The sequence below is a fragment of the Bufo gargarizans genome, chromosome 8, assembly GCF_014858855.1.
Source record: "Bufo gargarizans isolate SCDJY-AF-19 chromosome 8, ASM1485885v1, whole genome shotgun sequence".
Taxonomy (NCBI): domain Eukaryota; kingdom Metazoa; phylum Chordata; class Amphibia; order Anura; family Bufonidae; genus Bufo; species Bufo gargarizans.
Window position 1 is genome coordinate 186,282,767 of NC_058087.1, and position 69,513 is coordinate 186,352,279.

At 43.2% G+C, this 69,513-nt stretch overlaps 1 protein-coding gene across 1 annotated transcript; it reads right to left on the minus strand.

Moving 5' to 3' along the window:
• Positions 1-384: 384 nt before the first annotated feature.
• On the minus strand, positions 385-42,417 carry LOC122945190 (syntaxin-binding protein 4-like). Its single transcript, XM_044304135.1, has 22 exons — positions 42,311-42,417; positions 41,385-41,458; positions 38,406-38,501; positions 34,711-34,780; positions 34,551-34,625; positions 7,988-8,070; positions 7,708-7,834; positions 7,486-7,618; positions 7,093-7,199; positions 6,795-6,945; positions 6,577-6,643; positions 6,116-6,213; positions 5,794-5,890; positions 4,668-4,804; positions 4,489-4,581; positions 4,100-4,165; positions 3,827-4,018; positions 3,611-3,721; positions 2,775-2,824; positions 2,551-2,657; positions 1,245-1,302; positions 385-1,131 (listed from the first exon to the last, which is right to left on the minus strand). The coding sequence occupies exons 1-22, from the start codon at positions 42,355-42,357 to the stop codon at positions 1,014-1,016; spliced, it is 2,157 nt and encodes a 718-aa protein (XP_044160070.1). The 5' UTR covers positions 42,358-42,417; the 3' UTR covers positions 385-1,013.
• Between the last annotated feature and the right edge of the window lie 27,096 nt (positions 42,418-69,513).

Below are 69,513 nucleotides of genomic sequence, written 5' to 3' on the forward strand. Positions count from 1 at the left end.
CCTGCTTGTGGATCTGCATGTTTAGAGCTCAGTTGGTGTTACCTGCTTTTGGAACTGCAAGTCCAGTCAGTGAGTGTTTCTTGTGAGGATGCTTTGTTCCTTCCTCTCTTTTATCAACGTTGCATCCTGTGTCTTCTTCCCTCTTTCTTTCCCCCTGGAATGGCTGCTCACCTGCTGTGTGTAAATAATGCTGACCTGCTCTGACTACACACAATCTGTCAGTAATGATGGCAGCTGCAACAACCTGGTGCAAATAGGTCTGCACAGCCGCTGTATACACAAAGGGGCACATAGACTTTAGATACTAAAATACCGTAATCATTTTCAAGTCTGTCTACTCTTGAGTTGTCTCCAAGATGACCACTAACACCTGAGATGTTTTCTTGGATATACATCATCGTTTATTTACAAGGAATTGGAGTTTGTGCAAAGTAAAATATAGACAGAAGACAAGAGATTCCCTTCAGTTGTTCCTCGTGTGGAGGTGAATGAAGTGCTGATATGGTGGGTTTTGGATGATGGAGGTGATAGGTGTACTGTACCATTAAAATGAGGTCTGGCATGATGGAAGAGTCATGTGACTGAAGGTGTTGCACTATGGTGATCACTAGTGAGTAACGGTATCTGGCTCCTGGTGCAGTCACTACATCTTCCTGTGATCAGAAAGTAGCATAGGATGGGTTAAGAAATGATGAGGGTGATAGTGAACTGTATATGTGTCTGTCCTAATCATTCCTCCAGTGATAAGACCGCTTCCCCTAAAATCATAGTCCCCAGTCTTTGAGTCATGACCAGGAAAGCTGGGTAACAACTTCTCTGGTGACCATATAGGTTGTCCTTCAGCTTTCATAGAGATTTCTTTGGTTTTATGGGGATGCAGCCATTATTTCATCTGCTCTGAGAGAAGGCGTGGTCACATTTGGCCAAGGTTCATGTCCACCTCCATCATCTTGGAAGACATCTGTCATTGGCAGGGCATTTGGAGCCGGTCCGGTATAGCTAGTGTTTTTGGTTTATTTTGGTTTGTCCTTGGCCCCTTTGGCTGCGTATAGAACGTCTTCACTACGGCTGAGGTTGTGTGTGGATAGCGGGGACGGTGGGGAGGACCAGCTGTCTTTTCGGCCTGAGGGTCTGCTGAAAATAAAGTAGAGGGAATGTATGATACCAATAAAAAATACTTCCATAGGCCTGTGTGCATGATATCACAGAATGGTATTCTAGTCTATAGACCTAGGAGTACTCACCCCGGTTGGTATGATGTTCGCCTGTACTTGTGAAAATCACCACAGGAGAAGGGACAGGCTAAAACAAGAAGAGAACATTGTTTACATACAGAGGAATCACCGGCGGCGGACATTTCTATGCTAGCACTTTTCAAGCCCTGCGTTCTCATTGGTTAATCACAGGTCCCTGGTATCAGCACAAATCAATAACTTCAGGAGTCTACACCAATAATATGGGGCTGAACGCCTCTTTGCAGAGGGTAGAGGACCTGCTGAGACATTAAGGTCACATTAACATGAATGAACAGGTCCTGCACCCAGGGAATAGTTCTCCCACACCAGGAGTCTGGAGATAAGACTGAAGTCTGTAGAGTATTCCTGACACTCTCCCACCAAAAGCATCACCTGTGCCTCTGCCAGTCTGGGAGGAGTTTGAGCGGAGAGAATATGGATTCCTAGGAGGTGTAGGACATGTGCGGAGAAGACAGGTGATGGTGAAAAGTGGTATTTCAGAAGAGTGCTGGAGGGTCTGTTGCACTTTTAAAGGGTTTCTGTGTGGTCTTGTGTCTACTAGGGTTAGGTTCAGGATGAGGGTTGTTGAGGTTGTGGACATTATTCTTATGATAATTTGGTGTCATGGCTGGATTCTTCCAAGAGCCCATCAATTCTGGCACAACCTTAGAAGAGGGACAATGCTGCTGTCAGTAGGCGAGGGGTGGGAAGAGGCATAAGGCTGCTGTCATTGGGAAGCAGGACAATGCCGTTGTCAATGAGAGATGGGTGGAAAGAGGGATATTGCTGCTGTCAGTGGGGGAGGGATAGCAAGAGGGACAATGCTGCTGTCAGTGGGGTGAGGTGAAATGGGAAGAGGGACAGTGCAGCTATCAGTGGAGGAGAAGTGGAAAGAGGAATAAAGCTACTGTCAGAGGGAGAAGAGGCGGGAAGGCCAATAAGGCTATTGCCAGTGAGGGAAGGATGGAAGGGGGGCAATGTGGCTACTAATGGAGGCAGGGTGATAAGGGGGACAATGCTGCTGCCAGTGATGCTGCACAGTGGTGTTCAGTGCTGCTGGGGAGGTATGTTGTGCTGCACTGTGTTATTTGCCTCTGCTACTGAGGTAATATGGGCACTGTATGGTAGTATGCCATAGACATTATTCCATAAGTAGTATTCACAAGTTAAAAAAGGGAAAACGTTTTGGAAGCACCGGTCTACACTGTGTGGAGAAGTCCTGGGGGAACAGGGGGGGGGGGGTAAGATGTGAACCTTCTACTATAAGTTGAGTTTAGGTGTAGTTACACCCCACATTTAGTGTCCTATAACTCACCTGTACACGACTCTAAGATATCAGTCACTTCTGTAACCAGCATTTGAGCAGAGGGCAGGCACACGTTCAGAGGACTCTCGTTAGGACCATCCTCTACATCTTCAGTTCTAAAAGAAACGGCACCACTTAAAAGGGCATCTTCTATACATAGAAGCGTGAGGTGTGGGCTGAGTCTTTGTAGCAGCCTTTAAGTTAGCATTGCTTTTTTTTTATTTTAGACCTACCTTTTCTCGGCATCGAGCTGAAGGGAAGTTGATAATATTTTATGGATTTTCTGTGGAGGAGGAAACACATATAATAAGCTAATGTATCAATCTAATAACACACAAAGTTCAGGTTCAGTAAACAGCATCAATAAACAAAATAAGGAAACAAGATCGGTAAACAGGGTGGAGAACCATGATCAGGACATAAGACCAGGAAGCACGGACAATGGACAAGATCAGGAACAAGATCAGCAACCAGAATCGGTAAGCAGGACAAGAATAGATGATCAGAAAACAGGATGAGTGGACTGGAACGGGAAACAGAACAGTAAGCTAGAGTTCAATTACATAGTCTAGATCATTTCTAAAAGGTCCACTGGACTGAGCTGATGAGGGAGTAGGGACTATGGAGAAATCGTACTGCTGGTAATGGGGGGATAATTATTGAGGTATTAGATGTTGTTCGGTACTATGCACATGCTCTCTCTCCAACGTTGCTGAGTAGGTGGGCTTATTCTGGTGTGAAGTCTGAGCTGTTTGCTCTGATCCTATCAGATGCCTCCTTTCCTACTGCTCCCCCTCCTCTCTTGCAGTATCACAAAAACGCTGAGGGAGAGATTCTGCAGCTGCATCCCCTTCTTCTCCCTCCTCTCTATCTTCTACAGGTATTTACTGGTTTACTCTAGATGGATTTTTTTGGTGAATGAGGAGGTTTGTGAGATCTTGTAGGCAGGATCAGGGTAACTAAGGTGAGGGAGATACCCCTTTTTCCTGGCATATAAAATAATACAAACCTAGGTAGAGAAGTTGGATAGTTTCTGGATTTTTTTTAGAGACGGAGATACTGTATTTACCTGTACAAAGTTCAGTAGTTTCTTGTTGGACACTTCTAGATGTTTGCGGGTCACCTCAGATTTCCGCAGTTGACAATCAGATAGTGACAGTCGTCTGTTCAGATCCATTCCCTAAAGGCAAAGGGGACACTGATGACCTCACTGGTTCCCACTACAGGTTCAGTGGTGGATTCAAATTGGCAGATCATCTCTAAAAACCTTTTCATGGTTTCTAACCTCTTGGACCTCTATGGCCATCAGCTTCTTCTTTCCTGACATTTGGCTCTTGAGTTCAGAGATCTCAGCCTCCAGAAGGTGAATGACCTCCTCATAATCGTGCTCTGCACTGTGTGATTGGCGCTGTGACAGCTCTGTTACTTGCAGCTTATTCTGAAGAAATCGGTTCTCGGACAGAAGTCCCACCACTTTCTGCAACACATTGAGCCGTATGTGTGACATTCCTGCTGATGTTGCCTTTGGAGCCCATTGGGTATAGGTCACTGCACCCACCTGGTTTATCTTCTGAAGTTCTTCTTCTGCTTCGTTTCTACTCATTTCCGCCTCGCGAAGTAAAACCTGGAAAATCCAAATCACATCATATAAGAAGCATCTAGAAAGTCCTCAACCTGGTCTCCTGAAATAATAGGAACTAACAAAAATGTTGGTCCTGCACTGTCCTGGGTCCTCATCATCAAATCTAGGTTGCCCTGTTAGAGCTGAATATGTTGCTGGCACAACTACGGAAGCCATGTTTGACCAGACTGGAACTGTGTCGTATTTTGGCCATAAGAAGACTCAGGCCATTGGACAAGACACATAAGGTTGAAAGAAGATGATCAATATGACTAGAAATGCAATTCTGTTGAACCTCACGTCACAACTTCTCAAGGACAACTGACCTTCAGCCGCCGCACCTCCTGCTTCAGCTCAGTCACATCGTCCTGCAGTTTCTCCAGATCTAAGCTATCGTAGAACCTTGGAACATCCAACTCCTGCAGAAGTAAGATGGTGCAGATGAACAGCACTACGTTGGAGGACACACGGCAGAACTGAGGTGGTGAACGGGGAACTCTTTTACCTTGGTGACCGGAGAATGAAACGCGCAGGTGTCCAGCAGACTGGCCGCTTCGTAATGTGTGAAGAGTATAGAGCTGGAGTCCAGGCCAGCATCTTCTAACTCATCCTGTAAACAGTCACGGAGGGCCTGCAGAAAATCTGAGGGGGCATGACGGTAACTAATACAGACAGCAGCACAGAGTAATTCAGAATGAGGTGTGCTTAAATCGTAGGAGGCTAGGGGATGAGTCATGATGCGAGGAACAGCTACAGCTTGATGGGAAGGGGGGTTTGGCGAAACCAACCTCGCCACTGGGTTTTGGAGGGGCCTGGCTACCAGCCTCTTGCTCCAGGATTATGGGCCCTCTCATCAGCCAGGCCTCATTTGTTCACAAAGGACTTGTACTAACTTGAACCCCTGGTCTAATTCGTGCCATTTTGGGATGTTAAATGTCTATGTGTATTGTAAAGGGTGGGACATTGTATACGTTGAGTAGTAAGGTCTGTTCCATTGTCTCTTTGTGTGTATTGGCGATGTCCCTTTGTCCTGAGAGATAATTGAATTACGTCTCGGTTGTCTCCAGGACAGAAGACATTGTGTATTCTCCTGCCTGTGATGATTACATCAACCCAGTGTGAGGTAATTGTATCGCAGGCAGAGGAGAGGATTTTGTGTGGGAGTGTCTGAGTGTATTGTACGTGGTTATTGGCTGTTTTTACAAAACCCTGTGGGTGGTAAACTTGTTGGAAGATGTGTATAAATCAATGCTTGTGTGTTCAAAAAAAGAGTTCCTGTTTTACATTCAACATAGAGTCTCGTCTCATGTGTGTGGGGATTGCTATACACTAAAGATTTGCTATACTCCCCTGGCTATAACTACTAGCTCTTGTAAGAGCTGTTCCTGGCTCCTGTGGTGGTTTTGGTGTAGAGCGGAGTGCTTGGAGTCCTCGGGAAGCACTGGGAGCATCCATCAACGGAGGTACCTGGTCGGGGTGCTAGGAGATCCGTTACAGAGGGTTACAGCTTGAGAGGTGCCCCAGCGGTGTGTTGTGGAAGGCCCTGCATGTGTCGTGGTGTCATGCTGAATGGAGACTGGGTGATACCGAGCACTGGGAGAAGAATCTTCCAGGAGAGTGGTCATACCTACCTCCATATGCCACTGTTCCCTGACAGTCTGTAATCAGACTCTGGTGGAGCTCCTTCATCTTCTCCTCTGACACTTCTATCCCAAGGAACTGCGGAATCTGCAATGGCCACCAGGCAACAAAAAGAGGCGATCACATCTTATACTCCAGGCACATCCACATCTGCAGTGCTTGGAATATGCACAAAAATCAGCAAAGGGCAGGAGCGAGTGCCAACAGGAGATCATCAGAACTCTGAATGCAGCTCAAGATGCAACTGGAGTTTAACAATGAACTCAAGCAGACACTGATGGACCACAACCGTCCTTTTAATGGTGCACTCACCAAATCCAGCTTTTCCTCTTTGATGCGGACATGGGGATCTAAGGAGACTTTATGCTTGCTTCCTGCAGAGGTCCTGTGATTTGGCGGAGACACTGGAGCTGCAATGTGGGATGGGATATAAATTATATTATAAAAACCCTATTTCTGACCCATGTAAAAGGGCGACCTAGTGTCACCTCCTACAGGTTGACTAAGACCATATATAAGAATAGGGCCAATGGGGCAAGGGGTCAGAAGATGACATGTTTATGAGGTGCACCGTGCCTTAAAGGGACAATCAATTTAGAAGAAAAACTAATAATAAATGGGGTGGAGCTTATTGGTAGGGGTGGGGCTAACATGCTATCCTGGTAGAGCAGTTGGGCGGGGGGGAGACTGAACTGACGTGTACGGTCCATTATGGTGTCGTCACATGACACAAAGTACAATACCTCTGTAGACTAAGCAATATGTCCTCTTACCCGATATGGTAAGTTCAGGGGGGCAGATATCGGGGGATGGAGAAGGCACGTTGTTTTCAAGTCGGCACTAGAAAAAAAGGGCAGAGGGATATCAACTGGTGGATGGAGGGGGCACTTACTTACAAGTTAGTGCACAAGATGCAAAACACTAAACTGAGCTCTAAAACGCTGCTCCACCTGTTTTGCAAGGTTACCATTTTAGACCTTTGCCTTCTCACCTCTGGAGACCGGACATGGACCTTAAGTCTGCAAGGGGGCAGTCCATTTCCCATAATCCTGTGCTGCAACGAGGAAGGACTAGAGGATCCGGAGACGCTGGAAATTCGGCTGGTGTTTGGTATGAAGGACACGTTCGTGCAGCTGTCCTGTCTTAGAAGAGAGGTGAAGAACATAAAGAGGTGGTCTCAGCGCGAGGTGTGAAGACCTCAAGGTTGTAACCTCAATATATACAATAGTGGAGAACAAGCACAAGCCATGTTACGGTGGTCGATGGAGATCGTCAGCTCCTGTACTCACCTGAACCGGGCCCTGGCCAGAATCCGTTTGGCTTCTTCGTTGGTGATTCCAATCAGTGAGTCCTTGTTGACGGACAGAAGCTGGTCTCCTGATCGTAGCCGTCCGTCCTGGAAAGTGGACATGAGGTTAAAGGGGTTAGAAAGCATAAACAAAAACAGCTGAGAGGGGGACTTAGCTAAATGTTTTGTTCTATGGAGGCAGAGCAGAGGGGGGAGGCTCCTGCTGCAGCCAGGACAGTGAGGAGAAGGAGGGGGGACATGGCCGATCTCTTTGTATAATTTAGTCTTAATTGCACTATAAGATACAATAGGATCAATGGAAAATATGAGATTTAAGGAGGAAGTGCTGGGAATTTTCAATTATTTTTTTGTGCTTTCTTGGTCTGGTGCTTACCCGGAAGCTGTCTCCTTCGGGCAGCACCTCCTCCACATAGACCATGGGCCCTTCCTGCCGATTGGAGCCACCACCTATCATAAGCCCTAATCCTGTAGACTTCACTATGGAGATATTCTGGACTCCCAAGTCACTGAGGAAAGAGAAGTAAAGGGATGTTGGCTGCTGTATCCTACTACACAACCTTGAGGACTGATCATATCTTCTAAACATCTACGGTACCTTGCTGTAGAGTATGAAGACACTACACTGCTCCCACCAAATTGGCTATGGGAGCTGGCGGGACTAAGAAGCGAAGGACTCTGGGAACGTGAGGAGGACTCTGAAGACGTGCTTTCCAGGTACCTGCCTGAGAAAGGAAGGAACAAGAAAACAGCAAAGAATAAAGTGGGCCGACAACTACAGATCCGAGCCAGAAATATTCTAAGAAGACTTACCTACACATGCAAGAATGATAGAAAGGATTGCAGATATCTATAAACATTTCTGCTCATATACTCACTGCTGTGCATTATAGGGGAACTCCGGGAGGATCCATTGTCACTATGAGAACTGCATTTCTCCAGCAGTTCTGAGAATTCCTTCCTGCAACATAATATACAGAATAATGTGAGTATACTGCCCCCTATGTGCAAGAATATAACTAACAAAATACTGCTCCTATTCGCAATAATGTACCTAATATAATACTGCTCCTATGTACAAGAACATAAATGCTATAATACTGCTCCTATGTACAAGAATATAACTACTATAATACTGCTCCTATGTACAAGGATATAACTACTATAATACTGCTCCTATGTACAAGAATATAACTACTATAATACTGCCTCCTATGTACATGAATATAACTACTATAATACTGCTCCTATGTACAAGAATATAACTACTATAATACTGCTCCTATGTACAAGAATATAACTACTATAATACTGCTCCTATGTACAAGAATATAACTACTATAATACTGCTCCTATGTACAAGAATATAACTACTATAATACTGCTCCTATGTACAAGAATATAACTACTATAATACTGCCTCCTATGTACAAGAATATAACTACTATAATACTGCTCCTATGTACAAGAATATAACTACTATAATACTGCCTCCTATGTACAAGAATATAACTACTATAATACTGCTCCTATGTACAAGAATATAACTACTATAATACTGCTCCTATGTACAAGAATATAACTACTATAATACTGCTTCCTATGTACAAGAATATAACTACTATAATACTGCTCCTATGTACAAGAATATAACTACTATAATACTGCTCCTATGTACAAGAATATAACTACTATAATACTGCTCCTATGTACAAGAATATAACTACTATAATACTGCTCCTATGTACAAGAATATAACTACTATAATACTGCTCCTATGTACAAGAATATAACTACTATAATACTGCTCCTATGTACAAGAATATAACTACTATAATACTGCTCCTATGTACAAGAATATAACTACTATAATACTGCCTCCTATGTACAAGAATATAACTACTATAGGGGGCGGAGCTTGACCGGCGTCCTGATCGGCCGCCTGTGAGAAGAGCTCTTCTCTCCATAGCCTCACAAAGTGGTTTATTTCGCGTACTGACTGCTGAATTATGGGGAAAATCGGCAAATATTTGCCCAAAGACCGTCCTGAACCCCTCAAGCAAGACCGCAGGCCCTCCGAAATGGAGAAATACTTTAATAAGCGGCCTGCAGCTCCGGTAGCAGAGCGACCTAAGATGGCGCCGCCGGATCCTGAGGACGGCATGGAGGAAGCTGAGAGAGCGGACAGCCCGCTTACTGATGGCTCTCAGGGATCGCAAGCTGAAGCAGCTGAACCCATCTCAAAGCTTTTCCTGCAGCAAGCGCTCATGTCTGTGATACAGCCGGTGATGCAGGAGCTCACTGAGATAAAGGAGGACATTAAACACATCGGCCATAGAGTCGAGAGGCTGGAATCTACACAAGGGGCCATCCTGGAACACGCCCGCGTGCTAGGAGACAACAGCTCTGCTTACCTGTCCTCCCTGGATCACGCTTATGCCCTGATTGAAGATCAGGAAAACAGAAGCAGGCGCAAAAATGTACGCTTCAGAGGCCTGCCAGAAGCGGTGCCACACGAGGACCTTCCTGCAGCGGCGTCCGCCATATTCACATCCCTGCTGGGCCCTGAAGGTGCGTCTGCAGTCACAATAGAGCGCATCCACCGCTCCCTGCGACCCAAACCCAGGGAGGGAGAACCCCCTCGTGATGTAGTCTGCGGCCTCTTGCGGTATGTTGATACCGCTGCTATTTTCAAAGCAGCCAGAGAGAAAGGAGAGGTTAAATATGACGGCAACAAGATTCTGCTGTTCCAGGACCTCGCGCCTTCAACCCTGAACAAGAGAAGAATTCTGAGACCTGTCACCGAGATTCTTCGCCACAGCAAGATCCCCTTCAAGTGGCTCTTTCCTTTCGGGCTTACTTTCTCCAGGGACGGCAAGAGGTGCACTATTCGAACCCCCAGTGATCTGCCGGCGGCATGGGAGCTGCTTAACACCACGCCACAGGACATTCCATCATGGCTGCCCTCGGCGGACACTGGCGTCCCGCTCCCAGAACTCCCTGAATGCTCCAGATGGTCGAAGGTGCCATCCAGGAAAGGCCCAAGAGCAAAACAGAGAATTACCTGAACAGTCTCAGCAGGTCGTATGTGGGTCTTTGTTAATGCAAGCTCCTCAGTGAATGCTTATTAAGGGGTTGGAGCGCATTTAAAATGAGTCAAGTTAGTGCCGTTCTGGCACTTGTTGTGCGGTTGCATCCGCTTATTGTTGGCATGGGTGAACCCCATAGTAGTTATGGTTGCAATGCATTCTTTATGCGGGTACTAAGAGAGTACATATAATGTTTTGCTATTCCCGGTTATGTATGTATAGCCAGATTCTTTCCGGCAGTCAAGATAGTGGCTTTGTCCACACAGATGAGATACCTTTTTGGCACACTTTGTGGGGTGGGAACCCTGATTTGTGATCAGGAGTAGTATTGCCTGACACTGAGCATGTCAGCCTGCTCCCACCATGTCACCGGTGGTTCCTGTGCTCCTGCAAGGAGTTCCATCATCTCCTTTGACCATATTGGGCTTGAAGAAGTTCCCGTGTTGTTATTTTTAGCGACCTTCTGGCTCAAAGGCACAAAGGAACTTGCCCAAAGCAAGGCGTTATTCTGTTTGTTCCCCCTGTTTTCCTGTCCATGTACACATTCTTCATCGTACGCAAATACTTGTATGCACCACTACCATGATGTCTGCAGTTAACTGTACCTCGTTTAATGTGAGGGGGTTCAATACCCCTCAGAAGCGTTCGCAGGTAATCAGACTATTGAAAAAGAGACGCACTGACGTCTGTTTTTTTCAAGAACTGCACCTCAAGCTAGGTCATGTTCCCAAACTCTCACAGTCTTACTTTAGTCAGTGGTTCATCAGCTCTCATGCCAAAGCTTCCAGGGGCGCGGGGATTGCCATTTCCAAAAGGGTTCCCTTCTCCCTTACTTCGTCTCTAACCGACTCAGAGGGACGCTTTATGTTCATAAAGGGTAAGATAGGGACTACACTTGTAACATTAGCGAGTCTATATAGCCCTAATCGGGGTCAAGGGGCTTGGTTGCGGTCCACACTGTCTAAACTGACCGCTTTTGCAGAGGGTATTTGTTTGGTAGGGGGGGATCTTAACGTGGCCTTAAACCCACTAATGGATGCTTCTGATCATTCCTCCCAACTGACTCAAGCAGCTATTGGTAGGATTAACAAGCATTTAGCAGAGGCTCATTTACTGGACACCTGGCGACTGACCCACCCTACAGATTTGGATTACACATTCTTTTCAGCCCCACATAAGGTTTATTCCAGGCTAGACTATATTTTCATTACTGACACCCACGCTGGATTGGTGAGCAGCTCCACCATTGATCCTATGACGGTGTCTGACCATGCTCCTGTTACGACGTCCGTGGTGTTCTCTGAATTACCCCAGCCTTCTCGACAATGGAGATTGAATGAAACTCTGCTAGATGATGAGGAGGTGGTGAGAGACATCAAGGCAAAAATACAACAATTTTTTGTGGAGAACTCCACGGACGACGTCTCTGTCACCACCGTCTGGGAGACGCATAAGGCGGTTATAAGGGGGGAGTTAATTGCCTTAGGCAGTAGGAAAAAGAAAGAAAGACAAAAAACATTTCACACACTGCTAGAGAAGATAACAGCCTTGGAATCCCTGCATAAGAAATCCAAAACGATTGAGGCCCAGCAGGAGCTTGCACTAACTAGGGAAAAACTTAAAGACCACCTTAACTATCATCAGGCAAAGTCCTATCAGTATGCTCAGTTCCGGTTTTATGCTCACGGGGACAAGGGGACGAAGCTTATGGCGGCACTCCTTAAGCAGAAGAAAGATGCTTCATACATAGCTGGAATTAAGGATAAGGATGGAAAATTATTACATAGAACCTCAGATATTGCCAGAGAATTCCACAAGTTCTATAGCAAGCTCTATGGTCTAAAATGTCCTGAGGGTGACTCAGAGGTTGACATTGAGGAGACGGCGGACAAATTTTTGAGGGATCTCAACTTACCTACATTAGAGACTAGTGATAGGGAAAAACTCACTGCCCCAGTCTCATTAGACGAGGTGGAAAAATTTTTGAGTTCTATGCCAATGGGGAAATGCCCGGGACCTGATGGGTATTCAGTGGGGTATTATAAAAAAATGGCATCAGTTCTGTCTCCACGATTAGTCACTTGGTGCAACTCCATCTTAAGTGGCTCTACCCTCCATAAGCAGTCCCTGGAGGCGACAGTCACAATCTTGCCAAAGGCAGGTAAAGACCCTAACCAGTGCGGCAGCTACAGGCCGATTTCACTTCTCAATGTAGACGTCAAAATCTGGGCAAAACTACTAGCTTCCCGTCTTGCTCCCCTTCTGACTAAGCTGATTCATCCGGACCAGGCCGGGTTTGTGCCTGGAAGAGAGGGAAACCAGAACTCGTGCAGGGTTTTATCCGCAATGCAGTTAGCTAAAGTGGAAAAGGCCTCACTAGTCCTTCTGGGTGTGGATGCGGAAAAGGCCTTTGACAGGGTGAGCTGGAGATATATGAGGAAAACCTTGCATAAATTCGGTATTCCAGAACAATTCCAAAATGCGGTCATGTCTCTCTATCATGAACCTAGTGCCCGTATAAGGGTGAATGGTACATTATCTCAACCATTTCCGATTACGAATGGGACCCGTCAGGGTTGTCCTCTGTCACCTACGTTATATGTCATGGTAATGGAGACATTATTGCAAGCTATAAGAGAGCACCCCGGTATAAAGGGCCTAAAGGTCAGAGGTAGCTCTGTAGAGTACATAAATGCCGCTTATGCGGACGATCTCCTGGTTATGCTTTCAAACCCTGTCGAGGCCTTTCCGCATCTTCTATCCCTTTTTGAACTGTACGGGAGGATCTCTAATTTTAAAGTTAACTATACGAAGTCTGAAGCAATGAACGTTTCTGCTTCGAGCAAAGTGGTTTCCTCTCTGAAGGGCACAACCCCGTTTATCTGGCAGGAGTCTCATCTTTCTTACCTAGGAATTAAGTTACCGGCGGATTTAAACCAAACTTTTAGCTTAAATTATCAGCCCCTTTTGAGCGAGATGCAGAAACAGCTCCATTCACTTAAAATTCCATATGTTTCGTGGATGGGTAGGAAGAACCTTTTGAAGTCCTTCATTATGCCTAAGCTCCTCTATGTACTGCAGATGTTGCCCATTTTTCTCCCCATGTCTTTTTTCTGCCAGGTTAGGAGATTATTTAGAACGTTCCTGTGGGGGGGGGGAGGTCAGCCAGATTGGCACATAGCAGGTTGATACAACGTAAGAGCACGGGGGGGTTTGGTTTGCCGGATGCATTCTTATACTACCAGGCGATTCATTTGAAAAGATGGATCCAACTACATGCCAGTAGACTCCATACTTGGGGTTGCGACTTAGAGATGGCCCAACTCTCCTCTGTCCAGAGGGCGAGCCTCTGGGGTCTCACTACTTCTAATCTCAGATCACAAGTTTTGCTTAGAGGCACTGCTTCAGTAATACAACAGTTATCCGGCAAGCTTAACCTCTTAAACAACCCCTCTCCCTCTATGCCAGCTGATCTTCTTCCCTTTGCTACAAGGCCCAATGCTAAACAGATAGCCACGACATGGCAAAAACTGAGCAAGTTTACAACTGAGGAGCTCTTAGGGGCGACTGCGGGTGACATAGTGGCTCATCATCCATTACATAGCCTTATTAAATCGTGCAACTTCCTGGAACTAATCGAGCTCAACTCGGTCTCCAAACCATTAATTGACGGTAACAGACATAAGCCTACCCAGTCATGGTTTGAGAAAATTTTAACATGCGAGTCCTTTCCGCGCAAGCTGATCTCTCTATGCTATCTGGCTTTGGTTAACCCCCGCTCCCCTGGAATGCCGCAATACCTGAGGCACTGGGCTACTGAGCTGGGAGTAGAGCTGAGTGAAACGGATATCATGAGAATACATGCACACTCTCACGGCTTCTCTAGGTGCACTAGGGTGCAAGAGCACACATATAAAGTTCTTACTCAGTGGTATTTAACTCCGAAACAAATGTTTATTAGGGGCATGAGACAGGATGACAGGTGTTGGCGATGTTTGGAAGACACAGGGACTCTATCCCACATCTTCTGGTATTGCCCTAAAATACGGCCTTATTGGGAGGGGGTCTTGTCCTCTATCCAGAAGATAACAAAAGTCACCATTGAAGTGCCTCCTACCCTTGTGCTCCTGTGGCTCCCAACTCCTTCTTTTTCTCCCTCTAAAAGATGCTTAGTTACCCAGTTACTCCAGGCCGCGAGACTGCTTATCCCGCAGCACTGGCTGTGTACGGAGCCCCCTACTGTGGAGGCTTGGCTGAACAAGGTGGATCATATCTGCCGTATGGAAGAGCTTGCGAGTTGGGAGGACAGGAGCCACAATAAATATGTCAAGCTGTGGACACCATGGCTGTTATTTAGAGACGAGGGGTCGGCTCCGCTTGGAGGCAACAACTCAGAAGCTCACTAGGTGGTGCAATACTCATGCATTATTGTCAGGTAGTCGGGATCATGGCAGAACTAATGGTGCATAGTTCCTGCTCATATGACTCGAATTTAATTTGTGCTTTAACTGTATGATGTGCTATGTATGTACAAGTGTCATGGAAGGATTATTGTTTTCAGTTTCCCCTCTCTCTCCTTCCCTCCCTCCCTGACTTTCCCACCTTTCTGCCCCTCTACTTTCAGTGTTATTACAATCGCTAGACATGCTACAAGACTAGTGTGCATTTAAAAGTATATAGGTAACTAGCATATTGTACTAGCTTATTGTGATGTGGTTACATTGTCCATATCTGTTATGTACGTTGTAAACGATGTATGCTACTCATCAATCTCTGTCTATCACTGCGTGAGGGTATAGTATGTCTTTTTGCCATTTTTCTCAATAAAAAGAAAATTTTCAAAGAATATAGCTACTATAATACTGCTCCTATGTACAAGAATATAACTACTATAATACTGCTCCTATGTACAAGAACTACTATAATACTGCCTCCTATGTACAAGAATATAACTACTATAATACTGCCTCCTATGTACAAGAATATAACTACTATAATACTGCTCCTATGTATAAGAATATAACTACTATAATACTGCTTCTATGTACAAGAATATAAGTACTATAATACTGCCTCCTATGTACAAGAATATAACTACTATAATACTGCTCCTATGTACAAGAATATAACTACTATAATACTGCTCCTATGTATAAGAATATAACTACTATAATACTGTTCCTATGTACAAGAATATAACTACTATAATACTGCCCCCTATGTACAAGAATATAACTACTATAATACTGCTCCTATGTACAAGAATATAACTACTATAATACTGCTCCTATGTACATGAATATACCTACTATAATACTGCTCCTATGTACAGGAATATAACTACTATATTACTGCCTCTTATGTACAAGAATATAATTACTATAATACTGCTCTTATGTACAAGAATATAACTACTATAATACTGCTCCTATGTATAAGAATATAACTACTATAATACTGCTTCTATGTACAAGAATATAACTACTATAATACTGCCTCCTATGTACAAGAATATAACTACTATAATACTGCCTCCTATGTACAAGAATATAACTACTATAATACTGCCTCCTATGTACAAGAATATAACTACTATAATACTGCTCCTATGTATAAGAATATAACTACTATAATACTGCTTCTATGTACAAGAATATAACTACTATAATACTGCCTCCTATGTACAAGAATATAACTACTATAATACTGCTCCTATGTACAAGAATATAACTACTATAATACTGCTCCTATGTATAAGAATATAACTACTATAATACTGCTCCTATGTATAAGAATATAACTACTATAATACTGCTCCTATGTACAAGAATATAACTACTATAATACTGCCCCCCATGTACAAGAATATAACTACTATAATACTGCTCCTATGTACAAGAATATAACTACTATAATACTGCTCCTATGTACATGAATATAACTACTATAATACTGCTCCTATGTACAAGAATATAACTACTATAATACTGCTCCTATGTACAGGAATATAACTACTATGTTACTGCCTCTTATGTACAAGAATATAATTACTATAATACTGCTCCTGTGTACAAGAATATAACTACTATAATACTGCTCCTATGTACAAGAATATAACTACTATAATACTGCTCCTATGTACAAGAATATAACTACTATAATACTGCTCCTATGTACAAGAATATAACTACTATAATACTGCTCCTATGTACAGGAATATAACTACTATAATACTGCTCCTATGTACAAGAATATAACTACTATAATACTGCTCCTATGTACAGGAATATAACTACTATAATACTGCCTCCTATGTACAAGAATATAGCTACTATAATACTGCTCCTATGTACAAGAATATAACTACTATAATACTGCTCCTGTGTACACGAATATAACTACTATAATACCGCTCCCATGTACAAGAATATAACTACTATAATACTGCCTCCTATGTACAAGAATATAACTACTATAATACTGCCTCCTTTGTACAGGAATATAACTACTATATTACTGCCTCTTATGTACAAGAATATAACTACTATAATACTGCTCCTATGTACAAGAATATAACTACTATAATACTGCTCCTATGTACAGGAATATAACTACTATATTACTGCCTCTTATGTACAAGAATATAATTACTATAATACTACTCCTATGTACAAGAATATAACTACTATAATACTGCTCCTATGTACAAGGAGTCTTTATGATATACTGTAGATGATGAGGCCTCCATTACTGTGCTCTTTACTTCTCCAGAGACGTGTGTAGGACATTACAGTCTGACAATCTGTCAGTAGAATGGTCAGTGTGGAGCGGATTACACCCCAGGGGGTCTGCCTCTATAATGACAGTGTTTATCCCATATTACCCTGGTTTATTGCTCTCATTAAGATAAACTAAATCAGAGTCTTGCAGATCTGATACTTTCTAATGGCTAACAAACACTGTAGCAACAATGTTACATAGGAAGTTTTCTAGACAACCCTTCATCAGGTATAAAATAATAAAGTTCCTGAAGAAACTGAAAAAAATATATAAAACAGCAGATACAGTCCTGATCAAAAGTTTAAGACCACTTGAAAAATTGCAAAAAATCCTATTTAGCATGGCTGGATCTTAACAAGGTTCCAAGTAGAGCTTCAACATGCAACAAGAAGAAATGGGAGTGAGACAGAACATTTTTTGAGCATTCAATTTAATAAAAATAACGAATAAACTGAAACTGGCTGTTTTTCAGCTGATCAAAAGTTTAGGACCGCACCTCCCAAAAAAAACTAACCCCCCCAAAACAGAAATCCAACCTCCAAACATGAGCTCAGTAATGAGTAGCTCCGCCGGTATTGTTTCGGCATGCTTGATGCAAGCGTTTCCATGAGGTGAGTGGGAACATTTCTCCAAGTGGTGAAGACGGCCGCACGAAGGCCATCTACTGTCTGGAACTGTTGTCCATTTTTGTAAGCTTCCCTTGCCATCCATCCCCAAAGGTTCTCAATTGGATTTAGATCAGGGGAACACGCAGGATGGGCCAAAAGAGTGATGTTATTCTCCTGGAAGAAGTCCCTTGTCCTGTGGGCATTGTGTACTGTAGCGTTGTCCTGTTACCACACAGACGAGGGCCCTCAGTCATGAGGAATGCTCTCTGTAACATCTGGACATAGCCGGCGGCCGTTTGACGCCCCTGCACTTCCTGAAGCTCCATTGTTCCACTGAAGGAAAAAGCCCCCCAGACCATTATGGCGCCCCCTCCGCTGTGGCGCGTAGAAAACATCTCAGGTAGGATCTGCTTGTCATGCCAGTAACGCCGGAAACCATCAGGACTAGGGATGAGCGAACTCGAACTGTATAGTTCGGGTTCGTACCGAATTTTGGGGTGTCCGTGACACGGACCCGAACCCGGACATTTTCGTAAAAGTCCGGGTTCGGGTTCGGTGTTCGTCGCTTTCTTGGCGCTTTTGTGACGCTTTCTTGGCGCTTTTTGAAAGGCTGCAAAGCAGCCAATCAACAAGCGTCATACTACTTGCCCCAAGAGGCCATCACAGCCATGCCTACTATTGGCATGGCTGTGATTGGCCAGAGCACCATGTGACCCAGCCTCTATTTAAGCTGGAGTCACATAGCGCCGCCCGTCACTCTGCTCTGATTAGCGTAGGGAGAGGTTGCGGCTGCGACAGTAGGGCGAGATTAGGCAGATTAACTCCTCCAAAGGACTTGATTAACTGATCGATCTGCAGCTGTGGATCATTGAGCTGCTGATCCTCAATTGCTCACTGTTTTTAGGCTGCACAGACCGTTTGTCAGTCTCATTTTTCTGGGGTGATCGGCGGCCATTTTGTGTCTTGTGGTGCGCCAGCACAAGCTGCGACCAAGTGCATTTAACCCTCAATGGTGTGGTTGTTTTTTGGCTAAAGCCTACATCAGGGTGAAGCTGTCACACCAAGTGCATTTAACCAGCAATAGTCTGTTCATTTTTTGGCCATATACAAAATCAGGGGCAAGCTGCGCCTGTCACCAAGTGCATTTAACCCTCAATGGTGTGGTTGTTTTTTGGCTAAAGCCTACATCAGGGTGAAGCTGTGACACCAAGTGCATTTAACCAGCAATAGTCTGTTCATTTTTTGGCCATATACAAAATCAGGGGCAAGCTGCGCCTGTCACCAAGTGCATTTAACCCTCAATGGTGTGGTTGTTTTTTGGCTAAAGCCTACATCAGGGTGAAGCTGTCACACCAAGTGCATTTAACCAGCAATAGTCTGTTCATTTTTTGGCCATATCCCAGTCTAATTCTGTCACTAAATCCATACCGGTCACCCAGCGCCTAAATACTAGGCCTCAAATTTATATCCAGCTAAATCTGTCCCTAGTGCTGTAGCTGGGCGAGTTATTTAGTGTCCGTTCAAGCACATTTCTTGTTCTGGGTTGAAATACAATTCCCAATTTAGCAATTTCATAATTTAGTGGTTCCTGCTATATCAGAGCTATTTGAAATCTATCCCAAAAAGGGTATATAATATTTAAGGTGCACATTGGGTCATTCAGAATAACTTCACACACACCCGCTACTGTGTATTTCCAAGTCTAATTCTGTCACTAAACCCATACCTGTCACCCAGCGCCTAAATACTAGGCCTCAAATTTAAATCCCTCTAAATCTCTCGTTACCGCTGTACTGTTGTTGCTGGGCAAGATATTTAGTGTCCGTCAAAGCACATTTTTTGTTCTGGGTTGAAGTACAATTCCCAATTTAGCAATTTCATAATTTAGTGGTTCCTGCTATATCAGAGCTATTTGGAATCTATCCCTAAAAGGGTATATAATATTGAAGGTGCACATTGGGTCATTCAGAATAACTTCACACACACCCGCTACTGTGTATTTCCAAGTCTAATTCTGTCACTAAACCCATACCTGTCACCCAGCGCCTAAATACTAGGCCTCAAATTTAAATCCCTCTAAATCTCTCGTTACCGCTGTACTGTTGTTGCTGGGCAAGATATTTAGTGTCCGTCAAAGCACATTTTTTGTTCTGGGTTGAAGTACAATTCCCAATTTAGCAATTTCATAATTTAGTGGTTCCTGCTATATCAGAGCTATTTGGAATCTATCCCTAAAAGGGTATATAATATTGAAGGTGCACATTGGGTCATTCAGAATAACTTCACACACACGCTTCTGTGCATTTCCAAGTCTAATTCTGTCACTAAATCCATACCGGTGACCCAGCGCCTAAATACTAGGCCTCAAATTTATATCCCGCTAAATCTCTCGTTACCGCTGTACTGTTGTTGCTGGGCAAGATATTTAGTGTCCGTCAAAGCACATTTTTTGTTCTGGGTTGAAGTACAATTCCCAATTTAGCAATTTCATAATTTAGTGGTTCCTGCTATATCAGAGCTATTTGGAATCTATCCCTAAAAGGGTATATAATATTGAAGGTGCACATTGGGTCATTCAGAATAACTTCACACACACGCTTCTGTGCATTTCCAAGTCTAATTCTGTCACTAAATCCATACCGGTGACCCAGCGCCTAAATACTAGGCCTCAAATTTATATCCCGCTAAATCTCTCGTTACCGCTGTACTGTTGTTGCTGGGCAAGATATTTAGTGTCCGTCAAAGCACATTTTTTGTTCTGGGTTGAAGTACAATTCCCAATTTAGCAATTTCATAATTTAGTGGTTCCTGCTATATCAGAGCTATTTGAAATCTATCCCAAAAAGGGTATATAATATTGAAGGTGCACATTGGGTCATTCAGAATAACTTCACACACACCCGCTACTGTGTATTTCCAAGTCTAATTCTGTCACTAAACCCATACCTGTCACCCAGCGCCTAAATACTAGGCCTCAAATTTAAATCCCTCTAAATCTCTCGTTACCGCTGTACTGTTGTTGCTGGGCAAGATATTTAGTGTCCGTCAAAGCACATTTTTTGTTCTGGGTTGAAGTACAATTCCCAATTTAGCAATTTCATAATTTAGTGGTTTCTGCTATATCAGAGCTATTTGAAATCTATCCCTAAAAGGGTATATAATATTGAAGGTGCACATTGGGTCATTCAGAATAACTTCACACACACGCTTCTGTGCATTTCCAAGTCTAATTCTGTCACTAAATCCATACCGGTGACCCAGCGCCTAAATACTAGGCCTCAAATTTAAATCCCTCTAAATCTCTCGTTACCCACCGCTGTACTGTTGTTGCTGGGCAAGATATTTAGTGTCCGTCAAAGCACATTTTTTGTTCTGGGTTGAAGTACAATTCCCAATTTAGCAATTTCATAATTTAGTGGTTTCTGCTATATCAGAGCTATTTGAAATCTATCCCTAAAAGGGTATATAATATTGAAGGTGCACATAGGGTCATTCAGAATAACTTCACACACACGCTTCTGTGCATTTCCAAGTCTAATTCTGTCACTAAATCCATACCGGTGACCCAGCGCCTAAATACTAGGCCTCAAATTTAAATCCCTCTAAATCTCTCGTTACCCACCGCTGTACTGTTGTTGCTGGGCAAGATATTTAGTGTCCGTCAAAGCACATTTTTTGTTCTGGGTTGAAGTACAATTCCCAATTTAGCAATTTCATAATTTAGTGGTTTCTGCTATATCAGAGCTATTTGAAATCTATCCCTAAAAGGGTATATAATATTGAAGGTGCACATAGGGTCATTCAGAATAACTTCACACACACGCTTCTGTGCATTTCCAAGTCTAATTCTGTCACTAAATCCATACCGGTGACCCAGCGCCTAAATACTAGGCCTCAAATTTAAATCCCTCTAAATCTCTCGTTACCCACCGCTGTACTGTTGTTGCTGGGCAAGATATTTAGTGTCCGTCAAAGCACATTTTTTGTTCTGGGTTGAAGTACAATTCCCAATTTAGCAATTTCATAATTTAGTGGTTTCTGCTATATCAGAGCTATTTGAAATCTATCCCTAAAAGGGTATATAATATTGAAGGTGCACATAGGGTCATTCAGAATAACTTCACACACACGCTTCTGTGCATTTCCAAGTCTAATTCTGTCACTAAATCCATACCGGTGACCCAGCGCCTAAATACTAGGCCTCAAATTTATATCCCGCTAAATCTCTCGTTACCGCTGTACTGTTGTTGCTGGGCAAGATATTTAGTGTCCGTCAAAGCACATTTTTTGTTCTGGGTTGAAGTACAATTCCCAATTTAGCAATTTCATAATTTAGTGGTTCCTGCTATATCAGAGCTATTTGAAATCTATCCCAAAAAGGGTATATAATATTGAAGGTGCACATTGGGTCATTCAGAATAACTTCACACACACCCGCTACTGTGTATTTCCAAGTCTAATTCTGTCACTAAACCCATACCTGTCACCCAGCGCCTAAATACTAGGCCTCAAATTTAAATCCCTCTAAATCTCTCGTTACCGCTGTCCTGTTGTAGCTGGGAAAGTTATTTAGTGCCCGTCAAAGCACATTTTTTGTTCTGGGTTGAAGTACAATTCCCAATTTAGCAATTTCATAATTTAGTGGTTCCTGCTATATCAGAGCTATTTGAAATCTATCCCAAAAAGGGTATATAATATTCAAGGTGCACATTGGGTCATTCAGAATAACTTCACACACACGCTTCTGTGCATTTCCAAGTCTAATTCTGTCACTAAATCCATACCGGTCACCCAGCGCCTAAATACTAGGCCTCAAATTTATATCCCGCTGAATTTGAATACAATACATTGGGCCAAATAATATATTTGTTGTTGTGGTGAACCATAACAATGAGAAAAACATCTAGTAAGGGACGCGGACGTGGACATGGTCGTGGTGGTGTTAGTGGACCCTCTGGTGCTGGGAGAGGACGTGGCCGTTCTGCCACATCCACACGTCCTAGTGTACCAACTACCTCAGGTCCCAGTAGCCGCCAGAATTTACAGCGATATATGGTGGGGCCCAATGCCGTTCTAAGGATGGTAAGGCCTGAGCAGGTACAGGCATTAGTCAATTGGGTGGCCGACAGTGGATCCAGCACGTTCACATTATCTCCCACCCAGTCTTCTGCAGAAAGCGCACAGATGGCGCCTGAAAACCAACCCCATCAGTCTGTCACATCACCCCCATGCATACCAGGGAAACTGTCTCAGCCTCAAGTTATGCAGCAGTCTCTTATGCTGTTTGAAGACTCCGCTGGCAGGGTTTCCCAAGGGCATCCACCTAGCCCTTCCCCAGCGGTGAAAGACATAGAATGCACTGACGCACAACCACTTATGTTTCCTGATGATGAGGACATGGGAATACCACCTCAGCATGTCTCTGATGATGACGAAACACAGGTGCCAACTGCTGCGTCTTTCTGCAGTGTGCAGACTGAACAGGAGGTCAGGGATCAAGACTGGGTGGAAGACGATGCAGGGGACGATGAGGTCCTAGACCCCACATGGAATGAAGGTCGTGCCACTGACTTTCACAGTTCGGAGGAAGAGGCAGTGGTGAGACCGAGCCAACAGCGTAGCAAAAGAGGGAGCAGTGGGCAAAAGCAGAACACCCGCCGCCAAGAGACTCCGCCTGCTACTGACCGCCGCCATCTGGGACCGAGCACCCCAAAGGCAGCTTCAAGGAGTTCCCTGGCATGGCACTTCTTCAAACAATGTGCTGACGACAAGACCCGAGTGGTTTGCACGCTGTGCCATCAGAGCCTGAAGCGAGGCATTAACGTTCTGAACCTGAGCACAACCTGCATGACCAGGCACCTGCATGCAAAGCATGAACTGCAGTGGAGTAAACACCTTAAAACCAAGGAAGTCACTCAGGCTCCCCCTGCTACCTCTTCTGCTGCTGCCGCCTCGGCCTATTCTGCTGCTGCCGCCTCGGCCTCTTCCTCCGCCTCTGGAGGAACGTTGGCACCTGCCGCCCAGCAAACAGGGGATGTACCACCAACACCACCACCACCACCTCCGTCACCAAGCGTCTCAACCATGTCACACGCCAGCGTTCAGCTCTCCATCTCACAAACATTTGATAGAAAGCGTAAATTCCCACCTAGCCACCCTCGATCCCTGGCCCTGAATGCCAGCATTTCTAAACTACTGGCCTATGAAATGCTGTCATTTAGGCTGGTGGACACAGACAGCTTCAAACAGCTCATGTCGCTTGCTGTCCCACAGTATGTTGTTCCCAGCCGGCACTACTTCTCCAAGAGAGCCGTGCCTTCCCTGCACAACCAAGTATCCGATAAAATCAAGTGTGCACTGCGCAACGCCATCTGTAGCAAGGTCCACCTAACCACAGATACGTGGACCAGTAAGCACGGCCAGGGACGCTATATCTCCCTAACTGCACACTGGGTAAATGTAGTGGCAGCTGGGCCCCAGGCGGAGAGCTGTTTGGCGCACGTCCTGCCGCCGCCAAGGATCGCAGGGCAACATTCTTTGCCTCCTGTTGCCACCTCCTCCTTCTCGGCTTCCTCCTCCTCTTCTTCCACCTGCTCATCCAGTCAGCCACACACCTTCACCACCAACTTCAGCACAGCCCGGGGTAAACGTCAGCAGGCCATTCTGAAACTCATATGTTTGGGGGACAGGCCCCACACCGCACAGGAGTTGTGGCGGGGTATTGAACAACAGACCGACGAGTGGTTGCTGCCGGTGAGCCTCAAGCCCGGCCTGGTGGTGTGTGATAATGGGCGAAATCTCGTTGCAGCTCTGGGACTAGCCAATTTGACGCACATCCCTTGCTTGGCGCATGTGCTGAATTTGGTGGTGCAGAAGTTCATTCACAACTACCCCGACATGTCAGAGCTGCTGCATAAAGTGCGGGCCGTCTGTTCGCGCTTCCGGCGTTCACATCCTGCCGCTGCTCGCCTGTCTGCGCTACAGCGTAACTTCGGCCTTCCCGCTCACCGCCTCATATGCGACGTGCCCACCAGGTGGAACTCCACCTTGCACATGCTGGACAGACTGTGCGAGCAGCAGCAGGCCATAGTGGAGTTTCAGCTGCAGCACGCACGGGTCAGTCGCACTACAGAACAGCACCACTTCACCACCAATGACTGGGCCTCCATGCGAGACCTGTGTGCCCTGTTGCGCTGTTTCGAGTACTCCACCAACATGGCCAGTGGCGATGACACCGTTATCAGCGTTACAATACCACTTCTATGTCTCCTTGAGAAAACACTTAGGGCGATGATGGAACAGGAGGTGGCCCAGGAGGAGGAGGAGGAGGATGAGGAAGAGGGGTCATTTTTAGCACTTTCAGGCCAGTCTCTTCGAAGTGACTCAGAGGGAGGTTTTTTGCAACAGCAGAGGCCAGGTACAAATGTGGCCAGCCAGGGCCCACTACTGGAGGACGAGGAGGACGAGGATGAGGAGGAGGTGGAGGAGGATGAGGATGAAGCATGGTCACAGCGGGGTGGCACCCAACGCAGCTCGGGTCCATCACTGGTGCGTGGCTGGGGGGAAAGGCAGGACGATGACGATACGCCTCCCACAGAGGACAGCTTGTCCTTACCCCTGGGCAGCCTGGCACACATGAGCGACTACATGCTGCAGTGCCTGCGCAACGACAGCAGAGTTGCCCACATTTTAACCTGTGCGGACTACTGGGTTGCCACCCTGCTGGATCCACGCTACAAAGACAATGTGCCCACCTTACTTCCTGCACTGGAGCGTGATAGGAAGATGCGCGAGTACAAGCGCACGTTGGTAGACGCGCTACTGAGAGCATTCCCAAATGTCACAGGGGAACAAGTGGAAGCCCAAGGCCAAGGCAGAGGAGGAGCAAGAGGTCGCCAAGGCAGCTGTGTCACGGCCAGCTCCTCTGAGGGCAGGGTTAGCATGGCAGAGATGTGGAAAACTTTTGTCAACACGCCACAGCTAACTGCACCACCACCTGATACGCAACGTGTTAGCAGGAGGCAACATTTCACTAACATGGTGGAACAGTACGTGTGCACACCCCTCCACGTACTGACTGATGGTTCGGCCCCATTCAACTTCTGGGTCTCTAAATTGTCCACGTGGCCAGAGCTAGCCTTTTATGCCTTGGAGGTGCTGGCCTGCCCGGCAGCCAGCGTTTTGTCTGAACGTGTATTCAGCACGGCAGGGGGCGTCATTACAGACAAACGCAGCCGCCTGTCTACAGCCAATGTGGACAAGCTGACGTTCATAAAAATGAACCAGGCATGGATCCCACAGGACCTGTCCGTCCCTTGTCCAGATTAGACATTAACTACCTCCCCATAACCATATATTATTGGACTCCAGGGCACTTCCTCATTCAATCCTATTTTTATTTTCATTTTACCATTATATTGCGATGCTACCCAAAGTTGAATGAACCTCTCCTCTGCCTGTGTGCTAGGCCTAAATATATGCCAATGGACTGTTGCAGTGGTGGCTGACATGAAGCCTGATTCTCTGCTATGACATGCAGACTAATTCTCTGCTGACATGAAGCCAGATTGTCTGTTACGGGACCTCTCTCCTCTGCCTGGGTGCTGGGCCTAAATTTATGACAATGGACTGTTGCAGTGGTGGCTGACGTGAAGCCTGATTCTCTGCTATGACATGCAGACTGATTCTCTGCTGACATGAAGCCAGATCCTCTGTTACGGGACCTCTCTCCTCTGCCTGGGTGCTGGGCCTAAATTTATGACAATGGACTGTTGCAGTGGTGGCTGACGTGAAGCCTGATTCTCTGCTATGACATGCAGACTGATTCTCTGCTGACATGAAGCCAGATCCTCTTTTACGGGACCTCTCTCCTCTGCCTGGGTGCTGGGCCTAAATTTATGACAATGGACTGTTGCAGTGGTGGCTGACGTGAAGCCTGATTCTCTGCTATGACATGCAGACTGATTCTCTGCTGACATGAAGCCAGATCCTCTTTTACGGGACCTCTCTCCTCTGCCTGGGTGCTGGGCCTAAATTTATGACAATGGACTGTTGCAGTGGTGGCTGACGTGAAGCCTCATTCTCTGCTATGACATGCAGACTGATTCTCTGCTGACATGAAGCCAGATCCTCTGTTACGGGACCTCTCTCCTCTGCCTGGGTGCTGGGCCTGAATATATGCCAATGGACTGTTGCAGTGGTGGGTGACGTGAAGCCTCATTCTCTGCTATGACATGCAGACTAATTCTCTGCTGACATGAAGCCAGATTGTCTGTTACGGGACCTCTCTCCTCTGCCTGTGTGTGTGCTGGGCCTAAATATATGCCAATGGACTGTTGCAGTGGTGGCTGACGTGAAGCCTCATTCTCTGCTATGACATGCAGACTGATTCTCTGCTGACATGAAGCCAGATCCTCTGTTACGGGACCTCTCTCCTCTGCCTGGGTGCTGGGCCTAAATTTATGACAATGGACTGTTGCAGTGGTGGCTGACGTGAAGCCTGATTCTCTGCTATGACATGCAGACTGATTCTCTGCTGTCATGAAGCCAGATTGTCTGTTACGGGACCTTTCTCCTCTACCTGGGTTCTGGGCCTAAATTTATGAAAATTGACTCTTACAGTGGTGGGTGACGTGAAGCCTGATTCTCTGCTATGATATGAAGACTGATTCTCTGCTGACATGAAGCCAGATTGTCTGTTACGGGACCTTTCTCCTCTGCCTGGGTTCTGGGCCTAAATTTATGAAAATTGACTCTTACAGTGGTGGGTGACGTGAAGCCTGATTCTCTGCTATGATATGAAGACTGATTCTCTGCTGACATGAAGCCAGATTGTCTGTTACGGGACCTTTCTCCTCTGCCTGGGTTCTGGGCCTAAATTTATGAAAATTGACTCTTACAGTGGTGGGTGACGTGAAGCCTGATTCTCTGCTATGATATGAAGACTGATTCTCTGCTGACATGAAGCCAGATTGTCTGTTACGGGACCTTTCTCCTATGCCTGGGTTCTGGGCCTAAATTTATGAAAATTGACTCTTACAGTGGTGGGTGACGTGAAGCCTGATTCTCTGCTATGATATGAAGACTGATTCTCTGCTGACATGAAGCCAGATTGTCTGTTACGGGACCTCTCTCCTCTGCCTGGGTGCTGGGCCTAAATTTATGACAATGGACTGTTGCAGTGGTGGCTGACGTGAAGCCTGATTCTCTGCTATGACATGCAGACTGATTCTCTGCTGTCATGAAGCCAGATTGTCTGTTACGGGACCTTTCTCCTCTGCCTGGGTTCTGGGCCTAAATTTATGAAAATTGACTCTTACAGTGGTGGGTGACGTGAAGCCTGATTCTCTGCTATGATATGAAGACTGATTCTCTGCTGACATGAAGCCAGATTGTCTGTTACGGGACCTTTCTCCTCTGCCTGGGTTCTGGGCCTAAATTTATGAAAATTGACTCTTACAGTGGTGGGTGACGTGAAGCCTGATTCTCTGCTATGATATGAAGACTGATTCTCTGCTGACATGAAGCCAGATTGTCTGTTACGGGACCTTTCTCCTCTGCCTGGGTTCTGGGCCTAAATTTATGAAAATTGACTCTTACAGTGGTGGGTGACGTGAAGCCTGATTCTCTGCTATGATATGAAGACTGATTCTCTGCTGACATGAAGCCAGATTCTCTGTTACGGGACCTCTCTCCTCTGCCTGGGTGCTGGGCCTAAATTTATGACAATGGACTGTTGCAGTGGTGGCTGACGTGAAGCCTGATTCTCTGCTATGACATGCAGACTGATTCTCTGCTGACATGAAGCCAGATTCTCTGTTACGGGACCTCTCTCCTCTGCCTGTGTGTGTGCTGGGCCTAAATATATGCCAATGGACTGTTGCAGTGGTGGCTGACGTGAAGCCTCATTCTCTGCTATGACATGCAGACTAATTCTCTGCTGACATGAAGACAGATTCTCTGTTACGGGACCTCTCTCCTCTGCCTGGGTGCCGGGGCCTAAATATCTGAGAATGGACTGTTCCAGTGGTGGGTGACGGGAAGCCAGATTCTCTGCTATGGAACCTCTCTCCAATTGATTTTGGTTAATTTTTATTTATTTAATTTTTATTTTAATTCATTTCCCTATCCACATTTGTTTGCAGGGGATTTACCTACATGTTGCTGCCTTTTGCAGCCCTCTAGCTCTTTCCTGGGCTGTTTTACAGCCTTTTTAGTGCCGAAAAGTTCGGGTCCCCATTGACTTCAATGGGGTTCGGGTTCGGGACGAAGTTCGGATCGGGTTCGGATCCCGAACCCGAACATTTCCGGGATGTTCGGCCGAACTTCTCGAACCCGAACATCCAGGTGTTCGCTCAACTCTAATCAGGACCATCAAGGTTACATTTCTTCTCATCAGAGAATAAAACTTTCTTCCACCTTTGAATGTCCCATGTTTGGTGCTCTCTTTCAAAGTCCAAACAAGCAGTTCTGTGGCGTTCAAGGAGACGAGGTCTTTGAAGAAGTTTTTTGTTTTTGAAGCTCTTCAGTCTCAGATGCCGTCTGATGGTTATGGGGCTGCAGTCAGCACCAGTAAGGGCCTTAATTTGGGTCGAGGACCGTCCAGTGTCTTGACGGACAGCCAATTGGATCCTCCGGCTCAGTGCTGAGGACATTTTTTGGGGTCTTCCACTTGACTTTTTGTTCCATAGTCCTCAGGATCATTTAAGAAATTCCAAATGACTGTCTTACTGCGTCCCCCCTCAGCAGCGATGGCGCGCTGTGAGAGACCCTGCTTATGCAGTTCAACCCGACCACGTTCAAAAAGGTAGAGTTTTTTGCCTTTGACATTACAACGTGTGACTACCTGACAGAAAGTGACAATGAATCCACATTTTTGCACAGATTTGCCCTTTTAAAGGCACGTGCTCCTAAACTGTGGATCAGCTGAAAAACAGCCGGTTTCAGTTTAATCGTTGTTTTCATTAAATTAAATTGAATGCTCAAAAAATGTTTTGTCTCACTCCCATCTCTTCTTGTTGGATGCTGAAGCTCTACTTGGAACCTTGTTAAGATCCAGCCATGCTAAATAGGATTTTTTTTGCCATTTTTCAAGTGGTCTTAAACTTTTTATCAGGACTGTACATGGTGTCATAAATAGACATCTGAAAAACAACAGAACATCAGATCTTGAGAATGATTCCTTAGGAAGTTTTATGGTCTCTAAACTGATGTTATCTCAGAGCCCTGGTGCCCTCAGCATCTCTAGAGCAGACTCTTTAGATCTTGCAATCAGCCATGGATCCTTGGGACACATTCATTGTGTGTTTTGGGTGGAAACTGTGCCCTTTGAGGTATGTAGGCTGATCGATGGGTTTCCGATACAGGGATGTCTGTATTGAGCTGTTTTGAAGTTCGGTGGTGGTGTCCAGAAAGCGGATTTCTGTATGAGAATAGTTAAGGGTCAGGTTCATGCTGAGATGGACTTTATTGAATCGTTCATGGAATTTTATAAGTTCATGTTTGGAGTTAGTCCAGATTATTAGGATATTAGTAGGCCAAGGGTCTGAGGGAGCAGGCTAACAAGAAGTCGCTTTCCAGTTTTGCCATGAAAAAAGTTTTCATGTTGTGGATACTTCCATAAAACCTCAAAACAGCTCAATACAGAAATCCCTGTATCAGAAACCTATCCATTGGACCACATACCTCAAATGGGACAGCTTCCATCCCACTTACAGTAAGAAGTCCATCATCTACAGTAAGGCCATCATCAGGTATAACCAGGGCCGTCTTTGCCACAGGGCAAAAGGGGCAGCTGCCCCGGGCCCAGTTGCTCCTGGGGGCCCAAGGGAGCTCTGTTTCCTGACTCCTATTCACTAGTCCAGGGGCGTTGCTAGGTTAAAACATTCGGGGCCTGGGATGTTTTGTCCCAGGCCCCGAATGTCCTGCCTGCCTGCCTGCTAGATACAACTGCATTGCCGTACACAGAACGGCAATACAATTTAATCTTACACTGGGAAGAGCTGAAGGACCTGCGGTGACATCACAGGTCATGTGATCAGCAAAACAGGCTGTGATAGGATGACCTGGATGATGTCACCATCATGTGACCAGTGCAGGATTGGACGGAGTGAAGAGGAGAAGGAGCCTAATGGTGATGTCTGTACATGAGAAAAGGTAAGTGAAGGGAGAGGCAGATGCTGGGAGTTGTAGTTATTTAACTGGGATGTATGTTAGGGCTGAAGGGAGGGATGTTATTGACATAGGACTGTATGCTTGAGGTGGCTGGGTGAGGGAGTGATGTTATTTACATGGGACTGTATGTTGAAAGTGGATTGTGGGGGGGGGGGAATGATGTTTATGTACATGGGAATTAATGTTTAGGCTACGGTCACACTTGCGTTTGGTAATCCGCTTGTGAGATCCGTTTCAAGGCTCTCACAAGCAGCCCCAAATGCATCAGTTTAACCCCAATGCATTCTGAATGGATGCGGATCCATTCATAATGCATTTGTTCGGCTCCGTACAGCCCCCTGTTCCATTATGGAGGCGGACCCCAAAATGCTGCAAGCAGCGTTTTTGTGTCCGCATGGCCTTGCGCAGCCAAACGGATCCGTCCTGACTTACAATGTAAGTCAATGGGGACGGATCCCATTGCATTGACATAAAATGGTGCAATTGTAAACAGATCCGTCCCCCATTGACTTTTAATGTAAGTCAGGACAGATCCGTATTGGGACTTAGAAATTCAAATCTAATACAAATCGGTCCTGAACGGATGCATTCGTTTGTATTATCGGTGCGGATCCGTCCTGTACAAGTGCAGGACAGATCTGCAGGAACGCAAGTGTGAAAGTAGCCGTAGGGCGTGATGTTTACATGGGATTGTGCGTTGGAGGCGGCTGGGGAGGAGGTGATGTTATTTACATGGGACTGTATGGTGGAGGGAGGATTATAACTGCAGGGGGCACTGCAAATCCAGGGGACATTATAGGCAGGTCCTATTACTACTAGGGGCTGCTACCTCTGCACCCCCTATAGCTACACCCCTGGGGGGGGGGGGGGGCACAGCAAGCAGCAGGATAACACTGTGGGGACTCCAGTTGGGGGATAATGATAGAATGTGAGCTAAGATGTCTGTGTGTCACACTCTGCAGAGACGAGGCGGCTGAGAGAAGTTGTCCAGACCGAGTGGAGAAGATGATGACAGAGAGGAGACGTCATCTGGAGGCCCTGGATGTGACAGGTAAGTGATGCTGTATAGCAAGTACAGCAAAGTGCAGGTGGGGGGGGGGGGGGGGGGATCCAGGGGGCCCAAGTAAATTCTTGCCCAGGGTCCAATCAATATTAAAGACGGCCCTGGGTATAACCACATCTGTTCCAGCCCATCAGACAGGGATGAACATTCACACCATCTGAGAAGAACATTATTACTTCAGAACTACCAGGTGTCAACTTCTCCAATACATGAAAAAAGAAGGAACCAGCGTGTACCTCTGTATGAACCTGTAACCCACAACAAGAGGTCCTGAGGAAAGCTGCAAATAAATTGCATCATGTCCTACATAAGGTTGGCCATCTAAAAACAATTTTCCCAGAGCCTTCTTTGCTGTGTTACCGACAACTTCCAAATTTGTGAAATGTTCTGATGAGGAGGTCATTGCCCTGTACCACACAGAAAGTAACTTATCCCTGCAATGTAAGGAGATGCAAAACCTGTTCCCATGTAATGACAACAGACAAGGTCCGGAACCCTAACGCAGCAGGACTATAGGATCCCTGGGACATTCATGTGTTCTGCATCCAATGTTGTGGACCTGATTCTCTGGACTATATGTCCTATTGGGAGAAACAGGACAGAAACTTAAATCAAGATTGAGATGCCACCAAACAATTAAAGGGGTTTTCCGAGTCTTTTTTTACTGATGACCTATCCTCTGGATAGGCCAGCAGTATCTGATCAGGGGGGGTCTGACAGCCGAGACCCCTGCTGATCAGCAGTACAGCAGCAGCCTTCTCTCTGCTCACCAAGCACAGCGCCGTACATGGTATAGTGCATTCACTTCTATGGGGCTGAGCTCCACCTAGGCCACGTGAACGATATGAACATGATGTCACTTGGCCTAGGAAAACCTGTGAGAAGGTCACGGTGCTACTGCAAGCGCCGATGCTTTCTCAAACAGCTGATCAGTGGGGGTCTTGGGTGTCGGACCCCCACCAATCAGATACCGATCCAGAGGTCATACTGAAGAGGGGTAACACCCCCAAAACAGCTGTCTATGGATTGATATATGGCTTGGCCATTTTCCCTTGTAATGTCCGTAGGCTGGTTAAAAAGTCGTACTTAGACTCACAGGGAGCCACTTCCACATGGTGGCACTAGTGAGAAGGTTCTCTTTCCCTGTGAGATACCTCTTTGCATATTACTTTTCCATGGACCATTGTCTCCATACACCGAGGGTCTCTATAAGAAGAGCCAGTACCCTGCCTAAGCTACACTGCTTATCTGTAAGATAATTAAGGACTCATTCTCCAACATGTTTTTTGTGATTTTTGTTTTTCAGATGTCCATTCATTGTTAAACCATGTATCTAATATTTTGTATATGTATTGCGGTTTCTTCAGACACTTTATATATTATTAACGAAGAGACCCGAGTTGTCTGGACAGTAGCATCATTGCTTCTACTAGAAGGTGTCAGACCTGCAACCAGCTTTCTACTGGGTAACATGGTACCAGACTTTTCCCCCATATTAACCCTCCTTATCTTTTTCAGCATTTACTTTTGGAGAAATCTGTAATTTTGAAATAAGTCCCCAGGAGCTACCATGAAATTGCTGGAGAGAGTTATTGGGTTCTATTGGGTAAGGGGCCATAGATTAGTAACTTGCTCCACTCCATTTGTTTTTCTCCGTTTCGGCAGATACAGAGTTATGTGACAATTCAGATCCTCTTGGGTTGGAACACTTTTAGAAATGATGCATCATGGGAGATTAATGATAAATATGGGATTTATACATTGTTGGTCTCTTCAAGGGACCATCCATGGGTGCAACATTATGTGAATGCCGGAGTTTTACTTTAAGACTCAGCATCTTCAGATGTTGGAAAAGAACATGTCACGTGGTCAGCTCTCATCAACAGATGCAAGTTCGTGCAGATGGTAAACTAAATTACAGCTCACAAGATGGAGAGTATTAGACACCCATGTTCTAGTAAGTCTTCAAATCCAAGACACTGTGACCTCGGATGAGAGGCCTCCTGCTGTGCAACACTCTTACTTCCAGGACTTTGGTTATCTCAGCTTAAGGTCAAGCTTATGTTTCCCTAATATGATGCTGCCTTTTTTATTCTGAAGACAAACCCTATCGTCAGAGAGGTTGTCCACCCTCTTTCCCCATTTGGGACCCTTCCACCTTCCTTATATTAATCAGACTAGAAAGCATCAAAGCAAGAGTGGCTCCCAGTCTGGTGGACTCTACCCAGCCACAATGTAATAGTACATTCCCTGCAGACCAGGGCCCATAGCAATCACTTGATCATTGATGTAGAAGGACGGAAGTCCTTCTGAGCTGTCACTTGTAGCCGTGGCATTATTGTAGTGATTCCCCAGAATTGGTATTTTTTAAGGGGTTCCTCTATGCTAAAAAAAAAGGGTTGGCAATTAGTGCATTGGGGCAATAGTATTCTAAGCTGAATGGCCTCCACCAAAATCTTGGTTGGATCTGTTTGGCCACTCACTATTTTCTCTAATAGGTAGTCCGGCTAATTGCATAGACTTAGGATGGACATTGATTCAGGATAAAATTTGTAAAAGTTTTCAGAAGTTTTCCAATAATCTTTAGAAAAATCTTTAGTCCTCTGACTTCTATTGAAGTGAAACTCCAGTAATCCCCAGAGGCTACACCAAGAACCTCCTGGATGATACCTGTGATGATGCTGTAAGGTTAAAGGATTAGATTAAAAAAACGAAAAAATTTCCAGACCTGGCCTCGTCATCCCGGGCAATGAGGAGTCTCATGTAGCCGCTAGCAGATGCCATCCTTAAAACGTCCACAGCTCTGTGGAGAAACAGTAAGAAATTAGTCCTACAAGTTGGCACAACCCTGGCTACTAGTGTCAACTCAGCTTTGTGCTATAAGGTACCTGTCATTGGAGACTCCCAGCAGACTTTCTCCGTTTACCTCTAGGATCTGGTCTCCAGGCTGTAGTCGACCTTAAGAAGTTAAGACACTAATTACGGGTCAACATCAATGTGGGGCACTAATAAAAAGTGACAACTAGTATAGGACACCAAAAACTGGTGCTGACCAGCATAGCTAACTAATGACTGGTGATGACCAGTAGGGGATACCAATGACCTATGATAACCAGTAGAGAAAGCTAATGACTGGTGATAATCAGTAGAGTACACCAATGACTGGTGATGAACAGTAGAGGACACCAATGACTGGTGATGACCAGTAGAGGATGCCAATGACTTTTGATAACCAGTAGAGGACACCAAAGATTGATGATGACCAGTAGGGGATACCAATGACTGATGATAACTAGTAGAGAAAGCTAATGACTGGTGATAATCAGTAGAGTACACCAATGACTGGTGATGAACAGTAGAGGACACCAATGACTGTTGATGACCAGTAGAGGACACCAATGACTGGTGATGACCAGTAGAGGATACCAATTACTTTTGATAACCAGTAGAGGACACCAAAGACTGATGATGACCAGTAGGGGATACCAATAACTGGTGATAACCAGAAGAGGAAGCTAATGACTGGTGATGACCAGTAGAAGAAACTAATGACTGGTAATGAGCAGAAGGGGACACAAATGACTGGTGATAATCAGTAGAGGACACAAATGACCAGTGTTCCCTCTAAGCTTTGACAGCTGCTTAGCGGGGTCGGCTCAGAGCTGGGCACAGCGCCATCAAAGGTGGGCGATAGGAAAACCTAAGATAATTTTCACATTAAAGAGCATACAGTGTAACCCCTGCACCATTGCGTACAATACAGTATAATCCCTGCACAATGCTGTGTAATATATAGTATAATCCCTGCACCATGCTGTGTGTAATATACAGTATAATCCCTACACCATGCTGTACAGAATACATTATAATCCCTGCACCATGCCGTACAATATATAGTATAGGTAATACACCATGCTGTACAATATACAGTATAATCCCTACACCATGCTGTACAGAATACATTATAATACCTGCACCATGCTGTACAGTATACATTATAATCCATACACCATGCTGTATAATATACATTATAATTAGGGATGAATGGATCGACTTCGGATTAAACATTCGAAGTTGATTCGCATAAAACTACGTTCTAATACTGTACGGAGCAGGAGCTCCGTACAGTATTAGAATGTATTGGCTCCGATGAGCTGAAGTTATTGCTTCACGATGTCTCACGAGACTTCACGCAATAACTTCATAATTTCATAAATTAATTTGTACTGTAAAAAAAAACTGTTTAATTTCCCGAATTAGGGTTCGGTTCTAAGTGGTACCTTGTGTGGAGGTTACACCATGCCAGACAATATAACCCCTGCACCATGCTGTACAATATATAGTATAACCCCTACACAGTGTAGCGGTATACTGTATATCGTGTGGGACAGTGTATGCTATATGTGTCTAACAAACATACTCCACATGAAAACTTACAATTACTTGACTTGGCCCTTGGGGATCTCGGACGCCACTTCAACACTTTGGAGTGGGGCTGGGGGGCTAGGTCTAAGAACAGGCTGTCCCCTCCTCTTTTCCCCTTATTTGCTGCGCTGCATGTGTTCTCCTCTTCCACTAGCAGCAGCGCATGAGGAAGGAGGCGGGGCCAGCTTGGAGCGCCGCACAGGAACGTCCTGACACTGGATAATGTCAGGATGTTAAGGGCACTGTGGGAAGTATGGTGGGTGCCTGTTCCGAGTTCTAGGGCCACCCACTACAGCAATGCACACAGCAAAAATTGTGTGCATTGCCAGGGTGGGTTTCCCCAGAGTATGGAACAGGCATACACCATTACATGAAGTTCGGGCTGTGGCGGTGAGCGGGCCTGCAGAGGTCCTGAGCGGCGGCATAAAAGAAGCTGCGCGGCTTACAGGAAACACTGCTAATGGCTCATGTGATGACCAGTATAGGACACCAATGACTGGTGATGACCAGCAGAGGACACTATTGACTAGTGATGACCAGTAGATTACACTAATGACTAGTGATGACCAGTAGAGGATACTAATGAATGGTGATGACCAGTAGAGGACACTAATGAACGGTGATGACCAGTAGAGGACACTAATGAACGGTGATGACCAGCAGAGGACACGATTGACTAGTGATGTGTCCAGTAGAGGACACTAATGACTAGTGATGACCAGTAGAGGGCACTAATGAACGGTGATGACCAGCAGAGGACACTATTGACTAGTGATGTGTCCAGTAGAGGACACTAATGACTAGTGATGACCAGTAGAGGGCACTAATGACTAGTAGAGGACACTAATGAACGGTGATGACCAGTAGAGGACACTAATGAACGGTGATGACCAGCAGAGGACACTAATGAACGGTGATGACCAGCAGAGGACACTATTGACTAGTGATGACCAGTAGAGGACACTAATGAACGGTGATGACCAGCAGAGGACACTATTGACTAGTGATGACCAGTAGAGGACACTAATGAATAGTGATGACTAGTAGAGGACACTAATGACTAGTGATGACCAGTAGAGGACACTAATGAACGGTGATGACCAGTAGAGGACACTAATGAACGGTGATGACCAGCAGAGGACACTAATGAACGGTGATGACCAGCAGAGGACACTATTGACTAGTGATGACCAGTAGAGGACACTAATGAACGGTGATGACCAGTAGAGGACACTAATGAACGGTGATGACCAGCAGGGGACACTAATGAACGGTGATGACCAGCAGAGGACACTATTGACTAGTGATGACCAGTAGAGGACACTAATGAACGGTGATGACCAGCAGAGGACACTATTGACTAGTGATGACCAGTAGAGGACACTAATGAGTGGTGATGACTAGCAGAGGACACTAATGACTAGTGATGACCAGTAGAGGACACTAATGAACGGTGATGACCAGCAGAGGACACTATTGACTAATGATGTCCAGTAGAGAACACTAATGAACGGTGATGACTAGTAGAGGACACTAGTGATGACCAGTAAAGGACACTAATGAGCAGTGATGACCAGCAGAGGACACTATTGACTAGTGACGACCAGTAGAGGACACTAATGAGTGGTGATGACTAGTAGAGGACAATAATGACTAGTGATGACCAGTAGAGGACACTAATGAACGGTGATGAACAGTAAAGAATTCTAATGACAGTAGAAGACACTAATGACTGGTGATGACAGTAAAATACACTAATGACTGGTGATGACCAGTAGAGAACACTAGTAAACGCTGATGACCAGTATAGGATATCAATGAATAGTGATGACCAATATACGACACCAAAGACTTGTGCTGACCCATATGGGACTCCAGTGACTGAAGGTGACCCAGCTGATTAAAGGTGAAGGCTTTCAAGAGAGGACAATGCTGCTCATGGGTTATTGAAGTGACTGAGATTGGATATTGGATGGACACTGAGGGTAGTTGATCCAAAGGCCAAATCAAGGTACACTATGGTCAAATGAAAGGTAGTCTTGCACTGGGCTGACTGGTGTAGGAAAGCAAATTAATATGGACAGAATATTGGCCACTGGTAGACACTATAGATCAGGAGAAGGAACCCTCTGACTACATGGAGTCAATCTTATCTTACCATCTGAATAGGCAAATCCACCAGGAAGGATTCTTTTCACGTAAACCCCATATTCTTCTGTGCTGAACTCCCGTAATCCACCAATTACCTTAATTCCTGTAACACAAATTACTGTATTAGAAAAATGTAGATGATACATATGAGATAGATAGATAGATATGAGATAGATATATACAGACGTGGACAAAATTGTTGGTACCCTTTGGTCAATGAAAGAAAAAGTCACAATGGTCACAGAAATAACTTTAATCTGACAAAAGTAATAATAAATTAAAATTCTATAAATGTTAACCAATGAAAGTCAGACATTGTTTTTCAACCATGCTTCAACAGAATTATGTAAAAAAATAAACTCATGAAACAGGCATGGACAAAAATGATGGTACCCCTAGAAAACACAGAACATAATGTGACCAAAGGGACATGTTAATTCAAGGTGTGTCCACTAATTAGCATCACAGGTGTCTACAACCTTGTAATCAGCCATTGGGCCTATATATATGGCTCCAGGTAATCACTGTGTTGTTTGGTGATATGGTGTGTACCACACTCGACATGGACCAGAGGAAGCAAAGGAAAGAGCTGTCTCAAGAGATCAGAAAGAAAATTATAGACAAGCATGTTAAAGGTAAAGGCTATAAGACCATCTCCAAGCAACTAGATGTTCCTGTGAGTACAGTTGCACATATTATTCATAAGTTTAAGATCCATGGGACTGTAGCCAACCTCCCTGGACGTGGCCGCAGGAGGAAAATTGATGACAAATCTAAGAGACGGATAATCCGAATGGTAACAAAAGAGCCTAGAAAGACTTCTAAAGAGATTCAAGGTGAACTTCATGCTCAAGGAACATCAGTGTCAGATCGCACCATCCGTCGTTGTTTGAGCCAAAGTGGACTACATGGGAGACGACCAAGGAGGACACCATTGTTGAAAACGAATCATAAAAAAGCAAGACTGGAATATGCCAAACTACATGTTGACAAGCCACAAAGCTTCTGGGAGAATGTCCTGTGGACAGATGAGACAAAAATCGAAGTTTTTGCCAAGGCACATCAGCTGTATGTTCACAGACGAAAAAATGAAGCATATCAAGAAAAGAACACTGTCCCTACTGTGAAACATGGAGGAGGCTCTGTTATGTTCTGGGGCTGCTTTGCTGCGTCTGGCACAGGGTGTCTTGAATCTGTGCAGGGTACAATGAAATCTCAAGACTATCAAGGAATTCTAGAGAGAAATGTACTAGCCAGTGTCAGAAAGCTTGGTCTCAGTCGCAGGTCATGGGTCTTGCAACAGGACAATGACCCAAAACACACCGCTAAAAACACCCAAGAATGGCTAAGAGGAAAAAATTGGACTATTCTAAAGTGGCCTTCTATGAGCCCTGACCTCAATCCTATTGAGCATCTTTGGAAGGAGCTGAAACATGCAGTCTGGAAAAGGCACCCTTCAAACCGGACACAACTGGAGCAGTTTGCTCATGAGGAGTGGGCCAAAATACCTGCTGAGAGGTGCAGATGTCTCATTGACAGTTACAGGAAGCGTTTGATTGCAGTGATTGCCTCAAAAGGTTGCGCAACAAAATATTAAGTTAGGGGTACCATCATTTTTGTCCATGCCTGTTTCATGAGTTTATTTTTTTACATAATTCTGTTGAAGCATGGTTGAAAAACAATGTCTGACTTTCATTGGTTAACATTTATAGAATTTTAATTTATTATTACTTTTGTCAGATTAAAGTTATTTCTGTGACCATTGTGACTTTTTCTTTCATTGACCAAAGGGTACCAACAATTTTGTCCACGTCTGTAGATATGAGATGGATAGATATGAGATAGATATTAGATAGATAGATATGAGATGGATAGATAGATAGAAGATAGATAGATAATAGATAGATAGATAGATAATAGATAGATAGATATGAGATAGATAGATAGATATGAGATGGATAGATAATAGATAGATAGATATGAGATAGATAGATAGATAGATAGATAGATAGATATGAGATGGATAGATAGATATGAGATGGATAGATAGATATGAGATGGATAGATAGATAAATAGATAGATATGAGATAGACAGGAGACTCCTTTTATTATAACAGTAGCTCATACGATGTATAGACATTAATGGGTTAACCCTCCCCCCGCAGTCGGTGATAATAACCGATCTTCCCCTGGTTTTTTATCCCATTTTCATTCTCCCATCAGTGACTCAATTGCAGTAATGTTCTCATATTTCCCACAAATCCTCTTATGGAGGGGGCGCTGCCAGACACTAAATCCAATCTGATTATTGCTTTATATGGCGGCGCTGGAAGCCCCCAGTCCTACCCACAGCATGGACAAGCCATTATTCAGGGGCAGCGTCACCTGTCAGAGGCATTTATGGTTTCCATGGGGCTGGACCACGGTGGACGAGCTCCCACCCAAGGGCCACCATCACTGTCATAGACTACACCTGAGCTCAACCTACACAGAGGAGCGGACAACCAGGCTTCCCCAGACCCTGAATGAAAAACAGTCCTCTAGAGCCACGCTGCCTCCCCTACCTCCTACCTCTTTTACCATTCTGTGTGTCAGGCTTTACTGTGGTTCTGGAATTCTGTTCATGAACCAGGAACCCCTGGATGATTATCATCAGTAAGTATAGGGGCTGCATTCTATGGAGGGCTCCAAGAGAAGCTTTCTTCTGGTGGCACATGGGTCATGTAGTATATCACTGCGCTGCGCCCCTGCACTGCCATCATTCATTTGTAGGCGGATTATCCACTGTTAGGTGTCATTGGTAGAACTAAGGTCCTATGTGACACCAGGGTTTATATGCCCCCTCTGTACCAGGACCCCCCTGTTCTTATGTGGTAGAGGGACCCCTCAGGCACCAGGCACCCTGGTATCAGTGCATCCCTATATCTGTGCCCAGGGGTTGAACGTCCATAGGCTACAAAAGACATTATAGAGTTAAAACATCACCCAGTCCATTGAGGCAGTCATTGAATTCCATGCAGTAGACGGTTCGGTCCATTCCGTACGGACCCATTAATGTCCTGCAAACACAGAACCAATAGTCAATCAGCAGACGAGCTCTCTCTATTGTGGACTCATTTTGGGGAGGTTTTCAGTTTATGGGGCCGCAAAAAGTTGATCACTGTCTTTATCTATGCTATGAAAAACAGCACCCCTACAGGGAAACGGAGGTATTGCAGACACTGGAAGGTTATATATCATAGCTGAGAGGTTACCGGGGTACCTACCATAGGGGCAGGGCTCATCACTGCAGCTGCCACCAGGGGGAGCGCACTGCATTAAACTCTAATACTAGCTGTATACATTCCCATGCACTTAGCTCCCCCTAGTGGTGGCAGTGCAGATTTGGACTAAAACCTGAAAATATAAATTTAATAGGGGTGTAGTAGATTGGGTGAAGCAACACTAATTACAATAATTGTAGAATTAGACACCCGCTCCCCACACATATATATATACAAACACCATGCAATTCACACAGACTGGTTTAAATGGACACATTTGCTAAGGGTCTTATACAAAGGTTTTAATTGAAGCTCGTGGGCACCAAAGATGGGAGATCTTTCTGCCCCCATCAGGCTCCACGACCCAGGGGTAACTGCACCCCACCATGAAACCCCTGTATTCAGTATTAACCCCTCCAGAACCACTGCCTCCTCTAAGTCAAGCAGCACCTGGAAACGAAAGGGTTAAAAGCTGCACGGAATTTTCGGAACCTTGACCTTTCGACTCCATCCGGTCCGGATCACAGAGGAAATCAAAGTGTCAGTGCCTCGTCACCAGCGCGGATCAGGCTTAGCCGACGTGTCCGCCACCATGGAACCTAAATCCCAAACATCTGGGCAGTTTACGGGAACCCGCACCCCGCTCACCTGCTGATCATGACGGCTCCTTTACAGAACACGGACATGGACGGCATCCTCCTGGAGTGCGTGTGATGTGACCAGGGACGAGTGGCAGAGGAGAGGGTGCCCGGCCCCGTGTGTGCAGGGGAGGGCGCGTCATGTGACACTTCCTGAGTGACTACCCCTTGGCACTAAATGGGTCACTGGAGACCCAAGTCTGCTCTAATCTGTGCCAGTTAGCTGAGTGTGCAGCCAGAGGCTTTGCTGTGTGAGGCCAGCTTGACGTTACAGCTTACATGACGGCTGCCATGGAATACAAGGCGGTGACACTGGGGGCATGGACTCGAATCGGCCTGGGACATGCTCTCCCAGTCCAGGTGCATTTCTCCCATACCCTCTAAATACCATGCCATGGAACTGGTCAGTGTGCTGGACATGAAGCCCCTCAATGAATCCAGCAAACAGTTATATAATACCACCATACAGCACCCAAGTAATACAACCGCACAGTCCCAGATTAACTGCACCATTATTTTCGGAAGTAATACCGCACAACCCTCTGAAATTTCACATGAATAAGGCCTCATGCACACGACCGTATTTTGTTTCCTTGTCCGTTCTGTTTTTGTTTTTGTTTTGCTGATAGGATGCGGACCCATTTATTTCAATGGGTCCGCAAAAAACGCGAACAGCACACCGTGTGCTGTCCGCATCAGTATGTTCGTTCCGTTGCCCCGCCCAAAAAATAGTGCATGTCCTATTTTTTTTCTAGTTTGCGGACAAGGATAGGCATTATTACAATGGATCCGCAAAAAAAAATTGATGCCATACGAAGCGTCATCCGTTTTTTTTTTGCGGAGCGCAAAACACATACGGTCATATGCATGTAGCCTAAGGGCGCATTCACACAACCGTATAAATGGATCCACATCGTGCGGACCCATTCATTTCAATGGGGCCGCAAAAGATGTGCTGTCTGCATCCGTTGCCCGCAAAAAATATGCGCCAGCCATGTGCTGTCCGCAAAACGCTTACGGTCGTGTGAATGCCCCCTAATAATAATATAGTTACTGAATAATACCACCATGCAATGCAAAAATAATGCCATCATATAGTCACTGTATACTACCAGCATAATGCCTACAAAATACCATTAGATTCCACAAATGATACCATCATACAGTACACAAATACAATAGTAACGTAGCCAATTAATACTGCTATATAGTGCCTAAATGATACCACCACACATTACTTAAACAATACAACCATACCGTCCCTGTCCTGAATTAATACCGCACTGAGCCCTAGAATTTCATCTATGGAGCATCTTGTGAATTAATGGCACTTTAAAATTATAAATAATTACACAGTTCTTGAATTATACCACCAAAGAATGTGCAAAAGAATCACTCAGTTCCCAAATAATACCAACATAAAGTAACCATATAATACCACCATAATGCCTACATAGGATTAAGATACAGTGAGTAAATGATACCACAATGGAGTCCATAATTTATAACACCATATAGTACTTAAATAACACACATAGCATCCAAATAATACCACAGTACAATAAAATAATATAACCCACAAATAATTCTACCATATAGTGCCCAAATAATGCCACCATAAGATGCCTAAATAATACTGACAGTCTCTAAAGAATTCTACCATATAGTTTCTAAACAATGCTGCCATAAAGTATCCATATAATACAACCATGCAGACTCTGAATTATACCACCAGAGAGTGCATAAATAATACCACTATAGAGTGCCTGAACAATGCAAACAGTCACTGCCAAAATAATGTCCCTAAATAATACCGCCATGAACTAACCAAATAACCCTACACAGGCCCCAACAAGAATACAGCATAGTGCCTAATCAATACAACCAAACAGTACCCAGATATACAGATAAAACCATCATATAGTCCATAACTAGTTCCACCATACCGTGCCCAAAAGTACCAGAACACAGTACCCGAATAATAGAACCATGCAATCCCAAAATAATACCAACATACTATAGTCAAATAATACCACCCCATAGTCCCATTATAGAAATAATCTCACCACACAGTAAACAAAAAATACCGTAACACTGTCCCCATAGAATACCACGGTAAAGTAACCAAATAATGACACCACACGGTACATAAATAATACTGGCATTGTGTTTGAATAATAATACCTTCCGATTCTCAAATCACTGTACAGGGAGCAGGTAATGCCACAGTGTCACACGGAGCTTAATAATGCCACAACAGTACCCAAATAATAGCGCATTGTGGTGCCCAAATAAAATAAAAAACAGTCCAAAAATAACAAATGCAATGTCCAGGTGCGCAGTGCAGTCCAAATATAAATACTATGCTGCAATACAGTGCCTAAATAGTACCGCCATACACTGCCCAAACCATGTCACAGGAATCAGAGGGTAGCCTTGTCACGAGCCATGCACCAGTGAAAGCATCGCGTGACCAGGATGGATTTTAATCCTCTGGAAGTAAACAGTGAAGGTTTCCATTCATCACCTACAAGCGGAGATCTTAACCTGATCGGCCATGTTGGATTTTCCACTTCCGATCGTTTTCTTACATAATGGTATAGGTCCATGGTCGGCGACTATTCTATGGTTTTAGGAGGTCTCGTCCTGTGGGGGTGCAGCGTCAGTGCCCCCCGCCTATACAGGAGGGGGTATGTACTGGGTGGGGGATTATCGCCGCTGTCTGCCCCTGTGTGACCCACGCGCCTGCACAGATCCTCTGTAAGCCATCTCTTCCCGACATAAATAAAACCGCCCCCCCGCACTAATCTTTTCTTGAAAAGTGATTATGTTCAGCACAATGACCCACAGGCCCTGGTGGGGTCAGCGGACGGTTACATCAGGAGCTGACGCTGAAGTTTTCAGTCTGATGGTCCTTCGGTAAGCAAGGGGTTAAAAGCGGACGTTAGTAATAATGGTATAACCGTAACGGACGCAGTCCGGACCTGCGTACAGATGGAGCGGAATTTATTGTAAAAAAGGACTGAAATATTGAGTGACAACAGAAAACAATAGCACGCTTAAAGGGAAGGTGAGTAATCACCAGGGATCGGGCAACGGACAATGCTGGATCACCAAGGACTAGACCACTGGACCACCAGGGACTGGATAAAGGGGGCACCGATGAAACATGCAGGACACCCTAAGATTACCAAGGACATTGTAGACATAAATACTGCAGCACTGGATCACCAGGTTCGGTACTAGGAAAGCCAGAAAATCCACAACAAATACACCACTGGATCACCAGGGACCATGTTAGGACTGTGTTATTGATACATTACAGGATCCCCAGACATTGTCTAAGGAAAACACAACTCGATAGCCAGGCACTGTATAATCAATACACCACTGGATCACCAAGGACTGGGTTAGAAATAGATTACTAGATCACCAAGATTACCAGGGGCTGTAATAAGAACACATCACTAGATCACTAGGAATTGTGTTTAGAAATACACTACTAGATCACCAGGGACTGTATTAGGAATATACCACTATATCGCCAAGGATTGTGTAACAAATACTCCACCAGATTACTGGAATATGTTATTTATATACCATGATCCCTAGGGACTGTGTTAGAAATACATCACCAGGACTGTGTTAGAAATACATCACAAGATCACCAGGGACTGTGTTAGAAATATACTTTATTGATTATCAGGACAGTATTTGACATATGCCTCAAGATCACTGAGGATTACATATGAAATACACTACAAGATCACCAGGTACTGTATTTGAAATAAATACACCACTTGATTCCAAGGACTGTATAAGGTACATACCACTGGATCACCAGGGACTGTGTTAGAAATGCACTACTAGATCTGCAAAGACTGTGCTAAGGATACATTATGGCATCACCAGGCACTATGTGAAGGTTGACTTCTGGATCGCCAGTAATTGTGTTAGGTGTACACCACTGGATCACCAGGGACTGTGTTAGGTATACACCACTGGATAAGCAGGGACTGTGTTAGGTGTACATCACTGGATCACCAGGGACTGTGTTAGGTGTACACCACTGGATCACCAGTGACTGTGTTAGGTGTACACCACTGGATCACCAGGGACTGTGTTAGATGTACACCACTAAATCACCAGGGGCTGTGTTAGGTGTACACCACTGGATCACCAGGGGCTGTGTTAGGTGTACACCACTGGATCACCAGGGGCTGTGTTAGATGTACACCACTGGATCACCAGTGACTGTGTTAGGTGTACACCACTGGATAAGCAGGGACTGTGTTAGGTGTACACCACTGGATCACTAGGGACTGTGTTAGGTGTACACCACTGGATCACCAGGGACTGTGTTAGGTGTTCACCACTGGATCACCAGGGACTGTGTTAGGTGTACACCACTGGATAAGCAGGTACTGTGTTAGGTGTACACCGCTGGATAAGCAGGTACTGTGTTAGGTGTACACCACTGGATCACCAGGGACTGTGTTAGGTGTACACCACTGGATAAGCAGGGACTGTGTTAGGTGTACACCACTGGATAAGCAGGGACTGTGTTAGGTGTACACCACTGGATAAGCAGTGACTGTGTTAGGTGTACACCACTGGATAAGCAGGGACTGTGTTAGGTGTACACCACTGGATAAGCAGGGACTGTGTTAGGTGTACACCACTGGATCACCAGGGGCTGTGTTAGATGTACACCACTGGATCACCAGTGACTGTGTTAGGTGTACACCACTGGATAAGCAGGGACTGTGTTAGGTGTACACCACTGGATCACTAGGGACTGTGTTAGGTGTACACCACTGGATCACCAGGGACTGTGTTAGGTGTTCACCACTGGATCACCAGGGACTGTGTTAGGTGTACACCACTGGATAAGCAGGTACTGTGTTAGGTGTACACCGCTGGATAAGCAGGTACTGTGTTAGGTGTACACCACTGGATCACCAGGGACTGTGTTAGGTGTACACCACTGGATAAGCAGGGACTGTGTTAGGTGTACACCACTGGATAAGCAGGGACTGTGTTAGGTGTACACCACTGGATCACCAGGGACTGTGTTAGGTGTACACCACTGGATCACCAGTAATTGTGTTAGGTGTACACCACTGGATCACCAGGGACTGTGTTAGGTGTACACCACTGGATCACCAGGGACTGTGTTAGGTGTACACCACTGGATCACCAGGGACTGTGTTAGGTGTGCACCACTGGATCACCAGGGACTGTGTTAGGTGTACACCACTGGATCACCAGGGACTGTGTTAGGTGTACACCACTGGATCACCAGGGACTGTGTTAGGTGTACACCACTGGATCACCAGGGACTGTGTTAGGTGTACACCACTGGATCACCAGGGACTGTGTTAGGTGTACACCACTGGATCACCAGGGACTGTGTTAGGTGTACACCACTGGATCACCAGGGACTGTGTTAGGTGTACACCACTGGATAAGCAGGGACTGTGTTAGATGTACACCACTGGATCACCAGGGACTGTGTTAGGTGTACACCACTGGATCACCAGGGACAGGTGAATGAGAACTCGATTCTGAACTATTTTCCTATAACTGGACTGGGATCATGCGGCCTGATTCAGCAGACACTGAGTAACATATATCTCAATGGATCTCCACCGGCTGCATATAGAACATAACACTAGATTACCAGGGCAAAATAAAAATAAAAACAGATCCACCTGAACATGTTGAGAATTGCATTTTTGGAAATCCAAGGGCTGACAAAAAATACTGAACAAGCAGGGAATGGGCAAGGAACCAACACCAACAACTTCCCAATGAGTAGACCACTTGGACACCAGGGACTGGGTAAGGAAGTCATCATTGGGATCATCAAGAATCCTGAGGGACCTCAGTTCAACTGATAAGGACTGAAATATGTGCACATCCCATTCCTTCACCCAGTCCTTGCCCCTTCACCCAATCCTTGCCCCTTCACCCAGTCCTTGCCCCTTGCTTCTGCATAACCCAATCAATTTGCAGTCACCCGATGAGGGGCAAATTATGAAATGTTGTGTGAAAGCAGTTCTGTTCCAGCAAATATGGATGCAAAAGGTTGGCAGAATTTTTCTGGGGTATTCTGAAAGTACAGAGGAGGCGCCACAAAGCCAGTAGACGGAAATGAAGATGATTGGTCACAGCGAAGGGGCAGGGAAGGGGCCGCTGCCTCCGTGACTTCAAGCCTGACTAGAGAAGCGCGCCGGCAGGGGATTTAAGAACGCTTTTACAGCTTTTGCTTCATCTGCCTTCAGGAAGAAAATGATCGTTACAAACACGCTGCTGGCTACTCTCCGGTACTGCTGCCGGCTACTCTCCGGTACTGCTGCCGGCTACTCTCCGGTACTGCTGCCGGCTACTCTCAGGTACTGCTGCCGGCTACTCTCAGGTACTGCTGCCGGCTACTCTCAGGTACTGCTGCCGGCTACTCTCAGGTACTGCTGCCGGCTTGGCATGTTTGTTGGAGGTGACAGGTTCCCTTTAATTGTAGGTCAATAAATACAGTAGTCGTAGTGTCAATTTGTGCGGTAAAGTTTAAGTTCCGGTCATTTTGATTAATGTTTGTGATGAACTCGTCGAGAAGATCCCTCTTACCCTGCCAGATAAAAATGATATCGTCAATATAGCGCTTGCAAAGTTTAATATTTGGATGATCTAAAAAGCCATAGGCTTCTTCGAAGACCCCCATGAATAAGTTGGCATACTATGGCGCAAATTTGGTCCCCATCGCGGTTCCCCGATTTTGAAAAAAACGGTCATTGTAGTTGAAATAGTTGTGATTTAAAATGAAAGATATAGAATCTAAAGCAAATCTAGTTTGTTTGGAGGGCATGTAGGGGTCCGTAGAGAGAAACTTTTTGACCTCATCTATAGTCATGTATAATATTGCTTTACAAGGATGGTACGTCCAGGGTTACCCCTAGTTACCCCTCCCATCCGAAATCCTTGAGCATTGTGATTAATTGACTTGAATCGCGTAGGTAGTTGGATAGATTCACTACATATTTCTGTAAAAGACTATCGACGTAGGCTGATAGGTTAGAAGTGATGGAGTTTATCCCTGAAATAATGGGTTGGTGAGGGATTTATGAATTTTGGGTAAAAAGGTAGGGTGTAGAAGGATATTCAATTTAGTAGGTAACTTTTTTCTTTTTTTGTAATTATTTTATCTGTATAACCTCGATCTATAAGAGTGCGGAGTTGTTTGTTGAAATCTATAGTAGGATCAGTTGGGAGTTTGTTATAGTATGCATCGTCCGGGAGTATATTTAGAGCTTCCTTATGGTAGTCTCGTGTTTAAAATGACCCCCCCCCCCCTTATCTGCATTTTTAATGACAATGTTGTTGTTCCTGGCTAAATTGGTCATGGCTTTTTTCTGTTCTTTAGGTTGTGGGACTGGACACTGTTGTGTGTGTTTCAGATCATTCAAAACTAGGTTATGGAAGGTCTCATTGTGGGACCCTCTACGCTCTAGTGGGTAAAAATTGGATTTCGGTTTGAAGGAGGAGTGAATGAGGGTGTAGAAAAGTTCATTGACTAAACAGTCAAAGTCCAATCCTTCCTCTGTAGTTGTAGTGATTGGGGGGAGTTGGACGGCAAATTGGTTTTATGTCAAAATGACGTTGAAGTGTTAATTTCCGAATGGTTTAGATCCACAAAAAGTTCAAAGAGGTCTGGATTATTGTTAGGGCAGAAAGATAGACCTCTGCTTAATAGTTCTAGCTCTTCTTTTTTAGGATATGATCAGAAAGATACCATTAGATCTAAGGTACTCTGATGAGTTATCTAGACTTTGGGGTATAGGTGACAAACCTTTTTGTTGACGGGATTGTTTATTTCTTCTTTCCCAAAAACAATCTCTTCTTCTGTGTTTGGTCCTTTCTTCCTTTTTAGTTAGATCCGGAGTGGGCTGTAAAAACGTGTTATCTGTTCCTGTGGGCGAAGTGGTAGTGGGATCTTTGATCGGACATAGTATGGGAGTGATCAATTGTAGACTGGAAATTATTGATCGCGGTGGGGTGGGAATGGGAGAGAATGGATTGAGGGGGAGATTTTTCGGAAAGATTGTTGGGCAATTCTAAAAAAAGCTCTGGGTGGACGGGGATTCGCTGTAACGGGGAGTGGGTGTCTGAATGAATTATTACGGAGGGGTGGGAGTGGACGGACAGGGGAGGCAGCAAGATGCTTATCCTCTTTACTCTGTTGAATGGGATATGCGTTGTAATCGGACATGTCGCGAATAAGTTTAAAACACTTTTTTCTGACTATAGTGTATTCTTGTTTTCTCAAGGAGATTCTGTCTGGAGTGAGGGCATTTTGAAGTGTGGCCCTCTTCTTGTTTAGGTGAAGCTTAATTCGAGACATCAGTGGGTTGCATGGTGACTTCCGTTTGGTGATGAGTATTTTGATAAGTTGTTGAGAACCTTCTCTGGTGGTATTCTCCCATAAAGAGCTCATCGTCTAGGAAAGTTGGCTTGAGACGTGAACGTAGGCTTCTCGGTACCATATTTAGTCTCAAATAGACCATAAGAAAAAGCCAGTCTAGTTCATGGTGTAAGAAGTATTGTATGTCACTTTTGAAGTTTTGATTCGAGTATGGTTGATTATTGGTCAAAGTTTGAGACATATTCGATAGTGGATAGGACCAAGTGTCACTTAGGTCAGATTTTATATCTTCTATGTCGGTTATAATGTTCCGTCTTTGAAGTTCATTGAAGACTCTCGTCAATAAATTGGGTAAATCTTCCATCAGGTATGTGGTTAGTCCCGAGTCAGCCTCTTGAACTCCGACCGGTGGGGGTCGGGATTCCGGTCCATAGTTTATGTGAAGAAAAAGTAAAAAAAGGAGTTGACTGGACGAATTTCTGGGAGGGAGGAGAAAGAAAGGGAAGGGGAAAGTGAGGCGCAAGGAATTAACACCTAAAGATGGTGCTGCGAGATGGAAGTGATATAAAGGTGCGGCAGCTCCCCAAACCAAAAAAAGGTCAGCGCACACTTGTGAACTGTTTTACAAATATGGATGCAAAAGGTTGGCGGAATTTTTCAGGGGTATCCTGAAAGTACCGAGGGGGCGCCACAAAGCCAGTAGACGGGAATGAAGATGAAAAGTGGTCAATGCAAATTGTAGCTCAGAGTGGGCAAAGTAGATAGAAAATTAAAGTATTGGAGAATTAGAATACAAGTTGAAGACACAAATAAATAACCTACATAAGTATGTGTCCGTCAACATAATCTCCAATTGATAAAATAGCACTTACTTCACCGGGGAGGAGGGTATGGGATGAAGCTCAAGACACCTATACCTCCCCCGCCGAGATCGCTTATCAAGGTGTGTCAGAAGCTTCCTGGTCCCCAAAGAGATGACACCGGGGCTCCAAAAAAAAGTGGAAGTCTTTATTAATTCGACGCGTTTCGGCATGATTCCCTTTTTAAGAGCATACACATAAAACAGGTGGAACAAACTTATATAGGGAGATAGGAACACGTGGTCTGAGGTCCTCCCATAGGTGGGAGTCGACCCCTCTGATGTCACTTCCTGGTAACAATTGCATAAAAGAAAAATCAATTTCATAGAATATGCTGATATCAGTGTGGTCTTAATGACCTTTAAACACGTGGATATAATACCATGGAGCATAAAAGATAAATGTGATGTCAATTCATATGTGTATCTGTTCACTTTTATATTATTATTATGACCAAGGGGAGAAGCCAGAAGAGGAAGTAGCTGTGTTGCGTTCCACTAGGGTTATGATGGAGTTCCTGTCTCCGTATATAAGTTTGTTCCACCGGTTTTATGTGTATGCTCTTGAAAAAGGGAATCATCCCGAAACGCGTCGACTTCCACTTTATTTTGGAGCCCCGGTGTCATCTTCTGACACACCTTGATAAGCGACCCCGACGGGGGAGGTGGAGGTATAGGTCTCCTGAGCTTCATCCTATACCCTCCCCCCCGGTGAAGTAAGTGCTATTTTATCAATTGGAGATTATGTTGACGGACACATACTTACGTAGGTTAATTATTTATGTCTTGTAATACTTGTATTCTAATTCTCCAATATTTTAATTTTCTATCTACTTTGCCCACTCTGAGCTACAATTCGCATTCACCACTTTTCATCTTCATTTCCGTCTACTGGCTTTGTGGCGCCCCCTCGGTACTTTCCTGAAAAATTCCACCAACTTTTTGCAGCCATATTTGTAAAACAGTTCACAAGTGTGCACTGACCTTTGTTTGGTTCGGGGAGCTGCCGCACCTTTATATCACTTCCATCTCGCAGCACCATCTTTAGGCGTTAATCCTTTGGCCCCTCACACTCCCCTTCCCTTTCTCTCTCCTCTTTCCCAATTTCCTCTCTCCCGGAAATTCGTCCAGTCAACTCCGTTTTTACTTTTTCTTCACATGTTCCAGCAAATGGCAACCTGGCACTTCTGGTTCTTGGGTGATCGATCAGTCCAGTGACACATTCCGGTTTGTGCAAGATGGACAGAGATGGTAGGACAAAGGAGTATCTTCAAAAACATGTTTGCTTTGTGTCCTCTATACAACACTATGGGGCATCAGGTGGAGTTTACTCCAATTGTCCCAGGATATCGGGGAGTTAAATGACCCTCAGACCCCAAGGTGACTCCAATTGTTGACTGTCCAAGGATAAGATTATGACCATCCTCAAGCTCCTCAGTGTAACCTGAAACAATGTGACTGATCTGCAATGTCCTCGGATTCAAGGCAACAAACGGTAACTCATAAAGTGATGTTTAGGATCATGTTGAATCCAACAAGGACCATACCACTGGATCACCAGGGACAGGATGATAAAAGTACTGTTGAAGAACCAGGACCTGTATGTGGAATATCCCACTGGTCTACCGGAATACAATGAAACAAACTGGTGCTTCACAGAGATACAATGTGTCTTCAGGGATAGAAAGTGTTAACCCTCTGTGGTAATGGAATTACCCAATCTGTGTCCACGCTGCAAGAATACCGACCCCTATCTAGCTTCAAGCCGCCCATCACTGCTCTATATTATTATAAATATACATAATACGCAATATCTGCCCCCAACAACTAGAAGCCCATGTTCTATCACATCAAGTAACGCTACAATATCTGCTCTAAACTGACCTACGATGGAGCTGCTAAAGTAGTGGTGCAGTAACAGAGGTCACCTCGTCACACTGATACCACTTGTCATCTCAATACGCCATAGGGACCAAGTGACCTAAATGTTACAGCGGATCAGCATTACATACAAGAGACAGGGGCAGATCTGACAGCAGCATCCACCAAGACAAGACGCTGACCCACAGGAATACTGCCGAGGAGATGGCGGCATCAGGACGAAATATCAACAGAGAACGTAGCCAGGAGCAATCCAGACAAGAAAGTTCTCCTAACATAATACCATACATTTAACTCTATGGGGCAGTATTATAGTAGTTATATTATTGTACATAGGGGGCAGTATTATAGTAGTTATATTCTTGTACATAGGAGCAGTATTATAGTAGTTATATTCTTGTACATAGGAGCAGTATTATAGTAGTTATATTCTTGTACATAGGAGCAGTATTATAGTAGTTATATTCTTGTACATAGGAGCAGTATTATAGTAGTTATATTCTTGTACATAGGAGCAGTATTATAGTAGTTATATTCTTGTACATAGGAGCAGTATTATAGCAGTTATATTCTTGTACATAGGAGGCAGTATTATAGTAGTTATATTCTTGTACATAGGAGCAGTATTATAGTAGTTATATTCTTGTACATATTGGTCAGTATTATAGTAGTTATATTCTTGTACATAGGGGCAGTATTATAGTAGTTATATTCTTGTACATAGGGGGCAGTATTATAGTAGTTATATTCTTGTACATAGGAGGCAGTATTATAGTAGTTATACTCTTGTACATAGGAGCAGTATTATAGTAGTTATATTCTTGTACATAGGGGGCAGTATTATAGTAGTTATATTCTTGTACATAGGAGCAGTATTATAGTAGTTATATTCTTGTACATAGGAGCAGTATTATAGTAGTTATATTCTTGTACATAGGAGCAGTATTATAGTAGTTATATTCTTGTACATAGGAGCAGTATTATAGTAGTTATATTCTTGTACATAGGGGCAGTATTATAGTAGTTATATTCTTGTGCATAGGAGACAGCATTATAGTAGTTATATTCTTGTACATAGGAGCAGTATTATAGTAGTTATATTCTTGTACATAGGAGGCAGTATTATAGTAGTTATATTCTTGTACATAGGAGCAGTATTATAGTAGTTATATTCTTGTACATAGGAGCAGTATTATAGTAGTTATATTCTTGTACATAGGAGCAGTATTATAGTAGTTATATTCTTGTACATAGGAGCAGTATTATAGTAGTTATATTCTTGTACATAGGAGCAGTATTATAGTAGTTATATTCTTGTACATAGGAGGCAGTATTATAGTAGTTATATTCTTGTACATAGGGGCAGTATTATAGTAGTTATATTCTTGTACATAGGGGCAGTATTATAGTAGTTATATTCTTGTACATAGGAGCAGTATTATAGTAGTTATATTCTTGTACATATTGGTCAGTATTATAGTAGTTATATTCTTGTACATAGGGGCAGTATTATAGTAGTTATATTCTTGCACATAGGAGCAGTATTATAGTAGTTATATTCTTGTACATAGGAGCAGTATTATAGTAGTTATATTCTTGTACATAGGAGGCAGTATTATAGTAGTTATATTCTTGTACATAGGGGGCAGTATTATAGTAGTTATATTCTTGTACATAGGGGGCAGTATTATAGTAGTTATATTTTTGCACATATTGGTCAGTATTATGTAGTTATATTCTTGTACATAGGGGCAGTATTATAGTAGTTATATTCTTGTACATAGGGGGCAGTATTATAGTAGTTATATTCTTGTACATAGGAGGCAGTATTATAGTAGTTATACTCTTGTACATAGGAGCAGTATTATAGTAGTTATATTCTTGTACATAGGGGGCAGTATTATAGTAGTTATATTCTTGTACATAGGAGCAGTATTATAGTAGTTATATTCTTGTACATAGGAGCAGTATTATAGTAGTTATATTCTTGTACATAGGAGCAGTATTATAGTAGTTATATTCTTGTACATAGGAGCAGTATTATAGTAGTTATATTCTTGTACATAGGGGCAGTATTATAGTAGTTATATTCTTGTGCATAGGAGACAGCATTATAGTAGTTATATTCTTGTACATAGGAGCAGTATTATAGTAGTTATATTCTTGTACATAGGAGGCAGTATTATAGTAGTTATATTCTTGTACATAGGAGCAGTATTATAGTAGTTATATTCTTGTACATAGGAGCAGTATTATAGTAGTTATATTCTTGTACATAGGAGCAGTATTATAGTAGTTATATTCTTGTACATAGGAGCAGTATTATAGTAGTTATATTCTTGTACATAGGAGCAGTATTATAGTAGTTATATTCTTGTACATAGGAGGCAGTATTATAGTAGTTATATTCTTGTACATAGGGGCAGTATTATAGTAGTTATATTCTTGTACATAGGGGCAGTATTATAGTAGTTATATTCTTGTACATAGGAGCAGTATTATAGTAGTTATATTCTTGTACATATTGGTCAGTATTATAGTAGTTATATTCTTGTACATAGGAGCAGTATTATAGTAGTTATATTCTTGCACATAGGAGCAGTATTATAGTAGTTATATTCTTGTACATAGGAGCAGTATTATAGTAGTTATATTCTTGTACATAGGAGGCAGTATTATAGTAGTTATATTCTTGTACATAGGGGGCAGTATTATAGTAGTTATATTCTTGTACATAGGGGGCAGTATTATAGTAGTTATATTTTTGCACATATTGGTCAGTATTATGTAGTTATATTCTGAATCAGTGTGGATAATAGTTTAGGTGACACCTATATGGATGACTGCTGTGGAACTAGGAATTATAAGAAGTTACTAGGTGTAAAGCAGAGGCTCCATCTCCTTTTGCCGTATCTGCGGGCTCCTGGAATAGACTTACATTTGCCCAGAGATATTATCCCTGGATGGAGTGACCCTGACGCGGTGTTGAGTTGACAGGCAGCATCCAGTGACACATCTTGCCCTTCTGCATTGAAGCCAGTGAAGATTTTTTTTTTTTTACCCATCGTTGGACTTGATATGAACTTCAAGTGACAAAAGCTTTAGCCCTTAATCCGATGATTTCACGGATTGTTATGACCGGGAAGGCAGAGTCCACATGATAAGAGGCTGTGCAGCGGTCACAGCACCCGGGATGAGACTGCACAACGAGGGGTTACAGAACACCGGGTAACAACTCCCTGCAAGTGGCACTGAAACCCAATCAGTCAATTAATTGCAGTCTCTCTCTAACCCTAAGTTCAGACCTGAGCGTTCCGAAAGGAGCGCTCTGTATGTGCGCTTGTACGGGCGTTTACAAGCGCGCATACAGAGACAGCCGTGCACACATTGTCGCGCGTTCCCGAATATCTATGTGCGGGAACGCGCGACAAACGCCCAAAAAAAAGCTCAAGCACTTGTTTGAGCGTCGGGCGTTTTACAGCGCGATCGTACGCGCTGTAAAACGCCCAGGTGAGAACCATTCCCATAGGGAATCATTGGTTTTTTACTGTATCTAACATTAGATGCCCATTGATTATAATGGAGGTCCATAGTATATATTTTTTGTGTGCATTGATTTGGAATTGTGCAGAATGAGCATGGACACAGCAATGAGTGGCTGCTTGCAGATTAGCCCCATTGAATACAATGAGTGCAGCATGTAAAATCTCAGATTTACACCGCCAAGCCCCATTACTATGACCAGCAGCTAATATCCAGAGTAACCAGGTGCAGAGCGGACAGCAGCTAGATGGGCTGGGGGGCTCAGTAAGGTCCTGGTAGGTCGTCACAGGTATATGAAGTCATGCTGACCGCAGATTGTACTATCTTAAATCTACAGTCCATCTCCAAGTATACTCAGGTTAATGAAAAACAAATTGTTAATTAAATACTCCAGAGCTGCACTCGCTATTCTGCTGGTGCAGTTACTGTGTACATACATTACTTATCCTGTACTGATCCTGAGTTACATCCTGTATTATACTCCAGAGCTGCACTCACTATTCTGCTGGTGGAGTCACTGTGTACATACATTACTTATCCTGTACTGATCCTGAGTTACATCTTATATTGTACTCCAGAGCTGCACTCACTATTCTGCAGGTGCAGTCACTGTGTACATACATTACTTATCCTGTACTGATCCTGAGTTACATCCTGTATTATACTCCAGAGCTGCACTCACTATTCTGCTGGTGGAGTCACTGTGTACATACATTACTTATCCTGTACTGATCCTGAGTTACATTCTGTATTATACTCCAGAGCTGCACTCACTATTCTGCTGGTGCAGTCATTGTGTACATACATTACATTACTTGTTCTGTACTGATCCTGAGTTACATCCTGTATTATACTCCAGAGCAGCACTCACTATTCTGCTGGTGCAGTCATTGTGTACATACATTACATTACTTATCCTATACTGATCCTGAGTTACATCCTGTATTATACTCCAGAGCTGCACTCACTATTCTGCTGGTGCAGTCACTGTGTACATACATTACATTACTTATCCTGTACTGATCTCTGTTTTTGGATCTCTTCCTGGAGGAGGAGATGTCAGTCCAAAAAACTATTTTTCAGGTGCACTGACTTGACAGTGTATGTTGCGGCACTGGAATTGTTGCGGCACAGCAATGGTTGCCACCTGACCAGTAACCACCATTCCATCTGGTAGGTTTTTCACCGCCAATAATGATTGTATGTGCAGTTGTTAAAGGACCTTCAAGACATGGCCACATAATCATTCCTAGCCAGGTTCTCAAGTCAAGGAACAGCACACGAAGGGCTCCAAAGAGGAGAAATCTGTGAGAGCCTTAGGGTCCATTCACACGTCCTCAATTTCGTTCCGTATTTTGCGGAACGGAATTGCGAACCCATTCATTTCTATGGGGTTCGCAATTCTGTTCCCCCAAAAAATAGAACATGTCTATTCTTGGACGCAATTGCGGACAAGAATAAGCATATTCTATTAGTGCCGGCAAAATGTGGAACGCACATTGCCGCTGTCCGTGTTTTGCGGATCCACGGATCCTTGGATCCGCTAAACACACATGGATGTGTGAATGGACCCTAAGAGTGTGTTCACACAGCATTTTCATATGTATTTTGGTGCCAAAATACACATGAAATAAATAAACGAAACACTTCCCATTGATTTTAATGGGAATTTTGCACCGCAGAATTTTCCGCACAGAGAATTGAAATATGGGTCACAAAAAAGTGCCATTACTTCCTGACCTGCACTCTGCATGTATAATGTGCAGAAATTGCTGGGAGTAGCGCCAACTCCTGAATCCGCAGGGAATCCACTGCATGCAAACCATAAATCCGAGCGTCACTGACAATACACAATATAGCAGTTTGTTGGGGTCAGTAGTTATATTGGGGTCTGTAGAGTTAAGGGGGTCACAGATCTGCAGTCATTTATAGCTATGTTGGGTCTTGCTCTTGTATCAGTTTAGATTCCTGGTGTGAGGTCTATTTATTAAAGGATCTGTAGTCATTCTGGGGTCTGGTCTGAGGTCTGTATTCATTCTGAGGTCTGGTCTGAGGTCTGTATTCATTCTGAGGTCTGAATTTATTATGGAGTCTGTATTTATTCTTGTGTCTGGTCTGGGGGTCTATTGGGGTCTGTATTCATTGTGGAGACTACACTTATTTTGGGATCTGGGGTCTGTATTTATTCTGGGGCCTGGTTTGGGGTCTGTATTTTCCTGGAGTCTGTATTTATTCTAGGCTCTGGTCTGGGGTCTATTTAGTCTTGGGTATTTATTTTGGAGACTGCACTTATTTTTGGATCTGCATTTATTCTGGGGTCTGGTTTAGGGTCTGTATTTATTCTGGGTCCGGGTCCAGTGTTTTTCTAGTATTTATATAAGTGCGTAAAATAAATAAATACATTTATTCTAGGGTCTGATCTGGGGTCTGTATTTATTCTGGGTCCGAGGTTTGTATTTATTCTGGGGTCTTTTCTGGGGTTTATTGTTATTTAGAGGATCTGGAGTCTGTATTTGTTCTAGCGTTTAGTCTTGGGGCAATTTATTATTTTGTCTGTATTTATTCTGGGGTCTGGTCTGGGGTCTGTAATAATTTTGGGGGTCTGGGGCCTGTATATATTATGTGGTCTGTATTTATTCTGGGGTCTGTATTTATTCTGAGATCTTTATTCTGGGGTGTGTATTTAGTCTGGGGTCTGTATTTCTTTTGGAGACTACACTTATTTTGTGGTCTTGGATCTGTGTTTATTCTGGGGTCTGTATTTATTCTGGGGTCTGGTCTGGGGTCTGTATTTTCCTGGCGTCTGTATTTATTCTAGGCTCTGGTCTGGGGTCTATTTAGTCTTGGGTATTTATTTTGGAGACTGCACTTATTTTTGGATCTGGGGTCTGTATTTATCTTAGGGTCTGTATTTATTTTAGGGTCTGTATTTATTTGGGGTCCGGGTACAGCGTTTTTATAGTATTTATATAAGTGCATAAAATAAATAAATACATTTATTCTGGGTGTGAGGTTTGTATTTATTCTGGGGTCTGTTCTGGGGTTTATTGTTATTTAGAGGATCTGGAGTCTGCATTTGTTCTAGCGTTTAGTCTGGGGTCTATTTAGTCTTTTGTCTGTATTTATTCTGGGGTCTGGTCTGGGGTCTGTATTAATTTTGGGGGTCTGGGGCCTGTATATATTATGTGTATTTATTCTGGGGTCTGTATTTATTCTGAGATCTTTATTCTGGGGTGTGTATTTAGTCTGGGGTCTGGTCTGCGGTCTGTATTTATCCTAGGATCTGGGGTCTATTTAGTCTTGGGTCTGTATTTCATTTGGAGACTACACTTATTTTGTGGTCTTGGATCTGTGTTTATTCTGGGGTCTGTATTTATTCTGAGATCTTTATTCTGGGGTGTGTATTTAGTCTGGGGTCTGGTCTGGGGTTTGTTTTTATTTAGAGGGTCTGGACTGGGGCCTGCATTTATTCTACAGTCTGGTCTGCACTTAGGTCTGTATATATTCCTGTGTCTGCATTTCTTCTGCTGTTTGGCCTTGGATCTGTTTTTATTCTGGGGTCTGTATTTATTCTGGGGTCTAGTTTAAGGTCAGTGTTTATTCTGGGGTCTGCGTTCTGTATATCTTTTTGCTGGTCTGGGGTCTTTATTTATTTTGGGGTCTGTATTCTGGAATCTGCATTTATTTTTGGGTCTGGTCTGGGGTCTGTGTATATTCTAGGGTATTGTCTGGGGTCTGTAGTTATTTTGAGGTCTGTATCTATTTTGGGGTCTGGTCTGGGGTCTGTATATATTCTGCGGTCTGGTCTGGGGTCTGTATATAGTCTGCGGTCTGGTCTGGGGTCTGTATATATTTTGGGGTCTGGTCTGGAGTCTGTATTTATTTTCAAGGTCTTGTCTGTGGTCTATTTAGCCTTGAGTCTGTATTTACTTTGAAGTTTGTATTTATTTTGGGGTCTGGTCTGAGGTCTATTTAGCCTTGAGTCTGTATATCTTCTGGGGTCTGGTCTGGGGGTGTAGATTTTGAGTCTGAACACACTTAGGGGTATGATGAGAGCATCATATGCATGACGTGTGAGCATATTAGATGTTTTGGGAGCATGGTCTACGTAAATTCTGTCTCTCCTGGAGGTAACTACTAGATGTAATAAAGTATCACTAAAGCCTTATGAAGACATGCCCCTTTTCTGCCCATATATAACTGATGGTATTTTTTTATCTGAACCCTAGCTGCAGGGTCTCTAGAAGCAATGCATCCATATAACTCAACTGTGCATCTGGTGTCTCTGGTGAGCGCCTGCGCAGCAATAGCATAAGTGACCTGCTGCAAGACTGGGCGAATGTCTTGGCCAAGAGAGCCCCTTAGGAGCCCCATGGTGGGCTGTGAGAGGAAGAGGCTGGGTCTGGGAGACTTACCGGTCACAGAGACCCCTGGAGGCATTAGGGAATGCTGTGGTAGGGGGTAGCTTCCCTTAAACCCATAGTGACGTTGAAGGTTGAGGTCATTTTGGGTACAGAAGGACCTTAGACCTCACCAAGATACTCTAAAGATTTTTTGCAACTGTGCTCAACAGTCGCAAGAGAAATTGCCACACTGTGCACCTCTTATCGAGACTGTAACCGCTCCACTCATGCCCACCCCCAGCGCCAGACTAGAGTCACTTGTGACAGTAACCACGTAGACTGCTGTGCCTCTGCGTGGGGAATAAAACTGTTCTTGTCTGCAGCAAAAAGCATCTGTGACATTCCAGCAGGACGTAGAAACCCTACACATAGCTAAGCTGTTAAGGGTGTCTGTTGATGAGCTTGCTAACTGTTTCCAGTAACATCCAGCAGAATGATGAGTGCAGCTCTGGAGTATACCCCCCTTCCGTACTGTATTTCCTTGCAGACATTATGCTTGATGTTTTACTTACTGGTCCTGAGTCTTTGACCAGTATGGCAGCTCGCACTGGGCAACTTTCTTTTTTTGCAACTTCCAGGAAGTTCCTGGCTCCTAATGCAAAACATGGCTACATCCTACATGCCTTTTAGGAATCTGGGAAAGCTGGATGATAAAGAAATGAATGCCACAAGCACTGACAGAGTTAACCCGGCCGCTGCTGTCTGCTGGGTAATCGGCACGGCGCATGCTCGGGGTTTGATTCCGTATTATGTGAGATGATGAACATGTGGAATCAGTAATTAAGTTTCTGACACTGGAAATGAAAGCGAAGCGGAGGCTGGAGCTGTGCCCGCTGGTATCTGAAGCGCCAAGCTCAGGAATCACTCTGCTTTCCCAGCACCAGACTGAAGCCATAACTGCTGTTATCTGATCCACTGAACTCAGGAATCACTCTGCTTTCCCAGCACCAGACTAGAGCTGCGCCTTCTGGTATCTGATCCATCAAGCTCAGGAATCACTCTGCTTTCCCAGTAACAAACTGGAGCTGCGCCTTCTGGTATCTGATCCATCAAGCTCAGGAATCACTCTGCTTTCCCAGGACCAGACTAGAGTCGTACCCGCTGATATCTGATCTGCTGAACACAGGAATCACTCTGCTTTCCCAGTAACAGACTGGAGCTGCGCCTTCTGGTATCTGATCCATCAAGCTCAGGAATCACTCTGCTTTCCCAGTAACAAACTGGAGCTGCGCCTTCTGGTATCTGATCCATCAAGCTCAGGAATCACTCTGCTTTCCCAGGACCAGACTGGAGTCATGCCCGCTGGTATTTGGTCTGCTGAGTTCAGGAATCACTCTGCTTTCCCGGCACCAGACGGCAGTACTAGAAATCCCATGTAAATCTGAACTAAACCTTTACCCAGCATGGCTATCCAGCTTTCCCAGAACCTTAAATGGCGAATCTCAATACTTATATCACTTATTTCAATATCACTTCTTAATGAGGACCCTCTACCATTCTGGAGTCTGGGAAAGCAGGGTAATAAATTATAATTACTACTATTATTAATATAATGATTAATTAATCTAATAATAAAATATTACTAATAATCCCTACATAGGTAAAGATTACCACCCAGCTTTGCCATGACCAGACAGGACCAGTCGCACATAAGGATGAAGTAAAGTAGTAATCATGGGGGACAGGGACGTTTTTGCCCTTATTCACCCCGCTGACTCCTGCTGGAATGGCTGACAACAGAGAACAATCACCTGCTTCCAATTCTATAACACAAGGAAGGAAGATCACAGGAGATGGTGCAAATCTCTACATTTAATGGACAATGCTGAGTCTTTACCAAGGTCCTGGTCCCTGTAGAGTAGAGACAGCAGGAGGTCACATATGTAGGGATCTAGGAGCTACAATCTCCCATTGAAGACCTGACCATGCGTCGTTGGGGGTCATCACTTCACTGAAATGAGTGACCTTTATGATGGCCTCAGCCCCTGGAACCCTCAGCAACATGACCTTCTGATGGATGCATGAAAAGATGAGGTCCTTCCCCTTTAAGAACTTCGAAACTAGGTCCCTCATACCTGAATGAGCACTGATGAGGGTTGTACTCCACTGTACTCACCAGTAGATTAAGGACAGGCCATCGAATCTCTCTAGCTCCTTCCCAGAAGGTTTGAGATAGGACATTTCATCCAAGACCCTGGGATCTCACCGTGTCCTGCCTGAGGACCCTTCAAACCAAGAGCGAGGGCAGTAAGCCCATGTCCCTGCACTGTGCTCCTTCTTAATGCCCTATCATCTCCGCACGCCCTGCGCTAATCACACAGGATTTCAGCCACAGAGCGGCAGGCCTAATCTCAGCACCCCCACCCATCCTCTGCCTCCGTGCTCCTTGTCCCTCCCTGGACCAGCTGGCGCAGTGTCCTCTTCTCCTTGGCGGTCAGCGGACATAGCTTAATGGCCTCATTCCAGCAGGAGAAGGGTTAATAGTGACAAAAAGCCCCCAACACACAATACTGCCATATAGCGTTCAAATAATGCTACATAATTCTACCACCTTGGTGGGCTGACATCCAAGAAGACATTAACCCTTCATCGTTTCTCAGTTTCTCGCCCTTTAAAACCAGGGAAACAATAAAACATAAAAGACTTTGCAACAATGTATCAGCGGTGATGAGCACATGATAACTGCAGCGACCGGTTATACGTCACCGCCACCCTCCTGTCCCTGACTCTGCACCATGCTGCGAACAGATGTTACAACTAATCCCAGGTGCCAGAAGAACAAGGACAGAGCAGCCACCAAGGTCTCCGAGCGGCATCATCTCCAGACACAACAAGCGCTCCATGTGACCGGTCATAGCCCGGAGGAGGGGGAAAACTATTCATACCGCACAATACTACTGTAACCGGGGGGAAACACACAGGAGGACGGAACCACAGTAACTGCATCATTATCCATAGAGGAGCAGCATTATAGTAGTTATATTCTTGTACATAGGAGCAGTATTATAGTAGTTATATTCTTGTACATAGGAGCAGTATTATAGTAGTTATATTCTTGTACATAGGAGGCAGTATTATAGTAGTTATATTCTTATACATAGGAGCAGTATTATAGTAGTTATATTCTTGTACATAGGAGCAGTATTATAGTAGTTATATTCTTGTACATAGGAGGCAGTATTATAGTAGTTATATTCTTGTACATAGGAGCAGTATTATAGTAGTTATATTCTTGTACATAGGAGCAGTATTATAGTAGTTATATTCTTGTACATAGGAGCAGTATTATAGTAGTTATATTCTTGTACATAGGAGCAGTATTATAGTAGTTATATTCTTGTACATAGGAGCAGTATTATAGTAGTTATATTCTTGTACATAGGAGCAGTATTATAGTAGTTATATTCTTGTACATAGGAGCAGTATTATAGTAGTTATATTCTTGTACATAGGAGCAGTATTATAGTAGTTATATTCTTGTACATAGGAGCAGTATTATAGTAGTTATATTCTTGTACATAGGAGCAGTATTATAGTAGTTATATTCTTGTACATAGGAGCAGTATTATAGTAGTTATATTCTTGTACATAGGAGCAGTATTATAGTAGTTATATTCTTGTACATAGGAGCAGTATTATAGTAGTTATATTCTTGTACATAGGAGCAGTATTATAGTAGTTATATTCTTGTACATAGGAGCAGTATTATAGTAGTTATATTCTTGTACATAGGAGCAGTATTATAGTAGTTATATTCTTGTACATAGGAGCAGTATTATAGTAGTTATATTCTTGTACATAGGAGCAGTATTATAGTAGTTATATTCTTGTACATAGGAGCAGTATTATAGTAGTTATATTCTTGTACATAGGAGCAGTATTATAGTAGTTATATTCTTGTACATAGGAGGCAGTATTATAGTAGTTATATTCTTGTACATAGGAGCAGTATTATAGTAGTTATATTCTTGTACATAGGAGGCAGTATTATAGTAGTTATATTCTTGTACATAGGAGCAGTATTATAGTAGTTATATTCTTGTACATAGGAGCAGTATTATAGTAGTTATATTCTTGTACATAGGAGCAGTATTATAGTAGTTATATTCTTGTACATAGGAGCAGTATTATAGTAGTTATATTCTTGTACATAGGAGCAGTATTATAGTAGTTATATTCTTGTACATAGGAGCAGTATTATAGTAGTTATATTCTTGTACATAGGAGCAGTATTATAGTAGTTATATTCTTGTACATAGGAGCAGTATTATAGTAGTTATATTCTTGTACATAGGAGCAGTATTATAGTAGTTATATTCTTGTACATAGGAGGCAGTATTATAGTAGTTATATTCTTGTACATAGGAGCAGTATTATAGTAGTTATATTCTTGTACATAGGAGCAGTATTATAGTAGTTATATTCTTGTACATAGGAGCAGTATTATAGTAGTTATATTCTTGTACATAGGAGCAGTATTATAGTAGTTATATTCTTGTACATAGGAGCAGTATTATAGTAGTTATATTCTTGTACATAGGAGCAGTATTATAGTAGTTATATTCTTGTACATAGGAGCAGTATTATAGTAGTTATATTCTTGTACATAGGAGGCAGTATTATAGTAGTTATATTCTTGTACATAGGAGGCAGTATTATAGTAGTTATATTCTTGTACATAGGAGCAGTATTATAGTAGTTATATTCTTGTACATAGGAGGCAGTATTATAGTAGTTATATTCTTGTACATAGGAGGCAGTATTATAGTAGTTATATTCTTGTACATAGGAGGCAGTATTATAGTAGTTATATTCTTGTACATAGGAGGCAGTATTATAGTAGTTATATTCTTGTACATAGGAGCAGTATTATAGTAGTTATATTCTTGTACATAGGAGCAGTATTATAGTAGTTATATTCTTGTACATAGGAGCAGTATTATAGTAGTTATATTCTTGTACATAGGAGCAGTATTATAGTAGTTATATTCTTGTACATAGGAGCAGTATTATAGTAGTTATATTCTTGTACATAGGAGCAGTATTATAGTAGTTATATTCTTGTACATAGGAGCAGTATTATAGTAGTTATATTCTTGTACATAGGAGGCAGTATTATAGTAGTTATATTCTTGTACATAGGAGCAGTATTATAGTAGTTATATTCTTGTACATAGGAGCAGTATTATAGTAGTTATATTCTTGTACATAGGAGCAGTATTATAGTAGTTATATTCTTGTACATAGGAGCAGTATTATAGTAGTTATATTCTTGTACATAGGAGCAGTATTATAGTAGTTATATTCTTGTACATAGGAGCAGTATTATAGTAGTTATATTCTTGTACATAGGAGCAGTATTATAGTAGTTATATTCTTGTACATAGGAGCAGTATTATAGTAGTTATATTCTTGTACATAGGAGCAGTATTATAGTAGTTATATTCTTGTACATAGGAGGCAGTATTATAGTAGTTATATTCTTGTACATAGGAGGCAGTATTATAGTAGTTATATTCTTGTACATAGGAGCAGTATTATAGTAGTTATATTCTTGTACATAGGAGCAGTATTATAGTAGTTATATTCTTGTACATAGGAGCAGTATTATAGTAGTTATATTCTTGTACATAGGAGCAGTATTATAGTAGTTATATTCTTGTACATAGGAGCAGTATTATAGTAGTTATATTCTTGTACATAGGAGCAGTATTATAGTAGTTATATTCTTGTACATAGGAGCAGTATTATAGTAGTTATATTCTTGTACATAGGAGCAGTATTATAGTAGTTATATTCTTGTACATAGGAGGCAGTATTATAGTAGTTATATTCTTGTACATAGGAGCAGTATTATAGTAGTTATATTCTTGTACATAGGAGGCAGTATTATAGTAGTTATATTCTTGTACATAGGAGCAGTATTATAGTAGTTATATTCTTGTACATAGGAGCAGTATTATAGTAGTTATATTCTTGTACATAGGAGCAGTATTATAGTAGTTATATTCTTGTACATAGGAGGCAGTATTATAGTAGTTATATTCTTGTACATAGGAGCAGTATTATAGTAGTTATATTCTTGTACATAGGAGCAGTATTATAGTAGTTATATTCTTGTACATAGGAGCAGTATTATAGTAGTTATATTCTTGTACATAGGAGCAGTATTATAGTAGTTATATTCTTGTACATAGGAGGCAGTATTATAGTAGTTATATTCTTGTACATAGGAGCAGTATTATAGTAGTTATATTCTTGTACATAGGAGCAGTATTATAGTAGTTATATTCTTGTACATAGGAGCAGTATTATAGTAGTTATATTCTTGTACATAGGAGCAGTATTATAGTAGTTATATTCTTGTACATAGGAGCAGTATTATAGTAGTTATATTCTTGTACATAGGAGCAGTATTATAGTAGTTATATTCTTGTACATAGGAGCAGTATTATAGTAGTTATATTCTTGTACATAGGAGCAGTATTATAGTAGTTATACTCTTGTACATAGGAGCAGTATTATAGTAGTTATATTCTTGTACATAGGAGCAGTATTATAGTAGTTATATTCTTGTACATAGGAGCAGTATTATAGTAGTTATATTCTTGTACATAGGAGGCAGTATTATAGTAGTTATATTCTTGTACATAGGAGCAGTATTATAGTAGTTATATTCTTGTACATAGGAGCAGTATTATAGTAGTTATATTCTTGTACATAGGAGGCAGTATTATAGTAGTTATATTCTTGTACATAGGAGCAGTATTATAGTAGTTATATTCTTGTACATAGGAGGCAGTATTATAGTAGTTATATTCTTGTACATAGGAGCAGTATTATAGTAGTTATATTCTGTACATAGGAGCAGTATTATAGTAGTTATATTCTTGTACATAGGAGCAGTATTATAGTAGTTATATTCTTGTACATAGGAGGCAGTATTATAGTAGTTATATTCTTGTACATAGGAGCAGTATTATAGTAGTTATATTCTTGTACATAGGAGGCAGTATTATAGTAGTTATATTCTTGTACATAGGAGGCAGTATTATAGTAGTTATATTCTTGTACATAGGAGCAGTATTATAGTAGTTATATTCTTGTACATAGGAGCAGTATTATAGTAGTTATATTCTTGTACATAGGAGCAGTATTATAGTAGTTATATTCTTGTACATAGGAGCAGTATTATAGTAGTTATATTCTTGTACATAGGAGCAGTATTATAGTAGTTATATTCTTGTACATAGGAGCAGTATTATAGTAGTTATATTCTTGTACATAGGAGCAGTATTATAGTAGTTATATTCTTGTACATAGGAGGCAGTATTATAGTAGTTATATTCTTGTACATAGGAGGCAGTATTATAGTAGTTATATTCTTGTACATAGGAGCAGTATTATAGTAGTTATATTCTTGTACATAGGAGCAGTATTATAGTAGTTATATTCTTGTACATAGGAGCAGTATTATAGTAGTTATATTCTTGTACATAGGAGCAGTATTATAGTAGTTATATTCTTGTACATAGGAGCAGTATTATAGTAGTTATATTCTTGTACATAGGAGGCAGTATTATAGTAGTTATATTCTTGTACATAGGAGCAGTATTATAGTAGTTATATTCTTGTACATAGGAGCAGTATTATAGTAGTTATATTCTTGTACATAAGAGCAGTAGTATAGTAGTTATATTCTTGAACATAGGGGCAGTATTATAGTAGTTATATCCTTGTACATAGGAGGCAGTATTATAGTAGTTATATCCTTGTACATAGGAGGCAGTATTATAGTAGTTATATTCTTGTACATAGGAGCAGTATTATAGTAGTTATATTCTTGTACATAGGAGCAGTATTATAGTAGTTATATTCTTGAACATAGGAGGCAGTATTATAGCAGTTATATTCTTGTACATAGGAGGCAGTATTATAGTAGTTATATTCTTGTACATAGGAGCAGTATTATAGTAGTTATATCCTTGTACATAGGAGGCAGTATTATAGTAGTTATATTCTTGTACATAGGAGGCAGTATTATAGTAGTTATATTCTTGTACATAGGAGGCAGTATTATAGTAGTTATATTCTTAACCATATTTCTT

Coding starts and splice junctions, on each gene's coding strand:
- LOC122945190 (XM_044304135.1), bottom strand. CDS start 42,357: ATGCCGTCCATGTCCGTGTTCTGTAAAGGAGCCGTCATGATCAGCAG. Junction 7,835..7,987: donor TTCCCCTATAATGCACAGCA/GTGAGTATATGA, acceptor TTCCTTTCTCAG/GCAGGTACCTGGAAAGCACG. Junction 7,200..7,485: donor CCGAAGGAGACAGCTTCCGG/GTAAGCACCAGA, acceptor TCCACTTTCCAG/GACGGACGGCTACGATCAGG.